This window comes from Anastrepha obliqua, chromosome 1 (genome assembly GCF_027943255.1).
Source record: "Anastrepha obliqua isolate idAnaObli1 chromosome 1, idAnaObli1_1.0, whole genome shotgun sequence".
In the NCBI taxonomy this organism is placed as follows: domain Eukaryota; kingdom Metazoa; phylum Arthropoda; class Insecta; order Diptera; family Tephritidae; genus Anastrepha; species Anastrepha obliqua.
In genome coordinates, this window is record NC_072892.1 from 4225391 (window position 1) to 4297479 (window position 72089).

General features: G+C 36.4%; 2 protein-coding genes across 2 annotated transcripts in view; one reads left to right on the forward strand and one right to left on the reverse strand.

Moving 5' to 3' along the window:
- Nucleotides 1-6940, reverse strand: part of LOC129253172 (ataxin-2 homolog) — a 17415-nt gene extending 10475 nt beyond the window's left edge. Inside the window, exon 1 of the mRNA XM_054891446.1 lies at nt 5856-6940. Within this exon, the coding sequence (XP_054747421.1) occupies nt 5856-5905 (50 nt within the window). The 5' untranslated portion in view covers nt 5906-6940. The remainder of the gene's footprint in view (nt 1-5855) is intronic.
- A 23277-nt stretch (nt 6941-30217) lies between these two features.
- Nucleotides 30218-59556, forward strand: LOC129253388 (sodium-independent sulfate anion transporter). Its single transcript, XM_054891746.1, has 9 exons — nt 30218-30716; nt 39993-40262; nt 42356-42526; nt 55694-55896; nt 56037-56373; nt 56487-56648; nt 56724-56824; nt 58715-58900; nt 58981-59556. The coding sequence occupies exons 1-9, from the start codon at nt 30686-30688 to the stop codon at nt 59326-59328; spliced, it is 1809 nt and encodes a 602-aa protein (XP_054747721.1). The 5' UTR covers nt 30218-30685; the 3' UTR covers nt 59329-59556.
- The last annotated feature ends 12533 nt before the right edge of the window (nt 59557-72089 follow it).

Consider the following 72089-nt stretch of genomic DNA (forward strand, 5'->3'; position numbering starts at 1 on the left):
GCCGTTTTGATGCCATAATGTAGACAACTTCCTGCGAAAAATTACAAAACTTAAAGAAAGAAAAACCATATACGGTCATCCAGTGTGAGAAAAAGGCTCTCAGGCTTCAAGTCATAAATGATGCTTGAGGCTATTCCCAAACGGCACACTAAGGAACCTAGGCGCTGCCCCCAAGTCCGGACATTAGCAGATTATTCAACAGGATGATTACAAATTTCAAACATTTTACTGGATGCCTAAAAATGCTTTTAAGAAGCTTGTGGAAATTGTGAACCCAGCTATTCAAAACCGAAATACTAACATGCGCGAATGCATTTGAGCGGAGGAAAGGATTATGATTACACTGATCGCATTATTTTTGAGATTTTGGAGTGGTGGGCAGAGTACAAAAAGACGTGGACTTATCAACCCTACTCCGTAGAAAAAGCAGTCTCTAAACTTTAACAAAAAGTATCCCTCACCTATTGAACTTATCTATAGAACACTGGGGGAACTTTTTTTTAAACATTACTATCTTTAGATAATTATTAAGACGAAGATCAAAATTTTTGTAAATTATAAAATTTTTTGAGGAAAGTTCATCGAATACATTTTTAATTGCAGACAAAAACCATTTAGACCTTTTAAATAAGGTTATTCAATCATTCAAAAAAAAACATTCCTTTTGAATGCCAAATAATGAAAATTAAAAACATGATGACACCACTGTACGATAGGCGTTATGGGCCTGTCACATTGGGCCCGTTGCGGAAACACATTTGACTGACGTGACATGTAAAACGCACAGTGGTGGTACAATGAATGTGTTGCCACATATAAACAAAAAAAACCGTTTTTCTTTCATTTCATTGTGTATAAAAAAGTTTCTGTTCATGGTGGAAAGATTTTAAAGGAGCTCTCTAACAGACCTTTATTAGGCTCTGTGCGAATTTGACAGAATCGGCTGATGTGATGACGTTTTGTTTAATTTGTTTACGGTTTGTTTACAAAGCGATTTGTTTAAGTAAAAAAACTAAGATTGAGTGATTTACCAAAAAATTAACCAATGACACTTCGTTGGCGGCTGAGCAACGACTGATTGGACGTGTGAATATGTGTGAAATTATCGTGCAGATTTCAGCTGCCGAATCTCCTGCAGCCAATCCGTGGCAGCCAAATTCCCGCTACCATTTTCTTTTTCACCATAGCTAAATAGCAAACCAGATAATCTATCATCCTTGTATGCTACATGGTTGCTGTGACGAGTACGAGTAGCTAACGACTCGTGTGCGGTTCGTAATTTGATCATTGAAGTGTGCACAAACGAAGCGTATCTCTTGCGTACATTAGGCTCAGGAAACAAGCTGTTTCGACGGATTGGATCCATAGAGAGAGAGTTGTTAAGTAAGTGGGTTTAAGAGGGCATTAGTATCATGCGGGGTACCTTCACATGCCGGACATACATATATTGAATTTGTAGATGTCGCTTTTGGATAAGTGGGAGTTGGACCTCCTACAATATCCAGAACGTAATTAAGCCGAATTGCTTTATGAGTCGGTGGATGTCATTCTTGAAAATTATGCTGGTTGTAATTGCGGGGGTAATGCTAATTTCATTTTCAATTTTGTCACCAAGCATGTTACCCATAATATCTACGTGGCAAGCAATCCACATAAGTTTAATTCTATGAGGTTTGGCAATAAATAGGCGATTCCTGAGAAATAAACCTTTGAAGTGGTAGGTCATTCTTCTTCTTGATCGTGTCCATGTTGGATGTTCGCGATTATAGGTCAGGTCATATTATTAACGATGTCATTAAATTTGTGTCTGTTTCTCGTTACCTCCAGTTAGTTCGCCAATTGTTTGGACGTACTCACTCTTTGATGATATCAAGCCAAGTCATTTTCTTTCTTCCCTCAATTTTTCCTTGTATCAGCTGTTGTAAAATATGGTTGTTGTTGTTGTTTTAACAGCATAGTTAGCCCTGTCAGTGTAAGTATATCATCGGTCGTCTTCGTCTAGCTCATCTAAGGGTAGGCCCAGGAAACATGCTGTTTCGACAGGTTGGGTCCAGAGGGAAAGGGGGGTTAGATGAGTCGGTTTGAGGGGGCATGTGAAGAGGTGGTTAGTGTCGTGCGGGGTACCTTCACATGCCGGACATGTGTTTGGTATGCCGGATCAATTCTGGATAAGTAGGAGTTTAACCTGCTACAATATCCAGAACGTAATTGTGCCAATGTTACACGGGTCTCACGGGGAAGCTGGAGCTCTTCATCTGCAATAGGTGGTGGTTGGACTCCGATTACGGCATTCACAGGACGGGAGTTCATGAAGGTGGTAACGGTCTCCCGGTGAATGTCGTTTATTGACTGTCTAAATACTGTCCGGTCCAGTAGGTTTCGGACAGTTTTGTCCTGGAGTTCGTCAGCGTAGTCTAGGAGGTGTCTCCTGACGTGCCTGGGAGGCGGCTCAGGCTCAAGCAGGTTTCTGCAGGGGTGAAACCTGCGGTAACACCCCAGCAGGAACTGCTTGCTGAGCAATTTGTTGTGCTCCGCAACTGGGAGCATTTGTGCCTCGCTGTGTAGATGTTGTATGGGTGACATCAGGAGGCACCCGGTCGCTGTCCGAATGGCGGTATTTTGACATGTCTGAAGATTTGTCCACTGCGAATCACTAGTGCCAGGCGACCAGACAGGCGCAGCATAGTTTAGAACCGGCCGCCCCATTGCCTTAAATGTCGAAAGCAACAGTTCTTTGTCTTTGCCCCAAGTGCTGCCGGCCAGCGATTTGAGGACCTTGTTGCGATTTTGGACTTTAGTGGCAATTGCGGTTGTATGCGCAGAGAAGGAGAGCAAGCTGTCAAAGGTTACGCCCAAAATTTTGGGGTTATTCACAGTCGGAATTGGTGTGTCGTCGACTATTACCTTAAGGGACAGCTTGACCTCCTTTGTACAGGTGGTGAAAAGGGTCGCCGTGGACTTAGTGGGGGAAAGTTGGAGATTCCTCACAGTGAAAAAGCGAGAAAGGTCGGCGAGGTAGTTGTTCACTTTGGAACACAGGCCATCGATGTCATTGCCCGACGCCATTATCGTGCAATCGTCAGCGTATGAGATCAGGGAAACTCCTGCTGGTGGTTGGGGGAGCTTCGAGATGTAGAAATTAAAAAGCAAGGGTGAAAGGACACCACCCTGCGGTACGCCTTGCTTAATCTTCCTCTGCTTTGACGTTTGATCTCGAAAAATCACTGACGAGTGCCGACCGCTCAGGTAGTTCGCGGACCACCTCTTCAGCCCTGGCGGGAGTGTCGACTGATAAATATCATCTAGTAGCGTGGAATGGCTGACTGTATCGAAAGCCTTCTTTAGGTCCAACGCTACTAGGACAGTCCTCTCGCAGGGGCGGTTTTGGTTAAGCCCGCGATTTATCTGGGCGTTTATGGCGGTGAGTGCAGTGGTGGTGCTGTGCACTCGTCGGAATCCGTGCTGATGTGGGGCTGGGGCCAGGTGTGTCGTGTAGAGTGGGAGTAGGTGCTGTGCACTCGTCGGAATCCGTGCTGATGTGGGGCTGGGGCCAGGTGTGTCGTGTAGAGTGGGGGAGGGCTTCAAGTGTCTTCACTACTGGGGAAAGGAGAGTTATCGGCCGATAAGACTCCCCTTTGTTAGCCCTTGTTATATGACCAAAATAAGCGATTTTCTTTTTTTTTTCTGTCCGTAAGCCTGTATCTTGAAATTATCATCTTATTTAGCACTTTTCTCTAAATCAGCCAATTTATAAAATTGGCTAATACTGCTAGTGTTTTTCAGACAGAAACCTTTGCGATTTTGCAGGCATGCAAAATGCTTAGGGAACGTGGAAGCGAGAGATATATTAAAATTTTTTTCGATAGTCAAGCTGCGATCAAGTTTTTGACGACGCCATTCTGAAGATCCAAACTAATCAACTCCTGCAAAGAGGTGATCAAATATTTTGGGTTTGGAGGTAACATTTCTGATACGCTTGCCAAGAAGGGGTCGACCGAATTGGTATCAGAACCCTCCTACCCGGACATCGGCATCATCCTGACTGTTGTTAAAGGGGAGTTACAAAACTTAGATGAGAGATGGAACTCCATTTCTTCATGTGCTATTTCGAAAACCCTTTGGCTCCAGTACGCCATTCAATTTTAAAACTCGTAGCTGTGTTTACCGGTCATTGGACGGTCGGCACACACGCGGAAAACCTAGGTTTACCATTTAACCACCGTTGCATAAGCTATGTGGACCTTTTAGAGAAGGAGACTGTTGGGCACTTTTTCTGTCCGGGTTTGGCAACTAGACGATTAAAGTCACTGGCTGCTCCTTTCTTCGACAGTCGGTGGCCGTAAATCCACGCTACTAGATGATATTCAAAAAGCGACCCTCCCGCCAGAATTGGAGAGCTGGGCCGCGAATTATCTGGTGGTCGGCATTCGCCAGTCATTTTTCGAGACCAAAGCTCAAAACTGGTCTGCGATGTGAAAATACTGCTATCATCACAGCCGAGGCTTCCATGCTCCCGTTCAAAAAGCTCAACAACAATTTCTGCTTGGGTGATACCGCAGGAATTACCCCTGTAGAGATTTTCTAGAGCCTGAGCCACCTCCCAGACGAGTTAAGCGACATCTCTTCGACTACACCATGACCAACCACGACTGGAGCTACTGGATCGGACAGTATGTAGACAGACATTAAATAACATTCAGCTCCCTTATTAAATTCAGGAGTGCTGAGTTGGTTTTACCCTTGTATTTAGTCTGTGCAAGACGAAATATTCACTGGTTGTAAAGAATTTTATCGAAGACAGTAAATTGATCATGTATTTCATATACTGGTCCCAGAGATATGTAAATGTTGTTCATGTTAGATTTGTGAAGATTGTGATACTTGTTTCTTTTGCTTTTTAACTTTTTGAGATCCGACGTATGCCCTGACAATTTACGTAGTCTATACGGAAGGCGAGACAAAGTGTTAGAAAAAAATCTCAGACACTTTGAGCAGAAAACTAACAAAACCTTCACTACCACATCCTTTGGTTTGAGGATATTCTCCCTATTTATGTAAAAAATTATAAATAAGTCATCAAAATTCGCATCACGAAAATTGAGGTGAGCACAACAAGCAGTAATGGTGTCTAACCTAAAATACCTATATATGCAATTAATGCAATACCTGTCAATCATCGTACACAGTGCTTTGCAAAAAAATTATAAGTCAACGCACTTTCTAATTCATTGGCGTGGCTGCCCGTTTGTAGCCGTGCGTACATTTGTACATATCTGCATATATTATAGCAACAAGAAGATTCAAGAGTAAAACTGCGGCTACACATTTGAAAGAATTTCGTAAACAAAAGACAGAAAAGCAAAAATCCATTTAGTTCAATCTTTCCGCTCGGCGCTTTATTGAACTTTATTAATTACCAACAACACAGCGACATATTTAGTCAAAGCCATTGACCTCACCGTTTCGTAAAACAAAACAAGAAGAAAAATTGCGACGCGCACCCTAAATAGTTAGGTTAATTGGATGCTATAATGCAGCAGAGCTGGAGACTTTCAAATACAGCATAAATAGTAACGTTATGATTTGTTGAGGATTGACATGCAAAAATACAGATTGATTAAATTCATAATCCCGAACATATGTAAACGTCTTGTCGAAAAACTCATATCACTTCAATAAACAACAATGGGATGTAAACAACTATCTGCCCCACGGCGGCGATTGCGAGCACATGGCTTATGAGCAACTCTACTAACAGTTATATAAGATGCAGTCAATGACGCTAGTATGCAAAGATATGGATGAGGAATGACAATCATACTTCAATACAAATAGCGACAAGCGCAACCACTTACCGCGAGACGCCACTAGGACGATTCTTCCTTTTATTGTTGTTGGTGTTCATTTTCGACGTGCTCTTATGAACTACACAACAATTAGTGGACAAGTGGCACTTTCGCTCGTGCCCTTTTAGTTGCGCCGCAATGTGTCAGTTCTTGCTCCACTGCTACTTGTTTCTCGTGCACTACGATGGTGCGTACTACGATATGATACTGGATGAGTTCTCCCAAACACGTTTTTTATCTTTTTATATACGTATTTTACAACTTCCACAGGAGTTGCTTTGATTTGCTGATTTATCGTTTTACTTCGAATCTTAAAAAAAAAAAGATTTCCGTATGCCAAAAACACAAAGTGAGAGAAACGTTTCACACTACGTCAGTTCTTTTTGTTATAATTTTTATGCAATTACAATAATTTTCACAAACACACACGACGTTGCCGTAATCGAGATGTAATCGCTTTAATTTTTAGCTTTCGTTTTCGATATTTTGTAAATATATGAATGATATTTTTTTCTTTCGTACAAGCTCACAATGTGTTAAATTTTTGAACAGCGAAATTAACTTTTCTCAACTTCTTTAATACGCTTCGTTTTAAACTATGAGTTTATACTTCGGCCACTTTATTGCTGATGTTGCTTCTTCTTTGTGTTTCTGCTTTTCTTTATCGGCGTTACTTCGCTCATGCAGGTTTTTTCCTCCTCTTGTGGCCTTAGCTGATGATGCGTTGCTTCTGATTACTACTATTCCGCTTCACAACGACATTTGCTGTTTTATTTCGCTGCACGAATTTCTTTCTACTACTACTTCGTTGCAAAAAATTCACGATGTCACCAGAGAACCCCGCTGGCACACTTTTTCACTTCTTCCAATTAAATGCTTCAGCCTCGCTATTTTTCGGCTTGTTTTCTTCCTCAACTATTCCTTTCGACTTACAAATTTGTATTAAGACGTTGCTACGTACGCAGGTTCTATAAATACTATCCGCAATCATGCAATTAACGCTCGGGAATGATTTTCAGGTAACTTTTCCTCAAAATCGCGTAAAACTTAATAATCACAAAGTTTACAGGTAAACTGCTCTGCTGCTCTGTTGCTCTGCTGCTGCTTCTACCAATTATTCCTGCTCCGCAATTTTTTCGCTGTCGCTACTGCATCGACAGGGTTGCATCAGACTACATAAGTTTATTCAGCAGGTGCTGCCAAGTTAGTGGTGCTGCCAGTAGGAATGAAAAATTTTCAATAGTGGCAGACCGTTTATGTTCATACATATTAAAATTAAAGAATTGAAAGAGAAAAACATTTTAAACGTACAATAATTCAATAAAATTGCAAAAGAACATGGAAACATTTCCGTAAGTTTAATAATATTTCTAAGTTTTTAAACAACCTTTCTGATAATAATGAATAAATAAATTTATCATGAAGATAACTATTTAACTCTTTAACACTATTTTTATAACACAACTACCTACATACTCTCAATTGATATTCCCCGTATTTGTATGGTTTAACATGTTGAAGGATATTTTAAAAATGTAATATGAATTTCTTATTACTTTTCTATTATTCAATAGTTAAAAATGCTGAAATGATGTGGATTGTATAATGAAAATCAAAAATTAGGCAAAATTGCAGTACCAAGCCTTTTATATCTGAAAAAAGAAAGGTATAATAGAAGCAGCTGCAGACGAAAATTATTAAAAAAAAGTGTTGTATCTGTGAGTTTTCAACTATATTTTCTATTAAATACATATCTACATTAAAAAAGCTGCAGAAATATATAAAAGAACACACCAATAATTAATAATTGGATATAGCTAACCCCTTCATTCGTTAATATTGTAATTTAATGGATTTAATCGCTGGTATAAACCAATCCCTGTAGTTCTCACACTTGCATTGGATAGAGCGACCATTTTCCCCCTTTTAATTTATTTTCAAATTCCTTTTTAATTTATTTAAAACCATTATAGTTATGAGCATTAAAATGCGATATATAGATATATATTATTTAGTGCGTTTTGGTACTTTCAGAAAGAGAGAAATAACTCTCAAGATGCAATCTTCCTTTCTATTATTCTTGTATTAGCTTTTATTATTGTTTTTGTAATTAGTAATTGCACTGTTGTCCTACACAATTTTTCAAGAGCTAATCAATTCAAATGCTATCAGTTTGCAGCAATAAATGATGCGGAATGGTGTAGCATTAAAATCGTTTTGCAAAAGATCTCATTCAACATAAAATGTATCTCTAAAATAAAAATATGTTTAATATACTTCATGTTCATGCAAGAATAATAGAGAATTCGCCTTGATGTTTATGTGTCTTGCCAGTGTCACCAAGTACCCAAGAAGGGTGTACAGGGTGACAAACCAACGGCGAAAAACGAAACGAACAGAACGGATCATAAATTGGACCAGATACAAAGCGAACTCATTAAAGGTGGTGGCACTACAAGGCGAATTGTATACTATTCTACCGTCCTTGATCCTTGACCAATAGCGTTTTGTAAATTAGAATGAAATAACAAAAGAAAAAGAAAAGGACGAACTGCGTTAAACAGCTGATATTCTGTTCAAGCTAGAAGTATACAACGATAAGTGCGAATGGAACGGCATTTCGTCATTTCATTTTGTGCTGTCATTAATGTGCAAGCCGAAAGAAAACAAAAATCAACAAATCAGGTTATCACTTTTAATAAACCCGTCTTGCCAAGATCCCTATCAGGATCACATTGTTGTTATTGCATTTACATACATGCAAAATTTTTAGGCGGATATGTATCATTAATTACACAGGTCAACAACGTTTTGTTCTAGGAAAGTGTAGGGTAATTTTCGAAGTAATGCGTAGAATCCGAATCCGGGGTTTAAATTGCTCTATCACATCAGGATTTTGAGATATTATAACCTAAAAGTGCAAAAACGCTGTTTTTGCCCATTTTTGAGGTTATGTAGCTACGCAGATTTTGCTCTTCATAAAAAAGTAAACATAATATTTTAAAGTAAAGTTTCACAAACATGGAGACTTCAAAATGCGATATCTCAGTGAAAAATTAAGATATTTGAGCAAACTCAACGGCATTTAAAAGGAGAAGACTTATAATTTAAAATACCACGTCTACTTTTTTATGAAGAGCAAAATCTTCGTGGCTACATAACCCCAAAAATGGACAAAAACAGCGTTTTTTGCACTTTTAGGTTAGGATATCTCAAAGTCCTAACGTGATAGAGCAATTTAAACCCCGGATTCGGATTCTACGCAAAAAATTACTACACTTTTATAGAACATTCCGAACCCATTTTTTTGCAGACCTGTGTTATTGGATTATAGCTAATTGCTCACTTAAATTTATTTGTCATATTTGCTTCAAATCTGTAAGCATGTCACTATCAAAGCGTAAACAAATCATCACCAAAATGTAAAAAAACGAGTTGGAAAATTGTATGGCCTTCATTTTTTCCTTATAATAGGTTCACATACACATACATAAGTAGATGATTTACTTCTTCGCGCTTAACTCAAAATCCGTTATTAAAAACCGCGATTTCCCATACAAAATTTCTCTCCTAAAATCTGAGATTATAAAATAATCCCAGATAATAATGATACTTTTTGACATACAACCCTGTGTTTTTTGTGTTATCGATAATTATTTTTACGAATGTAAGGAGAAACATCAAAATAAAAACTAAATAAAATGGTTGCCGGCAAAGAAAACAGGTCTGTAAACATAATTCTAATAAAATTTTTGTTAAATATTATTTATTATGGATTCATTTTACAGAAAAAAGCGTGTGTCCTCTTATTATTTATTATAAAATGTAATATAGAATATCCCATGCGCATTGCTGCCATAATTTTTTGCAACCTCAGTAAACGTCGCATACGCATTTCCTCCAACTGTTTATTATTAGCAGCCAATTGCGCAATTAAATTAGCTATTCCTTCTCCTAGTATTTTCTTTATATCTTTAGTAATAATTAAAGAAACCAAAAATACCGAATATTCCACCAAAATAATTTCTATGAGGAAAAACCTCTCAAAGCAGTATTGACAGCTGATTGTCAATTTTGCAGGTAATCTGCCATATGTGTACGGATAGATTAATTTGGTGGATTTAGCGGTGATTAATGCATATGTGAACGTATTATTAGATGGTATCTAATTTATATTTTACAGTTATCTTACGCTTTATTACGGCATTGAAAATATAACGGAATATTTATATAGTGGATTTATAGTTAAATTTAACTTAAAATTGCTACCAAGAATACACCCGGCTGCAATTATTTGCCTGAAACAAAGGATTTATTTTAAAACACGAGCACTGTGTCAGGTAGCACAAATGTAAATTTTTGTTGTTATTGTTAAGTTTTATTTTAATTATTTTTTCACTTGCCCCAAGTTGGAAGGCGTTGAACCTTTTTCCATTTTCGCGAATTTTAGAAGGTAGGCGAGTTATAATACGACAATAACAAAAGGCTAAAATTTCTGACGATAAAGGCCACTGACATGGATTCGAAAACCTACAGAAATTCTTGGTTTTTCAAATAATGGGGTAATTAGTGTAACTGCGTCACACACAATAAAGGCTGCTTGCTCAATATTTAATAACGTCTACTGGGTTAAGCCATACTTAAAATTAACGCAAAAAGGACAAATTAAACTCTAAAACGGGAATATTTCTTTGTTAGCTTGCGTTTAAATACATGTGTATATATGTATGTAATTTGCATGCCTATATGTATGTACATATGGATATACATACATATGTATGTATACATACAGTCGTGTTAACTTGATAAGAGGCAATAATATTTATGGAAGAAAATGGTTATTAAATCAACCGTATTTGATCTAGTAGCACAAGAATTTCTGATAGTTCAAGTGAAGACTGTACTTCGCTCGAAAATAAACATGCATCAAAATATAATTCCATCTAACGGCATTTCGCAGCAGAAAACTTCAGCAGTTTAATATTGTGCTTGATTTATTTGTTTACTTGAAGAAAAGTATTCAGTTTGCCTAGATAATGCGCGCATTGAAATTGCAAAAATCGAATCGTTTTTTAAGCATTTCTCGTGTTTGGACGAAAACTTCTTAAATCTAATAAAATGTGCTTTCCAAAGGTTTCACAGATCGCAAAAGAAGGCAAATCGATATCTTCACCTCAGAGAGACTTTCAAATCACCAAATTGCCAAAAACGATTGGTCGCAGTCCAAATATTATTGTATTGTGGATCTTTACGCGAAACAAGGTGCCTTCTATGGTAAGAACTACAAAGGCACACTGCGGTTTTAACACTGAAGGACACCCGCAAAATACTTAGGATTGCATCGAATTCCGCCCTTTCAACAGAAAAATTAAAGAAATGGCAAATCCACTATTCGAAGGGCCACCTCCGGTTTTGCAAGGGACCACATGGCTTGGCGTTCTGTTATAAATAATGATCCCGGTGAATGGAAAAAAGTATATTAGTATTTAGTGACAAAAAGAACTTCAATCTGTAAATACAATTACACTTTCCATGATTTAAGAAAGGAGGAAAGGTACTTGAGTCGACATCACAGTCGTGAAGGTGGGGATGGGGAGCAATATCCTACTATGGCGCGTTCGAATAGAAAATTGTATACTACAAAATTACGGGAAACAGCTATAAAGCTATGTTGGAATCATCTTTACTCGAAATTCGTGATACATTTGGACCCATTAATTGGAACTTTCAACAGGAGCGGAAGCAGTAGCGGTAGGGGGAGTACACATGTATAACTTCGCTGGTAGTAGTCCAGCCCATGAGGAAAAGATTTTTAGAGGTGTGGTCAAAATCAGACCGTTGTGAAATGATAGTGCAGAATCCGGCTGACGAATGCCCAAGTGACGTGGCAGCCAAAGTTCCCCTCACAATTTTCTTTTCCACGATAGTTAGACCTGGCAAAACTGTCATCCTTGGCCGAAGTTGCTTGCACAATTTTGTTTTTCACCATAGTAGACCCGTGACAGGGTTATGTCATCCGAATGGAAATAAACGCTCCGGCTCTGAAAATACTCGATGCAGTACCAGCTGGTGTTAGCAGAGGACGAAGAAGGCCTTTGAAGGCGTTGGAAAGATCAGGTGGAGAAGGACTTGGCTTCGAGAAAGAAATGACTGCCACGCTTCAATGAACCCAGCCAAAATCGCGTAAGCGGTTAGCGCGCCAATCAAGAAGAAGATTGGCCAAAACTGGTAATCTATCATCCTTGACCAGCGGGTACATTACTTATTAAAGTACTTGGCAGAATTTCTCATAATTTTAATATTTTTAGTACTGACACAAAATGCGCGATAACATTTACTTATTGGAAGGTAGTAATTCGTGAATGATTTTTTTGATGACTCTTTTTCTTCATTACCAGTGGGTCCATTGCATATATCATAAGATTTGGGGCAGATGGAATTGACTGTGCGGATGAAGTCAACATCGTCAAAAGAAGTTAGAAAATTGTACGTCCAAGTGATATCAAGTCTTCAACAAATCGTTCTCTTAAGGTTTATTTATTTAGGAGTGGAAGTACTGCCCACCCATAGTAAAAAGCAGACTCTTTGGTATTCTGTCCCAACAAGCACAACTTGTAGGCAAGGTTAAGGGAAAACCCGGTTGAAGATGTGTAAAAGTCCAGTCCCCGTAGGTCCGGCTCGGATGCTTAATACAAGAGCACCGAAGTAGCCGGCCAAGGGTCCCTAATAAACGAAAGGCAGCGGGTGTATTCGAGTTGGCTTTGACTGAATTCCACTTCAGTGAGCTCCAGAAGGCGATCCCATGCCTGATCAAAGGACCTCTTTGAAGTGGGCCAAAGATGTTCTCGTCGCAAGCCACCGGCGCAAAGTAGGGAATAACGACAAAAAACGTATTGCCCATCTTCTACGCTTTTCGGCACCGAAGACAAAGGACTCTGGACAATACCCAGAGTGGTTCTAAGAGGCATCGCATGAATCACTTCTAAAGCTTCAACCATGTACAGGACTGCCCATATTCGACGGATCTGACGGATTTCGATGACTCTTTGGGCCCATTCCAATCGACAAGACTTGTCCGTAGGCAACAATCTTTGCGTCAATTGAATCTTATACGGGAATAAATACAAATCAATGCGGATAATTCGTTGTAAAGTGGTCCGAGCAATGCCCAACTGCTGAGAACGGCGATTTTGAGATGTCCTTGGCGCCGCCTTGGTCGGTTTTGATTTAGCCTCTTTGGATTAGAAGGAGCATCACCAGTCGAAAACCTTTCGTACAATCGTTTAAAGGTGTTCTTAGAAGGCGCACTTTTCACATTATTTAATTTTTTATACGCACGTTGAGTTTTCACAATTGACTTCTTTTGTTGAATACAGGGTTGCCAGATGGGTCCGTCGAATATTGGCAACCCTGTATGTTTTGCAACATTAGATTGAAAAAAAGTCCAACAAAAGAACACATCGTTTGATATCAAATAACTCAGCCCTTCTTAACACTGATGAAGCTAGTAATTTTGCTCAACGCTAACCGTATAAGTTTTGCAAGGAAACCAAACTTAAGTATGTACATACATACATATATGAAGACAGAATATTGAATCAATCACCCGACAGAATATTGAATCAATTGCGGGCCGAAATAACAAGTGTGGGCCTAGGTAGGTAGGTTTGGCAGCCGCATCGCACATAGAGACAACGATGCCACTTAGACCACGGAATGGGTCCGTTGTGAGCCGCGGGGGCTGGGCTACATTTCCCTTTCCATATTGAACCATCCTGAGCTTTTGACAAAGCGTAAAAGGTTGTTGATACCTAAAGTGTATAGATTATCTATATTCGTTAAGAAGTAGGATTTTAAAAATCGGTTTCTGCTTCTAAGTGTGGGCCTACTCATTGTAATTAATTATTATTATTACTACGAGTATTAGGCTACTGCGCACTGCGACCGAAAGAGATCTATTGTGCGGAGCCTGCTGAGGTACCCTATATTTTAAGGCGTTTTAAAAATGTTAGGGTTTATTGTTCCATAATTTATATAAATGCACGGCAGTACCACCGGGGTGCTGTAGCCGTTTTTTGTAGTGCAGGACATTTACAAAAATTGTGCTCTGAATTTTCAGTGTGCATTTCCCAGAATCGGGAGATGATGGTCTCAGAGAGACCAATTTTCTATAAGTGGCATCTCAGGCTACAGTGGCCTGTCAAGTAACCAATTAAAAGTCTTAAGTCCACTCTGCTAAGTGAAACTATGATAGTTTATCAGAAATTCCTCTGTTCGGCATTAGAAATTGTTTCGCTTGTCGCTGACCGGTGTTCAACGAACTGCTTCACCTTCCACCTCCTGAGAAGTTCGTTGATGTGGTCTTTTGTAAGGCCACAGAAAGGTTCAATACCAAGTAAAGGCATGTTTGCCCCTTTTTAGGTAGATTGTCCGCTATTGCATTTCCCTTGATCCCTTCGTGTCCAGGAACCCAACCCAGTAATAATGTGCCATTTTTGAGATAGTTCTAATTGATAGAAGGGCTTTCAAAGCCGCCTGATTATCTGAAAGTATGTGAATATGAGTTCCTCCCATTTTTTCTACGGAAACATTCCCTTACACATATCTCAAAGCCATTTTTGCCTGGAAAATTATTGGGTAGAGACCCATTGGAATCGATTTTTGAATTCAGGCTCATTGATTCTCGCCCCTGTTGTACCATCTTCTAAATTCGATCCATCAGTGCATCATATCTGGGATCCGGGTTTGAGGGGGATATAATTATTTTTTTAGGCCGTACGTTCATTAATGAGAACTTGGAAGTTCCTGATGAGAATGGGTTTGGGAGATAATGTATCCATCCTATAAAGAATAGGAGTATGTCGGAAGCCTTCTAAGATCTTTAGATGTTTTCATATCTCCACTTTTTAGGTCGGAGATGCCTTTTAATTTTAAGGGGTTGGGAGTAGTCAGTATTTTCAAAAAATTGGATTTTTTTGCATTTTCTTAAAGTAATATCTTTAAAATATTTTGTGAAAATTTGAAGTGAATTCGACAAATACTTTTCGAGTTATTCAACAATTAACAAAGGGGACTCGGGTGCTCCGGAGCGTTCGAAAGCAAGCAGCTAACACTTTAAATGCGTTTTTCTTTAGACTATGTTTTTTGAACTGGATGTAACTTGAACTGGTTGTAACTGTAACTTAAAAACCTCTTGGTAGATTTCAATAAAATTTATACTGCTTTTGAAAAACATAAAAAACTCGTGTTTTTCGGGTTTCTTCAAAAATTTCGATGTTTTTAAAAAAATAATTGTCGGTTTTTTTCTCGAAAATCTGAAAAGTATTTCCTGAGGCTGTCATATTGTTAATTTTGATAAAAAAGCTTCGATCAGGCCCAAGATTATCTATTAATAAAACAAATTTCTCTTGTCCGATTGATTCTAGATGAATCTCCAAGGACTTGTGATGATCACCACAAGGGACTTCTGGAGAAATGGACTTCACACAAACAGCCACAACTTTTACAATTATTAATTTTAATTGAAATTTCGCTAAAGACAAGTCGAAACATATGTATTAATGCTATGTTTTTATTTTTGTAAAATCACAAAATAAATATTTCTTGCTAAGTGAAGTTAGTTTTATTGGGTTTAAATGAAAAAATAGGGCAATGAATTTACGTATAGAATAGCGCATCAAACAAAAGAGTTGCGCGACGGACGCAAAACGCCTAACTTGTGCTAAATTCAAAATAGCCGCTCTTAATGTAACATCTATTTTTTACATTTGTGTATATAAATGCAGTATATATATATTATATTGGCGCGAACACCCTTTTTGGCTGTTTGGCCGAGCTCTTCCTCCTATTTGTGGTGTGCGTCTTGTTCCAGAAATGGAGGGGCCTACAGTTTTAAGCCGACTCCGAACGGCAGATATTTTTTTTATGAGGAGAAATACACTCGGAGGTTTGCCATTGCCTGCCGAGGGGCGACTACTATTAAAAAAAACCTTTTCTTCATTTTGGTGTTTCACGGTGATTCGGACCTACGTTCTCCGAATTTCGAATAATAGTTACGCACCAACTCGTTCGGCTACGGCGGGCGCATAAATACATTCACGTCGGTAAATACAATACTATACTTTGTTTAGTTATTTCATAAAAAAACATTTCATGTAGTTTTATCTCATCTGCATAGTAAATTCAATAAATACAAAGTTACGCATGAGACGTTTGAGCTTTAAGCAAATTCAGTAAATCTTAAAAGGTTGCATGTTTATACATACTATACATACATATTTGCTAGGTATGTTGAAAATCCCGTTCTTCCGGGATTTTTTAAAGTAATATCGGGTCGGGTTCCGCAATGTGGGTTAGTTAAATGCAACAGCAATTATACATACTTACATACGAGTACAGCCATGAACAGAGAAATGGCGCACATCACCGCAATAACATATTATGAGCCGTTTGCTTTGAAAGTGGCGTAAGTGTATTTTATTTTTTATGGATGCATTTAAGTTTTTACATTCGAGTAGTTTGTTATTATTTTATTTTAGTTTTGTGTTTTTTCAACATTAAATTGATTTAAATTTATAATGAAATATTTTTTTATTGTGATTAACCAAAATGTATACTTTTAATGACTTCAAAAGAACTTACATCACCTTCAAAGTCAGCGATAAGTAATAATCGTACATTTACAAAATATTAATTACGGGATCTCAATTGATACAAACCAATTTTTTTTTAATGCATTTTTTTAAATATTTCAACAATAATAAAAAATAATAAAATAAAAAGGTTTTATTTAAATATTCACTACTCAACCAAAATTAATATAATTTTTTGATTTTCTGATGATGAGGTGATTTCGAAGGAATTCGCATCTTACAATGAGCTAGCATTAAACAAAGAGCTAAAAAAGGGAGAAGAGTTGGATAGTCTGTACGACGACGCGATGGAATACATTGCGGACTTTTTTATAAGAAAAAATTCGTTAAGGTCATAATGCTTCGGTAGCATAATAGAATCATATTGGCGAAATTTCACAACTTCGCAATCGGTTTTAAATTTAAAAATGAATTCTCAAAATATAGTAAATTTCTTGGATTAAGTTAAACAATTTTTGTTTTGATATCACACTTGGCGATTTCCATCTGTATACGAAATATATTTACATTATCCATAAAATATACTATTTACATTCAAATATTAATTTAAATTTATTTTTAAGCCGTTTGCAGCTTGTTTCTATTTAAGTAAAAAAACAACACGTTTTTGCTACCATTTTTTCCAAAAAGGATTTAATTTTTTCCACTTCTCCATCTACTTAAATGAAGCCTTTTGTAAAGGAGTGTCAAAAATCTAATGTCACAAGTGAGCAAACCTTTAATAATTGAATCATGTTTATACTCTTACTACTAATATATTTTAACTTTTTTCATTATGATCAAGACTTCGAAAATAGTCATGGTATACGGTCTGTGGCAGAAGAAAAGAACCGGTTTTTTTCTTGTAACTTCAAGATATATTTCGCTCTGAGATAAGGGTTCCGATGCCAGTGCTAACTCAGGTTAGTGTCGTTCGGAACTTTCCCATAAACGCAAACAAACAAAAATGAGTGAGAAGAATGCGAAGCGTTTCGAAGCGATTTTTTTATTCACGCATTCGAAAGGGCCGAAATTATCTTATGCCACGCCGGCAAAAGCGATTAAAAAATCAAAAAAATATGTTGTGATGTGGAATCAGCGGTATAAAGTGTATAAAAATGTTGATGATTTTTCTGAGCGCGGCTTGAAGCGAGTGACGACAAAAAAGCAGGATAAAGTGATCGTTCAACTTTTTAAGCGGGATCCTTCTTTGCGACTACGCCAAGCACGCACAATTCTAGCTAAAAAGGGAATAGATGTGAGTATCAACACCATCGAACGTGGACTGAAGGAGGCGAACATATCCTACCTTCCCACATCATCAAAACCACTGCTTTCAGAAAAGCACGTTGAGAAACAACAAAACAAGAAAATGGTGTCACAGTATTGGACTGGCCTTCCCATTCACCAGACGCCAACCCCATTGAAAATGTGTGGGGAACTATGAAAACGCATCTTGTCGAAAAGATAAAAAATAAATAAATAAATAATTGGCGCGTACACTTCTGTTAGGTGTTTGGCCGAGCTCCTCCACCTATTTGTGGTGTGCGTCTTGATGTTGTTCCACAAATGGAGGGACCTACAGTTTCAAGCCGACTCCGAACGGCAGATATTTTTATGAGGAGCTTTTTCATGGCAGAAATACACTCGGAGGTTTGCCATTGCCTGCCGAGGGGCGACCGCTATTAGAAAAATGTTTTTATTAATTTTGATAGTCCACGATTTAAAGCAACACGTGGGTCGAGTTCGCAAAATCTGGTACTCTTTGTCGACGAGCTACGCAGAAAAGCTAGGGTAAAAAAAAATCGATTTTGGTTTATTTGAGAAAATGAATGTACATAATCTCAAGAATGTCGTGTCCAAATTTTAAGTCAATCGGTGCAAAACTCACAAAGTTAGAGCATTATAACCGTTGGCCGCTCCGACTCGGCTACCTGCTATAGAAAACTTTAAATCGATTTTCTGGAAAACGACGTTTTTCAAGTCGGTGGACACTTTTTCTCTGAATCTACTCGACCGATCTTCCTGAAATTTTGTACTCACTTTGTCTACATAATTACCGAGGTAACCCTGGGAGGTTTTTTTTTCAATTTTTATTTATTTTACAATAAAAAATATTATGCGATTTATCGTCTAAAAATCGCACTTCTACTTCAAATCTTAAAAAAAATTAAAAAAAAAAAATTTTTTAATAAAAACTCGACAGGGTTACCTCGGACAATTGATTACCTCATGAAAACTCTTTGATTTTTTGATTTCAGATGATCCAATGCTGAGAAAAACTGTCCACGGCGAATTGCCTTTTTTCGAGACGTCTGCGTAGATCTGCTGTCAACGGCTCAATTTTGTATATTTTCTTGTGAACATTTTTGAAAATATTTTTGAAATATGAGTTTACAGTATACTAATTGGATAAATAAATTTACATGAATCATCTTTCCAAAAAAAATAAATAATAAAAAATAATAAAATAAAAAGGTTTTATTTAAATATTCACTACTCAACCAAAATTAATATAATTTTTTGATTTTCTGATGATGAGGTGATTTCGAAGGAATTCGCATCTTACAATGAGCTAGCATTAAACAAAGAGCTAAAAAAGGGAGAAGAGTTGGATAGTCTGTACGACGACGCGATGGAATACATTGCGGACTTTTTTATAAGAAAAAATTCGTTAAGGTCATAATGCTTCGGTAGCATAATAGAATCATATTGGCGAAATTTCACAACTTCGCAATCGGTTTTAAATTTAAAAATGAATTCTCAAAATATAGTAAATTTCTTGGATTAAGTTAAACAATTTTTGTTTTGATATCACACTTGGCGATTTCCATCTGTATACGAAATATATTTACATTATCCATAAAATATACTATTTACATTCAAATATTAATTTAAATTTATTTTTAAGCCGTTTGCAGCTTGTTTCTATTTAAGTAAAAAAACAACACGTTTTTGCTACCATTTTTTCCAAAAAGGATTTAATTTTTTCCACTTCTCCATCTACTTAAATGAAGCCTTTTGTAAAGGAGTGTCAAAAATCTAATGTCACAAGTGAGCAAACCTTTAATAATTGAATCATGTTTATACTCTTACTACTAATATATTTTAACTTTTTTCATTATGATCAAGACTTCGAAAATAGTCATGGTATACGGTCTGTGGCAGAAGAAAAGAACCGGTTTTTTTCTTGTAACTTCAAGATATATTTCGCTCTGAGCTAAGGGTTCCGATGCCAGTGCTAACTCAGGTTAGTGTCGTTCGGAACTTTCCCATAAACGCAAACAAACAAAAATGAGTGAGAAGAATGCGAAGCGTTTCGAAGCGATTTTTTTATTCACGCATTCGAAAGGGCCGAAATTATCTTATGCCACGCCGGCAAAAGCGATTAAAAAATCAAAAAAATATGTTGTGATGTGGAATCAGCGGTATAAAGTGTATAAAAATGTTGATGATTTTTCTGAGCGCGGCTTGAAGCGAGTGACGACAAAAAAGCAGGATAAAGTGATCGTTCAACTTTTTAAGCGGGATCCTTCTTTGCGACTACGCCAAGCACGCACAATTCTAGCTAAAAAGGGAATAGATGTGAGTATCAACACCATCGAACGTGGACTGAAGGAGGCGAACATATCCTACCTTCCCACATCATCAAAACCACTGCTTTCAGAAAAGCACGTTGAGAAACAACAAAACAAGAAAATGGTGTCACAGTATTGGACTGGCCTTCCCATTCACCAGACGCCAACCCCATTGAAAATGTGTGGGGAACTATGAAAACGCATCTTGTCGAAAAGATAAAAAATAAATAAATAAATAATTGGCGCGTACACTTCTGTTAGGTGTTTGGCCGAGCTCCTCCACCTATTTGTGGTGTGCGTCTTGATGTTGTTCCACAAATGGAGGGACCTACAGTTTCAAGCCGACTCCGAACGGCAGATATTTTTATGAGGAGCTTTTTCATGGCAGAAATACACTCGGAGGTTTGCCATTGCCTGCCGAGGGGCGACCGCTATTAGAAAAATGTTTTTATTAATTTTGATAGTCCACGATTTAAAGCAACACGTGGGTCGAGTTCGCAAAATCTGGTACTCTTTGTCGACGAGCTACGCAGAAAAGCTAGGGTAAAAAAAAATCGATTTTGGTTTATTTGAGAAAATGAATGTACATAATCTCAAGAATGTCGTGTCCAAATTTTAAGTCAATCGGTGCAAAACTCACAAAGTTAGAGCATTATAACCGTTGGCCGCTCCGACTCGGCTACCTGCTATAGAAAACTTTAAATCGATTTTCTGGAAAACGACGTTTTTCAAGTCGGTGGACACTTTTTCTCTGAATCTACTCGACCGATCTTCCTGAAATTTTGTACTCACTTTGTCTACATAATTACCGAGGTAACCCTGGGAGGTTTTTTTTTCAATTTTTATTTATTTTACAATAAAAAATATTATGCGATTTATCGTCTAAAAATCGCACTTCTACTTCAAATCTTAAAAAAAATTAAAAAAAAAAAATTTTTTAATAAAAACTCGACAGGGTTACCTCGGACAATTGATTACCTCATGAAAACTCTTTGATTTTTTGATTTCAGATGATCCAATGCTGAGAAAAACTGTCCACGGCGAATTGCCTTTTTTCGAGACGTCTGCGTAGATCTGCTGTCAACGGCTCAATTTTGTATATTTTCTTGTGAACATTTTTGAAAATATTTTTGAAATATGAGTTTACAGTATACTAATTGGATAAATAAATTTACATGAATCATCTTTCCAAAAAAAATTCATAAATAAGTGTATATTTTTAGTGGAATTAACCCTAGAGTGAGAAGATATGTTTAAAATGATACCCTAGAAGTCTAAATCGGCTAATTTGGCTAAGTGGTTCAAGTTTTTCTTAAAACTATCTTCCAAAAAAGTCTAAAATAGCATAAAAAAAAATTATTTGGATTTTTTTGGTAAAGATTTTAAATATTCCGTTAGTAAAGTTCTTTATATTTTAAACTTGAGCTCCTGTATTATCTGAGATTATTTTTTTGTAATCCCATTTTTAAAACTAATTTTATTTATAAAAAGCCGATTTTTGGGTATTTTCAAATCGGTTCAGCTCACATATACTACATGTTTTAAATACTTCCACTATTTTTGGCAGAAGTATTAAAATACAAGAGGGCGCAAAATTAAACACTCCATTACCCGTAAGGCAATCATGGTAATGGTAATGATTGTAGGGGTTAGGCTAAGACCTTTATGCACTGCTACCAGATTGATCTTTTATGCGCGCCTAAGTGCTTCATTTTAATTATTTAGTATTGCGAGGGATCGAAGCAACTCCTCAGGAGGGAGCATCCTCTAACAGATACGAGCCCAGAATTTTGTGTCTCCTGTGATCTAATGCTTCACAATTGGTGATTAAGTGTTCCATGGGCTCCTCTACTAGTGCTGATAGTCCGATTGTATTGAAATGTTTATTGCAGGTAAAGTGGCCTGTAAGTGCTTCACAGAATAATCTGAGGCTCTTTTTGTCTAGGGTTAGAGCAGAATTTGCTCGGTTGGTATTAAAATTCATGGATTTTTTGTAGTGATAAAGGCCGTTTGTGTCGTTCCAGTACTTGGTTTTTATTTGTACCCATTTTTTGGTTTCCTGTTTTAGGTTATTTTTGTGAAAGCCGACAAATGGAGTTGGTCCAATAAATGACCCATCCGCCCCTTTTTTGACAAGTCTGCCTTCTAGTGCATTGTTACACTCTGTAAGGACTTTAGAATTGCACCTAAAGCTATTTAAGGGTTTGAGGACTAATTGATTGTCCGAAAGTATTTTAATTTTTACTTTTTCGCAACCTCTTTTCGATACGATTTCTTCTGTTTCTATTATGGCGAAAAACTCCGCATAAAAAATTGTTGCATCTGTTCTCACTGTTAAATATTCGTGTGCTCTAGGCCACACTATTCCTGCTCCTACCTCTAGAGCGTTTTGGATCCACCTGTATACCATTTTTGCGAGTCATCATGTAGCTATGTTGGGCTAGTACATTAGAAAGTACTTTTTTGTTATTGTGGTTGTGAGAGCATTAACATTATCCATAAATGTTGAGAAATGTTGCTGCAGTCTATGGGATATAACTCCAGGTTGTTCCGGCAGAGAATGTTAACATTCTCTGGTTCCGGTAACGCAGTACCGACAGCCGTGCGATAGGAAAATAGGGTCATAATGAATAATTTCGTAAAAGAAGCGGATTCATCAAAAAATTAGTAACAAAACTTAACAGCTATTTTACTTTTCTACAGCTATTTTTACTTTCTAACTACCACATGCATCAACATTGCACTCAAGTTACACAACAACCCGAATAAAGTTTGTGTCCATCATAAAATTGTTAAACTAAAATAAACTCCATATATAACGGTAAATAGTCCAGCGTCGACAAATAATATGCCCGGTTGTTTTATTTGCAGACAATAAAGTTTAAAAGAACAGCATCATCCGGGATATAACCTAATCAATGTAAAATTATAATTAATTAATTAAATAATTCGAATTTACTAAAATACTTACTAAAATACTTACTCAAATTCACGAATTCATTTTCACATTCAAATGTCAGCGAATATGAAACAATCAAAAATCAGAGGATATGTTTGTTCTACCAATTTTATTTTTCCTCCACTTTTACTCAAAAGTTTTAGACAGTTTCTTGCTAAGGAAACCGATTTTTCAAGAGGGAACTAGAAAGCTGCTTGCCGAGCAAACCTTTAGTAACTGAAGCATGACTAATCTATATGCACATACATACTGTATATCTATCTCACTCTCTACGTGTCGAAAGTATATACATAATAAATTGTTTTTCTACAATAATTTAAATAGCAAATACAACAATCCATTTTTTGGTTTCCCCTTTTTGGCATAAAAGTCTGCCAACGTACTTACCATATGTATCAAATCAAAATATCATCAAACTCCGCACATTCCTCAGCCGCATAAAAAGTTTCTGAACGGGCCAATAAACAATCTGCTCCCTCCGTTCGCACTATGCTTCCCTATTTATGTATTTACATTTGGTGTACACAAAAATGCCCTATGATAATTCAGCTTCTGTGGACACCTAATTTTGAGCATATCACTGCTAATAAAGACATTTGTGCACGTCTCGGAGCTGTTGGGCTTAAGTTAATTATCAAAATAGGTGTCCGCACTGATAACTTCACATAACCTTCAGTTTGTTGTACTACTACATAAGTATTCGACAGGGACAAGGCGCTAATTATTTTGACAAATTCTTGCTGACAGCGAATTGATTAACGGGCGCAACGCGAACTGTGACTTACTGCCGCACTATTTGTCTACTTGATTTGTATCATTATGTTTCATTATTATTTTGATCGAAATGGAAAATTACGCAGATAAGATATCTGGTGGTGGATCTAGTGCATATTTTTATATTATTTGGACGTCTATGGGGGACCACCACACAAGGCTGTAAATCTACCATAGTTTTAACTAGCTGGCGTTTGGAGGCGAATTGGTAATACCGCTTGTGCGATATTTTGACATCCTTGTATGATGTGTTGAAATTATTATTCCATATACCATCAGCTAGTTTGAACCCTAATGCTGGTGTTGCATATTTCAAGGTGCACTATTTATAAGTGCAGCATTTAATGGAATAAAATTATATGAAACGAGATTTAAAACTTTATTAGGTTTATTACCAAATAAACATCAGCTGTTATTTACCGTCGTTGTAACAGTGCGCCATTTTGAGTGGTGCTGGTACAAAATATGCACCACATATTTGTGATATGTATAGTACAATAAATTACCTGAATTCTTTTGTAACCTACTTGCAAAATAAAACACAAAACCTCTCATATTTCACCCTGAGGTCATTTATAAAAATATATGTAAAATTTGTGAATGAAAACCAAAACTAAAACAGTATTTTTGTTATCACTAAATATTTGGAAATAGGAAATTTGGAAAATAGGACTAGTATTTTTCAAGCAGAAGTTCTAGGGATAAGAGAAGCTTGTAGCTTAATTAGAAACCATCCACAACAACTAGAGGAAGTATGTATTTTTTCAAATAGCCAAGCAGCCATCTTAGCTTTAAAGTCACCTATAACCAATTCAAAACCCGGCAGACAATGCAAAGAAGAACAAAATGTTTGAGTGTGTACGACAGACATCACATAGAAGAAGCCGTAGAAATAGCAATTTGACGTTTAGATGGAATTTCCTAAGTCCTTTCCACGGGCTCATTTATACATTTTTTTATACTTTGCAATACTATTAATCAGGTCGCTTTCGACTCAAACCGATATATGAACCGAATTATATGAATACATCAATTGGGTTATTTCGTTTTGTCGCTTTCCGCGTAATTCGCTTAATTATCAAGGGATATTTTGCCGGTTCGATCCAGGAGAGTACAGCAATTTTGAGATACAAAATTTAAGATAGTAATATTTTCAGTCCTAATTTATTTAAAGTTCTAAATTTGAAACCACTTGTTCAAAATTGGTGGATGACCAAACAAAATTAACAAAAATCTAAAAATAAATTTTATTAAACAACTTTTATTTTACTCCTATAACAACATTTTTATTAAAATTTATTTTATTATTATGTTTATGAAAAGTGTATTTAAACCACGATGATAGGCAACAAACGAGAAAAAGAGGCAGATCACTGTTGACTCGGCAAAGAATTATTCGCATTGAAACTGGAAAATCGCTTAATGAACTGAGACCTAGGGCTAGAAAAATAAATGTTTGGAAAACTTTTGTTCAATCCTTAAGCTCCTAAAGGAGCATGGAATAAATATTAATAATATGAACGACATATTTCTTTGTGCTTACAATATTTATAATATATAAAGGGTGGTTAAATTTTAAGAGGCGATGTTGAATGTGAACCACACCTAAACGTCAAGTTTGTTTTTGCATTTCATTTGGCATTTTTCAATTTCAGACTAACTCAATTTGAACCATGGAAAGATACACAATCAAGCAACGCGTTAAGGTTATTCAGGCTTATTATGAAAACGGGCGTTCAAATCAAAATACATATCGCGCACTTCGTGAAGAAAATCATCTTCAGTGATGAGGCACATTCTCACCTCAGTGGATTCGTCAATAAACAGAATTGCCACATTTGGGCGAATGATAATCCAAGAGTGATTGCCAAAAACCCTATGCATCCACAAAGAGTGACTGTTTGGTGCGGTTTATGGGCCGGCAACATCATTGGGCCGTATTTTTTCCAACATTAGGCCGGTCAGGCAGTTACTGTTAATAGTGTACGCTATCGTGAGATGATAACGAACTTTTTATGACCCGAATTGGAAGATATGGATGTGGACGATATGTGGTTTCAACAGGGCAGTGCCACTTGTCACACAGCTAACGAAACAATGGCTCTTTTGTGCGAAGAATTTGATGGCCGAATAATCTCACGTCGCGGCAATGTTATTTGGCCGCAAAGTGTACATCGATTAGCCAGCAACAATTCAAGAGCTAAAGGATGAGATAATTCGGCACATTAACGGCATAGAACCTCAATTATGCCTCTCGAAAATTTAGACCATCGGATGGAGGTGTGCAGCCGAGTCCGCGGCGGCTATTTGGTCGATATTTTATTCGATAGGTAATTGAGTTGGACTAATATTATTATAATAAAGAAAAATGACAATACTTTCCTAAAAAAATTCTCTTTTATTCAAAATCAACACCGGTGGTTAAGTTTCAACACCCTTTATATATATATATATCTTCTGCTCAAATATGAACGAGACTGATTTAATAAAACACAAACGGTTAATTATTGTTCAATTTTTATTTTATCTCCTTCAAAGTAATCACCATTGGAGGCGATACACATATGCCAACGTTTTTTCCAATCATCATAGCATTTCTGGAAGGCCGATTTCGGTATGGATTTCAGTTCCTTCTTCGAATTCTCTTTTATGACTTCAATTGTCTCAAAATGTTTTCCACGGAGCGGCAACTTGAGCTTGGGAAACAGGAAAAAGTCACATGGAGCCATATCAGGCGAATACTGTGCTTGCGGAACGATACTAACATTATTTTTGTTCAAATAATCGCGAACAAGGAGTGATGTGTGAGCTGGTGCATTCCTTTTAAGACTAATGTTCTCGCGCAAACGCTTTAAAGCGTCCAAATAATACAGGGTGGCTGATGAAAGCCGCTACCAAAAAAAAATTGAATAACTTTTTTTCTTTTTAAGTTATCTGTTCCATTTTTGTTTTAATTTGCAGATTAATCTTTAAAATTTATTAAAATGTATAACTGGGACACGCAAACAAGAATTTGGATAGTCCGCCGCTATCACGCACTGGAGTCCGTAGTTTTGGTACAGAGAGAGTACAGGCGGATGTTTGGCGGCGATCCCCCGAGCAGATGGACCATAATGAGACTGGTGAATAATTTTGCTGAGCAAGGAACAGTCGCAAAAAGGCCTTATCATCGAAACCCACCAGTTCGGATGGAGGAAACGATCGCTGCTGTAGCTGCAGCTATACAAAGCAATTTAAGGGTTTCAACAAGAAGCTTATCTGCTCAACTTGGTGTCAGCCGACAGTCTTTGCAAACAATAATGCACAAAGATTTAGACTTATTTCCCTACAAAATTCAAATGGTTAACAAACTGAATGCAGCAGACTTGCCGATTCGCTTGGAATTTTGCCAGAAGATCCTAGAAATGGTGGAAGAAGACCAAAACATGTTAAACTGCCTTTTCATGTCTTATGAGGCCCATTTCGATTTAAACGGCAATGTGAACAAACAAAATTGTCGAATATGGAGTACTTCTAACCCACAGATACTCCACGAGACGGAACTGCATCCTCTTCGCGTGACAGTGTGGTGTGCGGTTTCTTCACGCTGTATTGTCCGGCTTTATTTTTTTGAAGAAAATGGTCACACCGTTACGGTTACTGGAGACCGTTATTTGAAAATGCTGAAAGAATTTTTCTATCCAGAACTACGCCGAAAGAGAATTCCTTTCAACTCTGTGTGGTTTCAACAAGATGGGTCAACGTCTCACATAGCCCAGACTGTTATGACAGAGTTGCGACGAAAATTTCCCAATAAACTGATTTCAAGAAACTCCGAATTTCGTTGGCCCCCCAGGTCGCCTGACCTTACTGCACCTGACTTTTTCTTGTGAGGTTTATGTAAACAAGAAGTTTATAAAACAAAGCCAACAAATTTGGATGAACTAAAACAATCCATTCGGGCAACAATTGCGGCTATTCCTGTCGCAACTCTCAAAGCAGCAATGAACAACTTTTTACTAAGATGCCGCACTTGTGTCAACGAGCATGGGGGCATTTAAATTCAATTATTACAGCTACATTTAATAAAATTTAATGACCTTCAACTTGAAAAAAAAAAATAAATGAATTCCATACACTAAAAAAAAGTTATTTGAGTTTCTTAATGTAGCAAAATTCATCAGCCACCCTGTATTCAGCGTTAACCGATCGGCCTTGCGGAAGGAACTCCGAGTGCACCACACCTTCGTAATCGAAAAAAACAGTCAGCATAACCTTAATTTTTGAGCGACCTTGGCGTGGTTTTTTGGGTTGATGTACGGCCCTCTTTGAACGATTTGTACCACTGGAAAACACGTGCACGCGATAGAGCAGAGTCCCCATAGGTTGTCTGCAACATTTTTAAGGCGTCTGAAGCCGAAATTTAGTTGGAATAACAAAATTTCAAACAAATTCTTTGTTCAACTTGAATTTCCATCGTTAAATTCGAAAAACACACTCGAGCTTGATTTGTTTACAGTAGCACAGAAAACAAACTATATGACATATCACGCTGAAATTTGCCATGTAAGCTTATAACAGTCCTACCATCCAACAAAAAATTTATTTTTGCCATATGTCATCCGCGGACCGTTTTATTGATAAAGTCTCGTTCATATTTGAGCAGAAGGTACATATATATATATACATAAATAAAGCAAATTTATTTTTATTCAAACTGAAATTAAAAAAAAAACAATTCAATAAAAGTAAAAAAACATAAATCATTAAATTTTCGTACCACATGTTTTATTGTTATTATTTTTGATTGAAATTAAAATTTGTTTAAAAGACAAAAATTCAAAAGGAAAAAAAATATTTTTTAATAAAAAAAAAGTTTCATTAAAGTTTTCATTTTATACCACATGTTCTATTTTTATTATTATTATTATTTAAATACATTTCAAGAAATCAAATCAAAATTAAAAGTGAACCATATACTACTGATATATCCTGGTACACAATTTAAAGTATAATAACATTATAATTTTTTTTATTTATCATTCCTTTGAAAAGGGTTAAATTTTTTTTATAAATTTTTTATAATATAATACTTTTTCAACTAAAATTTTTTTTAATTAAAAAAAAATGTTACATAATTTTGTACGCAATATGTTAGTAAATATTATGGATGACTATTATATTTTTTAGAAAATATAAAAAATTTAACAAAAACAATGTTTGTTGGCATTTTGTGTTTTAAAAGAAAACTGTCTTAAAGCCTTTTTCGTGCTATTTTTTTTACCAAACTAAAGGTGAAACATTTACATTTTACTGCCATTCCATAAGTTACATTCAACAGACAGTAGCCTTTTGTGCGTATACTACCAAGTGGATGAAGAAACGAAACATTAGTGGCTTGTGCGAGTTTAGGCTATATTAGACTTATGATCTAACAGGTGAATTTCACAGCCATTTCTACCATTTGCCTCTTCAGATGATATCAATTAATCAAATCAATTTGCCGCTTCAATGAAATTTAATCTAAGAGGATTTTAGGATAAAGTTTACCACGAAAATGGTTACCGGCGAAGTTACCAGGGATATCACTGTGATCTGCGACCCATATAAGATCTGTGGTGCATTGCGAAGCCAGCTAGCTCATGGCCCATTATTTTAAATGGCTGGCTTCGAAAGGGTAAGAAATATTAGATGGCTTAGAATTTACGGCAGTTTGGCTATAAGAATAAACCGAAATACATTGCAGAGCTACTGAGGAGGTTATAAACCAAAGAGCGATTTCGATTTCTTTAATTTGCCTTAATTTAGTCTTAAAAGTGCTGCATCGGGCATTTGTGTAATGCAATATCGTTGGTGTAAATCCATTACTCTAATACTTAGAATATAGGCTCGCAGGTCTTCCTTTCGTTTCACTCTGTAATTATTGTGGGCATTTAGTTGTCTGAGCAGTACAGAGAAGTATAGTAGTGTGGTCCAACAGTCCAAGTTTCCCGGACTGCGTGTCGTTTCAAATTTCATTGCAGCTATTCTGAAATTTAAAGTTATTCTTTTTCCCGAAAAAATTTTTTGCGCAAAAGCTTAACATACAAAACGTGTTGCCACTCAAATTGTTGTCAAAAAAAGATCTCTATATTGTATGTACGTATGAAGTGTACTATTTTCGGTTTGGAAAAATTTATGTACAGAAATGCTTATGCTTCTTTTATTTATAAATGTAATTTACTTCTATTACTCGTGGGTAAATAAAATATTTATTTTGTCCACCAAATGAATTAACATTTTTCTCAAATCTTACCACTTTTTATGGTAGATGCTACTACATAAAAAATAAAATAAATAAATTTGTATACTCTAGATACATTTTATTATCGGTGCTCGATATTTGCACAAAGTTCACTCTCGAAACATTTGGCTGAGTAAGACAACACCTCAGTTGCACTCTTCATGTTATCACGACGACGTCGATCACACGACCACCGGATGGTTGCGCGATCCAGCTTCCGCGGGCCTAGATAAGCGCCAACGCCGTTGAAGGGCGCTATCTTTTCGCTACTGAATGTAACGCGTTTCAGTTGGACTCAGAGGCGGACAAGCGCAAGGACAACCATATAACCACACGAGCAAATAGACTGTCAGATAAGCATCAGCTTACAGTTATAATAATAATAATAGTGAGAAAAAACGCGGCCATACAAATTTGTAATAAATTTAACTAGTCTAATTTAGCTGTGGCCTACAAAAACCGTTTACAGTTATTGTGTTGAAGTGTGCCACAGAGTGCGCTTTCATTTTATCTCGTCTCTTGAAAAGTCTTTCCGCTGTAGGGTGGACACAGTTTAAATTAAGTTCAAGTTCAACGTGAAGCCTTTAGTCTGCGGCTGTGTAGTGCGCTAGTTGAGAGAGAGAGAGCCGCCAAAAATGTCAAGGAATAAAAGTTTAACAATTGAAGGTATGTACAAAGAGGCAGTATTTGGACATAACTTCGTAAGGATTATATACAAATATATTATAAGCAATAACGAACTTCAATATAGTTTGGAACTTTTCTTAATTGTTTTTATAAGAATTCCCAAATTTTTGAAATTATTTTTGGAAGTAAATCGTCCATTTAATTGTGGAATATAATCAGCTGACATGCTGGGTTGCATATCCTGTTAACCCAATGCTGTAACACATTTCAGCTGGTATCGGGCGCTGTTTCAGCAAAATTGCGAAGAATATTTTGTTGAAGTTCCTCCTGCATCGTTTTTAATATTTTTATTCTAATATTCGTTTATTTATTTGACGGGTAGGTAGTTCTGTCAGTTACGAGTAAACGCTTGTAATGATGGCTTTTGTGTTTTCGGCAACCCCAGGAGAATTTCGTGACAAATATATGCCTAGAAAATATATTCATCAAATGTCCTATTTAAAAGGACCTTAAAAATTGAAGCTGGTGGGTTAGGTTAGGTTAGGTTAGCCAGGTTGCTTGCCTAAGGCCCATTGTGATACGTGCATTTGATTTTCATCCCCTAACTAAGTTGCTTAAACCAATTAGATATATTTAAGAAGGTAACTGGTCCCTCCAGTGAGACATTTTGCAAATTTCCCAAGTCTTCGAAGAAATAATCGCCAATATATTTAACTTGGCTTCTTTGAAGTGCAATAGTGGCAATAGTGCCGTAGCCCGTTATAACACCTCTGAGGACGCTGGTAGTTGACCTGTTGAATCCAAGCCGACATTTTGTCCCATTAAGACTCAGTTTGTATACCCAGTAGTTATTAGTTAGAGACCACCTTCTATTGGATTCCACGATTACGCTCAAGTCAAAACAGGTACAGTTCGTTTAGAGTAATGCTTTTGTACTCTACCACTCGCTGAAGGTCAAACTCAGAGCCCTTCCTTGCACACTCATCCGCACAAAGTGTGGTGTTGTGTTGTTGGATAAGCGAGAGCGATCTTCTATATTCTTTCTCGTGAAATTTTACTGTAAGGAATTAAGAATAATATTTTTACCAGAAATTAATTTTTAAGCCATTTGAAAGAAGTTTATAAACTTTCATTCACTGTAATAAAAACTGAAACGTTGTGGAATATAACTTTGTTGCACAAAAGTGGCCTACTTTTTATGTACTTTTAGAATTGTATAGTCGTTTTTTTTTTCAAAAATTTAGTTATCAAAAATTATATATTAGTATTTTATTAATTTTACTGTCCTCTGCATGCGAACTATTTTTTTTAAATTTGTTTTTCGTCCCTTGAAATATTTTCGATATTAGTTTTCCGGTGTTCCCGTGAAAGTCCAATTAAGGTACCGATTCTGCGGAATATTTTTAGGGTGTTTTTTTACTTTAAATTTTAATTTTTATTCGTTGCGAAGGTGCATTGTCGCCCTGCAAAATCCGCCAAATATAATACATATTTTTCGACAAATTTCGATCCCCTCTTAAGAGATAGTAAAAAGAGCGAAAATTATTAATAATAAATCATATTTCAATATTATCAATATATTTAGCCGAAATTCGTGTTATAAGACTTAGTATTAGTGACAACCTCTCGAGCAATTTTCTGATTTAGAGCTCAAATCTCGACTAATACATAATTCTGCAGATTTTTTTTCATTAGCAGTTTGGTTTAGAGTCGTTGAATTTCTGAATTTAGGGCATCATTTTCTAACATCAGCTTGAAATGCGAACAAATCGACCTAATTTACATATTTTTTATCTAGAAAAGTTTTATGGTGGAATTTTCGCATTTAATTTAGAAGCTTAATAGAACAAATATTTATTTGACACGGTGTGTGACTTGTGTGCTGTAATCTGATTTCTTGCGCCATAAAGTGATTATGGAGAATTAAAGGGCTTTTTGAATGGAAATAATTTTTTTGTTACTATTAAAATGAGATAAAGTGAATTGGCTGTCTGTAATTTGCCCTACAAAAAAAAACAAAAACATTTTTGGCACATGTGACTCTATTAGAAAGCGCAAAAGAATAATGGACCACTGGTTAATGAATTTTGAATTTTTGCTCCTTGCATGCCATCATCCAATGCCTATGTGGAACTGCTCGTGTATTCCCAAAGTCGAGTTAATTTTTGTTTATTGAAAAGTTTTCGGGAAGTAATTTTACGTAATTACATACACATATGGTCATTAAAATAGGTACCCTGCCTTTATCTATTGATTTTCTGGTGCCCCTCTGAAAAATTTAAGCTATTATTGAAATTTCGCTTTTTTAAAGATGGCGTCACTGCTTCGTTGCTTCGTAAAAGTGAAATACATTAAATAAATAAATGAATTATTGGTTGTACAGATTCGGTTATTTTCATAAAGTGTAATTTAGCGTGGCCACTAAAACACTTACTTTTACGAATAACTTTAGCACTTTAACGAATTAAGTGGAAAATATTGAATGCAACGTAAGTAGCGAATTGGATAGTTCATTTAATAACTAATAATTAATATGAATTTCAATCAAACTTGGGTCGTGTGCAGCATTGCGCAGTCGAGGAGCAGTCTTGTATGTAAATGACCTGAAGCCCACAAAATTCACAGAACGACGTGGTGGCAAAAGGAAACCGACTTATATATATATATACATATATACAATATAATTGACGCGTACACCCTTTTTGGGTGTTTGGCCGAGCTCCTCCTCCTATTTGTGGTGTGCGTCTTGATGTCGCTCCACAAATGGAGTTACAGTTTCAAGCCGATTCCGAACGGCAGATGTTTTTATGAGGGGCTTTTTCATGGCAGAAATACACTCAGAGCTTTGCCATTGCCTGCAGAGGGGCGACCGCTATTAGAAAAATGTTTTCTTTAATTTTGGTATTTCACCGATATTCGAACCAACGTTCTCTCTGTGAATTCCGAATGGTAATCTGGCACCAACCCATTCGGCTACGGCGGCCGCAAGGAAAACGACTTGCACTACTGATAATTTAATTGTGGTTCGTGCTAAGAGGAATACCTTTAAGTCATCAAAGGCCATTGGAGCTGAAATCAACAACGTGAACCTACCAGGCAGAATAGCTGGCAAGGGTTCTCTATTGAAACAAGCAAGTTTAAGGAAGAGGAAAGTTTTAGAAATGAGGAAAGTCATGGTGTGAACCAGAGGTATGAAAAAAATAATGCCTACATTGGGTCGTCAGAGCCTCAACTTTGTAGGACACCTTGGGAAGGTGGAGGTTGGTGTTAACTCAGAGAGACTTTTTGAGTCGCATTGGTCCTCATTCCATACATAATGAACGATTACATTTTTTTTTAACAATTCATAATAAGCAAAGTTCATGTGATATCTTCACTCATGTACATGTATGCACTTGGAAGTACTGATCGAAACAAGTGGCTTATGAGCTAAGCAGCTATATACAAGTTCACTTAAGGTCACTTCTATTAACTTATCAGAATTGTTGTTGCTCTCCTAGAAAATTTTTCCATTGAGCGGGCAGAACCGAACTAAAAGAGAATTTTTTATTTTATTTTTTTTAATTACAAACATTTAAATATGTATAGGTATACAATATTTGTTGACACTACAACTAGTTTAAAAGAAACTAACAAGCAGTATGATTTTAACAATTTTTTGTGGTTTTCATGAAGAGAATTTTAAAATATCTTCTTTGCATTAACCACCAATAAGATCAGATGGTTTTTTTCGCCGGAGTCATCGGGTTAGGTCTGCGGTGTTGAGAAGTTTGCTTCCCCGTTTACGTGTCTCTGGAAAGTTGAGGTCACGATGAATATCTCCATTGCGAATGCACCAAGGTGTGTTCACAATATTTTTGAGAATTTAATTTCGAAATCGAAAGAGAAATGGTAAATCAAAAGCAGTTGCAGTTTTCTATTCATGTGGCTGCCTTGCATTGTTTTATGGTAGCACATTCTGTCAGCCCAATTTTCCAAGACCTTGTGAACAGTTTTTGAGCGTATACTAGGACATTTAACATTGTTCTCTCTTTTATTGGGAAGAGATTCTTGATGCAACGCGTTGGTGCATGCAAAGATAATGAAAGATTACAAGGTTTGGCCCTCTCATTTCACACCGATTCAAACACCCGTCCAACCAGTCGTTATTAAGGGGGGCGAAGTAATATGAATATTTCAAAATCACGCAGAGTCGGTTAACGGTCTGATGTTGGCCACACCCCTGGATTCCGTAAATAGTGAAATTGTGAGAGTAACTTCGGCTGTTATGTCTGCTTATTCCACAACTATGAAAGAGGGGAAATAATAGCAAAATCATTCAAAATGTAGACGAAGGGAAAAGTATACATTGATATTATTAAACCTTTACAACGTACAACTGGAATGGGATGCCTTGGCCTCTTTAAATAATTCATCCAAATGTGTGATATTCTGCGTACTGAGCGCATTTTTTACGTCATTCCTAAGATGCTCTATTGGATTTAAGTCGGCACTCGAAGATGGGTAATCCAGAACACTGATCGAATTGGTGAGATTGCTTCACGTTATGGCCGCTGCACGTCCTTTCTACCATATGGACCAACACTACTTATTTTAATTTCATCGCGCTGTGCTCTCGAGCGAACTTAATTCGGTTTTGTCGTTATTTCTAACGATCATCCTATCAATCTGGCTAGTAGTCTTTTCCGCTTTATTTTTCCTGGGAACGTTTTCTGCTGTTTTATACTCAGAAAAATATTTCAAAGCATTAAAACCCATCGTTTTTGAAACGTTTAATTGTGTACAAATAGTACTGAAGGATAATCGGAACAACTCTAAGATTACTTTTCAAAGAGCTGTGGTGAAATGTTTCCCTTTCGACATTATTGAATCGTTTCAACTAAAGTGAACTGCTGTAGCAATACTCCAGACACTTTATTTTTCACCTCCTTGTTTCCTTATTCACTCTGCTCGAGAGCATAGGGGCTCGACAAGACTCTTCATGCATGATTCTGGGCGCGTACACGGTTGTTTTTGCGCGATGTCGGCATCTGCTAGCTCGCGCAATATTGACGTTCTCCAAGTATTCTTTGCCCGACCGCGGCCCTGCTCCCTTGCAGGTTCCAGTCCAGTACCATTCTCGTGATGCTATCGGGTGGTTTTCTAAGCGTGTGACCTATCCATCGCCACTTTCTGCGTTCGATTTGCCATAGGATGGGCCCCTCATTCGTTGATCTCCAGAGCTCAACGTTGCTGATGTTGTTCGGCCTGAATATTCTACAGATGATGTGGAGACATTTATTGACGATTTATTGAAAAATTGTAGCCTCTGAGTGATGGTGTTAGAGACGCTTCCGTTGCTTTGTTTAACCTGCAGTTGACATCTGCATTTGATCTGACGTTTGCCGTGCTAGTGCTGCCGAAGTAGCAGAAGCTTTCAAAAAATTCCACCCGGCCGCCGTCAACCATTACATGTCTTGCTTTATTGTGCTTGACACTTCGTCATGACAATGTTGGCCACCAGTCCGACTAGTCTGTACACCTTCGCTTGCATGGCAGTGAGTTTGTTTACACACCCTCAAGATGTCTGGTGAAATTCCATACGATGCCTCTTTTGTGCACGATCAATTAGTTCATGACGTCGTCTAGGTCGATGGCGAAGAGAAGGGGTGACAGGGGACAACATTGCCTTACGCCAGCTTTGTGATGAATGAGTTGCTAACGTTGCCGTTGTGAAGCTCTGCCCGTTGGAGTTCTCGTTCACGCATTTCAACGAAAGTGATCACAGCAAATATATTCAAGTACAAAAACTACCGTTACGTTACTGACAACGAATCGTTCTTAAGTATTTTTCAAACGACTGTATAGCATTGAATATCTTATTAAAAACATGCACCGGGTTTCCAAGGTCTGTTTCCAATCGATATTAGGCATTTTTTCATTTGTTATGGCAAATATTTAGTATGACGTACGTCTATAACATCTATGTGCAGTTGATTTTTAAAAGTGTCAGAAACGAAAGAGAAAATACACACTTATATGCAAGCTACTGACGTATGTATGTATTCCAGTAAGTAAACAATGAATTATTATTGAAAGCTTTTTACATAAACCATTAAAAAATTTAACGCAATAAATGTAAGTAAGTCAGAATTTGAAGCAACTTGACTGACTTTCGCTTTCAAAATTTGGCAAATAACTAATTCAGCTAAGCAAAAATATTCTTCACTACACTCGCAAATTTAACTTTTTCTGTTTTACTTCAAAAAAATCCCCGAAAAAGCTTTAAATTAACAAGCGTGTAAGTTAATCATAGCTCGAATATCAAATTCATTGTCATGGTTGTAAAAACAAACAATAATCGCTAATAAAGCGGCAAAAAGTGAAAAAATACACAAAATAAATAATGAGTTGCGCGGCGCATGTTTTATGTGAAATTTTATAATCACAGTCATAGTCATCTTTCAATTCAGGCCGATATAAATTATGAACCAAGAAGGTTTTTGATGTTGATACGTTTGCTGATGAGTTTTTTTAATTTTTTTATTAAATAAAAAAATTGGATTTTGGGAAATTGAAATATTTATTTTCACCTTTGGGCACTTCATTAGTAGTCTGTTTGTATGCTGTAGCTTTTTATGATAGTTAACAAGTGACTAATATGAAACGATGGCATTTGTAAAAAATACAAAACTTCTGAAAGGGCGATTAGTTTTGCGCCTTGCATTTTAGTTAACAATAAAAATCCCCATAATTTCGTATTAACTAAACAGCTTCTTTTAGTTCTTTAACTGTTTATGTCGAGTATAATTATCAGAGCGAAACGGAAAAGTTTCGTATAAAATCGAGTATACTCGTGGTGAAGGTAAACAAATCGCATTCGTAGATACTATTATTCAACGAATCAACTGTAAGTTTTTCCCTGAAAAAGAGTAAATAAAGATCTTTTAGGAAATATACATTTTAGAATATTCATTAGTCTGGAAACATTATTTATTTTAATACACAATAAGCTGTTTTAAGCTGAAATAACAAATTATGGGGGAGTACCGTTACAAGACGATTTTTTCACATAAAAAATCATTTCGTATTCATTTCTCAGTTGAATGTGCGACGCCATAGCAGAGAGAACGAAAGTTATAAGAGTCTTCTGAATTTTATCGAGCTATATTGATCACTCATGAAACTGTTCAAAAAGTAAAATTAGAAGAGAATCCGGATATTGGTGCCCAATATGCAAGGTATCATTATGTGCTTCACCTTACTTTCAAAGTTATTATTGCCTCTAATTAAAATTTTTAATTTTCTAGCTTAAATTTCTTGAAATTCATTTGGTCTTTTATTGCTTCGGTTTTCATTCTAATAATGTCTTAATTTTATAATTATGTGATATATTTTATGTATATATATATATAATTGGCGCGTACACCCTTTAGGTCTTTGGCCGAGCTCCTCCTATTTGTTGTTCCACATATGGAAGGACCTACAGTTTCAAGCCGACTCCGAACGGCAGATATTTTTGATGAGCAGCTTACTCATGGCAGAAATACAATCGGAGTTTTACCAGTGCTGCTGAGGGTCGACCGCTATTAGAAAAAACTTTTTCTTCAGTTTGGTCTTTCACCAAGATTCGAACCTATGTTATCTCTGAATTCCGAATGGTAGTCACGCACCAACCCAATCGGCTACGGCGGCCGCGATATATTTTTTATCAATGATATTAAGTTTATTTGTAAAAAACTAACACGCAACGTTTGATTTTTGGTCCCAACTGGCTACTTTTACGGCTTGTCGCATTAAGCTGGTAGAAAAAGGTTTTTCGAAAATAAATTAACCAGTTAAAAGGCTAAAACTTGGGGGCTCGACATTGACTTCAGAACTTTGTTCTCAGGACCTTTTTTTTTCTTTTAATTTTGTGTAGAATCCGAATCTGCTACGAACAATATGGGAAAAAAATTGCCCCGCCCTAATGTATAAATGTCTTTTTATGGTGAAAGAAGTATTTCTCAATAATACCATTTTCTTTTTAATTTACGTTAATTATTTTTAACTAGCCGAAGGCCCTAGTAGCCAGCGCTTATCTTTAGCAAATTAATTATTCACAATTAGTTCTCATGTAAATAAAAAAAAACATATTCTTAAAAGATGTTCTTAGTTTAACTTAAGAAAAATATATGTTTTTGTTTGTTGACGGCATTAGCTTTAACAGCATATTTGAGGGTTTCATAAAACAAACCATAAATCGAGATTTGGAAGTTTTTTATTTGTACTTTCAAAATGTATTGTATCTCAAATTTATTTATTTATTCACTACTTTGTACTCCTCCTTAAGAGCCTTACCCTACTTTGCATTGTCTTCAAGTCTTAAATGCAATTATAACTTGAATAATTTTATGTGTGCAAAAATTATGTTTTATTTGCCGCTCTTATTCGGTCATTTATTGCCACGCTCATTTAGACTTACCGCCTTTAACTGGCTGTTAGTTTTAGTTTTAAGTTTGCATTCTATGTATATAAAAAAGTATTTGCAGATATGTGTCAGTTTCACCTGCCATTACAAATGACACGTCATGCAGCTTCGTGTGTTTGTTTACACATATGTATGTGTGAGTGTAACTAAGTAATCAAAACAATGCGGAAAGTAAACATCAATAATATTTGTACATATTGAAATTAAAGCTGAATTTAGACAAAAAAAGTTCCAAACTACCTTTATCAAACGGAAAGCTTTTTGACACACACACTGACATCGGTATTTTACTGCCAGACACTTCATGTACATACACTGCGAATCTGGCTCAAAACAATACATCTGTAGCTTTGAAAGCTATTTTATCTACGCATACAGGTATACATTCGAGTTCGCTTTCTAAGTAATAACTCTTGATTGAAGAATCAAAACCTGGTTGGTTGACTTGACTTGACTTTTAGTTCTATCAGAATTCGCCAACAGTTGAGAAATGAGATTCTTCAGGAAAGGTACATTTCGACTGCCACAACTGACGAATTTCAATTCGTTAGGTGCTAGTGCACCTAAAAGAATAACAGCAACAACACTAGCAGCAGTTATAAATGCTGAGACGCCTGCGACAAAAACTGTTGACAAGCCAGACTCTGCTTTAGAATTCCGTACGAACGACGATGAAAGCATTCAAATGGCAGATATTGAAATTGAAGCTAATCGTAAATTTTTATCTAATTTATACAAAATTTTAATTGACTTTTGCCAATACTGCACCTCAAGTGCAGATTAATTTAACAAATAAATATTTGCATCAAAATACTTTATAAATCTTTAAATTTTCTAATTACAATTTTTGTGCTTTTCTTTGACAGCCATAGAGGAGCTGAAGCCTATGAAAAATGGCGACTCTTTGGACACCAAACTGACAATCGAAGCTGTGAAATATGAACAACCGCCCGAAAAGCATTGGATTTATAAACGCGTATACTTCTTGAATTGGCTACAGAAATACGATCGTGAAACGGCCATTTCGGATTTGATTGCCGGCATCACTTTGGGCCTCACCATCATACCACAGAGTATTGCTTATGCGGCGCTGGCGGGACTCTCATCGGAATATGGCTTGTACTCGGCTATCATTGGTAAGTGAAGTTGGACAAAATAAAGTGATAAGAGGATTCGGTTAAAAACGACAATAAGTCAGGTGTTGCTGTTGGGTGGATGTTGGTCATGCAATTACTACCAAACCAGTATTTTCATTGAAGGTTTAATCGATTATTGACTAAAGAAAGCTGGCTACAGCGGCGATGATGTCCAGAAAAACGAGACCGAGTAAACTCAACCGTCTTCTATACAGAGCCATGCACCCGCATAGAAGATGTTCGACTCTCTCCTTTTCTTCCTGACAGCTTCTACAATAGAACGTGGGTGGCGAACCTAATCTATTGGCATGCCTTCCTATTAGACAGTGCCCAGATAGGACACCTACTACGATTCTTAGATTCCTCCTACCACATTTTAGTAGACTCTTAGTACGAGCTATGTTCCATTCGGGTCACGTTTGTCTACTGATAGCACAGGTGCTTAATTGTTTCCAGATGGAATTAACAACAGAAATGGTGAGCCTATCTATTAAAAGTTTAGATATGGCCAATGACATGGGAATGTGGCCTTGAGAACTAACTATTCGACACTTGTGAACTAGACAGCTGCAGTACACAACAAACAAGCTATGGAGTGCGTAAAGTTCGAAATAAAAATTTCCGTTAAACATTTTTTTATTTATTAAAAAAGTTATTTAACACCAAAATTGGATCATTAATTTCGCGCCATCTTGTAGAAATTATAACGAATTACAACAATTAGAATGATAGTGTCAGTTGAATATTTTTTTTTATTAGGTTAGGGAGAGTTATGGACCAGGATCCTAAAGAGTGATTAGGGATTAAAGCTTAATAATTCTTGGTGTTTATTAGTTCATAGTAATGTGGTGCGGTGCGTCTTCTTCTTCTTGAATGGCGCGATTGCCGCTTACGCGATTTTGCCCAAATTTAACAAAGTGCGCCAGTCGTTTCTTTCTCATGCTAACCCGCGCCAATTGGAAACACCAAGTGAAGTCAATTCCTTCTCCACCTGATCTTTCCAACACAGAGGAGGCTTTCCTCTTCCTCAGCTACCACCAGCTAGTACCCATCGCATACTTTCGGAACCGGAGCGTTTGTATCCATTCGGACGACATGACCAACCTACGTAGCCGCTGGATTTTTATTCGCTGCGCTGTGCCTATGTCGTCGTAAAGCTCATACAGCTCATTGTTCCTTAGCTTATTACACTGCCGTCAGCAATGTGCAAAGGTTCAAAAATCTTCCGCGGAATCTTTCTATCAAACACTCCAAGGACGCCTCATCGGATATTGTCATCGTCCAAGCTTCTGCGCCATACGTTAGGACGGGCATGATGAGAGCCTTATAGAGTGTTAGTTTTGTTCGTCGAGAGAGGACTTTACTATTCAATGCCCTACATAGTAGCACTTGTTGGCAAGAGAGATTCCACGTTGGATTTCAAGGCTGACATTGTTATCGGTGTGAATGCTCGTTCCTAGATGAACGAAATCTTTTACAACCTCGAAATCATAACAGTCAACAGTGCCGTGGGTACCGATACGCGAGTGCGCCGACTGTTTGTTTGATGACAGGAGGTATTTCGTTTTGTACTCGTTCACCACCAGACCCATTCGCTTTGCTTCTTTATCCAGTTCGGAAAAGGCAGAACTAACAGCGCGGATGTTAAGGCCGTTGATGTAAATATCATCGACATACGCCAACAATTGTACGCTCTTATAAAAAACTGTGCCTGATCAATTAAGTTCTGCGACTCGCATGATGTTTTCCAGTATCAGGTTAAAGAAGTCGCACGACAGCGAGTCACCCTGTCTGAAACCTCGTTTGATCTCTAACGGCTCGGGCAAGCTTTTCATAATTCTGACGGCGCTGCTGGCCTTGAGCAGCGTCATTTTGCACAGCGGTATTAGTTTAGCGGATATACCAAATTCAGAAATCGCAACAACTCCTTGAATTCCATTCGCTCCGTGTTTAAAACAAAATTGTATCAGTTCATATTTAAAAAAATATGTATAAATAATAAGCTATTTGCAACACTTTTTTCTGTAATTAACAAATTTCTTGTCGAGCATACATTTCTTATATCCATTGTTTATGTACTTCTGCTATTTCAGGTAAAATCTTTTACGCTTTGTTCGGCACAATTCCACAAGTATCAATTGGACCTACAAGTTTGATGTCTTTGTTGGTTTTACAATTCGTTGGGGAACGTCCAGTGCAATTTGTATTCGTACTCGCGTTTCTATCGGGGCTTGTGGAGTTTCTTATGGGCGCATTCCAATTGGGTAAGTTTTCAACTCGAAATTTACAGACGTAAAAAGTGTTATTTTTTTACGGCGGTCGCATTTATGTAATCATATACAACATAAATACTATAAAATTTATGTCAAATAAAGCCAGTTCCAGGAATATTAAAAACATTTTTCTATGTTTTAGTTTTATTTAAGCTTCTACGCCTCTAATAAAAAGCAGTATTTACAGTAAAAAAAAGCAGTATAAAATAATATTTAAGTAAAATCCACCTAAGGCAGCTTTTTAATTCATATTCACAGTCATCGACTAACATTCGTAGCATACGGTTGTGTTTCGATAGTGTTCTCTGAGTTCCTTCATTCGCGGTGCAGTTATATCCCAACAACTACACTCTTACGTTTGGTTTTTTCTATTTGCTTATGTTCAAGTGTACCACGTGCTTAATTTATTTTTATTAAACTGTGACACAATGCCCCCCGGGGCGCATATTTAGGGGATAATAGGTTCGCTACCTTAGCGTCCTCCCCCAAACGGAAGAAAAAACGTCCAAATAAATTCGACGATTTTCCTGATCTTCCAGATCTTAACAAAACAATATCCACCCCAAAATACATTGTTGTTGCTTCTACTAATTATCAGAAGCCCCTATCGCATTATTCATGCTTCGCAGTGCAAAAATCGTTAAACGTGTTAAGCAAAAACATAGAAAAAATGTCAGAACTAAGATATGGAAACCTTTTACTACTGGTCAAAGACAAGCATACTGCAGAAAAGTTTATACATAGCTGCCAAACAACTTCCAGGAATATGCAATATCACATGCAAATACCACGATAACCTCAACTTCGTGAAAGGGTCGGTCTTCGCTCCTTTTCTCAAGTCTCTTTCTGATGAGGAAATCGTAAAAGAACTATCAACGGAGGGTGTAGTAAGTTGTTTCAAATTCACTAGGATAGTTGATAACAAAGCGACACCAAGCGGAGTCATCCTGCTTACTTTTGATGCTTTCAGAATTCCAGAAACCATCATCATATCTTGGTATAAAGTTAAGGTGAGGGAATATTTCCCGAATCCGATGCGTTGTAAGTCTTGCCAGTATTTAGGTCATACTAAAAAATATTGCAATAATGCTCCATTGTGCCAAGTAAGCAGCCTCCCCCCGCATAAGGTGCGCAAACTGCCATGAAGAACATCCATCCAGCTTCAACAAATGCCCAACATTTTTGCAACAAAAGGAAATCCTTAAAATAAAAACCCAACGTAAATGCACATCGAAGCAAGCGAGTGAGTTTTACTCTTCTCAACTTCCCTCTACCTCAGCTCACTTTTCTTTCGCTGGTGTCACATCCAGCAACAAAATCATTCAACCAGTAACAGAAACAAACACTAGCAAGAACGTATTACTGCTCCAGCAAGAACATACCACTTCGAGTTCAAGTTAAAATATATCGTTAAGCCAGCAAATACCAATGATCAAACGAACTACAACTCATCATCTCTCTCCCTACAATCAAGTCAATCATCCAATGTTGATCAATCTTCAACTCCCATTAATCCAACAGCTTCAACAAGCAACACTACTTCTAACTCACCTACTTTCTCCCCACCACCAAGTAAATCATCCAACATATCTCAACCTTCAACTTCCATTAATATAGCAACTACTTCAAGCAACACTATGCAATCACAACCGATCTCTAAATCTACAATCTCTTCGCCTATCACTCGTTTAACCCAGGAACTCTTAAATCAAAACCTCTACTTCTCTTCAACACGGATGACCTCTGACTCTGAAAGCGAAAGATCAGATAGGTTTAGTAACACCATTGATGACCTTTGATATACTTCATTGGAATATTCATGGACTTTATAACAATTTAAATGAGTTAAAACTACTAATTAAAGACTTATCTCCATCTATAGTTTGCCTGCAGGAAACTCACATCCCCTTCAATAGGTCTGCTCCTATTTCGAACTCGTTTCATAGCTACTTTCATAACCTGCCCCATAACGTTACCTCAAAGCAAGGCATATGCGTCATGGTAAAAAAAGGAACGCCCCACAAATTATTAGACATTATATCCCCGTTGTCAGTCATTGCGGTCGAAGTCAATTTAGGTTTCAAATTTACTGTCGTTTCTCTCTATATTCCTCCGCAACAACCTTTTAATCTAAAAATGCTTCTAGACATAACCTCTAGTATTACTACAGATATACTCTTGATCGGTGACTTGAACGCGTGGAGCCCCCTTTGGGGATCCACTTCGGATAACTCCAGGGGCAAAATAGTAGAAGATTTCATCCTTCTAAATAACTACATAGTGTTAAACGACTTGGCGCCAACTCATTTCTCAACTCACCAGACATTTACCCATGTAGACGTAAGCTGCTCGGCGAGCTTGGCCCCAAAACTCTCTTGTTCCACTTCCCCTTTTCTCCACGGTAGTGATCATTTCTACCTTCTCACTAAAGTAGTCGCCGCCTTGTCCAATCCAGGGACCCCTAAACCAAAGTTTATAACACAAAATGCGAACTGGGAACTTTTCCAACGTACGGCAACTGTAACGTCGTTTAAGTACAACCAATCATCTACGATCAGCAAAGAGGCCAACAATATAACTAAAACTATTCGTACAGCTGCTCACCTATCTATTCCCCAAACACAAAACAAATTTCACAAAACCATGGTGCCTTACTGGTCTCAATTTCTTTCTTCTTTACGTAACAAAAAACAAACCCTTTGGCATAATTATAAGAGGCATCGTTCCCTTTCCAATCTATTGGAATACAAAAAGTAACGTTTATTTAAAAAAAAAATGAAAGACGCAAAGAGACAAAGCTTAGAGGTGTTAACTAGTACAATAACCCCAGATTGCAGCCCCTGAAAAATTTGGTCTAATATAAAGATGTTTTCGGGTACTTTCTCCCCCGTATCCATCAAAGTATTAGACACTCCTCATGGCCCTATCAACTCGTCTGCGGACATGGCAAATCATTTTGGCTCAGTTTGGTCAAGCTATTCAAAGGACTCCAATTTCCACCCTAATTTTGTTGCCGAGAAAAATCTAACTCTAATAGAAAAGTACTTTAATAACTCTCCATCGCCTTCAGCCCAAAAAATTTAGTCCCCTATTACCATTTTCGAGTTTGAAGTTACTATTAATTCCATGTCAGGTAAAACCCCAGGCAGTGACCGTATTTCATATTCATTGCTGCAAAACTTACCATCTGTAGTCAAAACTCGATTAGTCAACCTGTACAACGCGATCCTAAGCCAAGGCATCCTCCCACACACGTGGAAGAATGCATTAGTACTTCCCATTCCAAAATGGTCTCAATGCGGAACTTCTGCTTCTGATTATAGACCTATATCACTTTTGTCATGTTTAAGCAAAACACCAGAGAAGATTGTTGCTAACCGCATTGTATGGTTCGCACTTTCAAACAAACTATTTGATGCCCATTAAGTAGAGTTTAAGGAAGGCCAGGGAACGATGGACGCCTTACTTATTTTTGAACATTTTGTCACTTCTGCCCTTTCCACAAAGAACCACGTATCTGTTCTTAGTATTGATTTCGAGAAAGCCTACGAAAGAATCGGTCCGCATGCCATTCTTCGAAATCTTGCTTCTTGGAAAATCGGTAAAAAGATATATAACTTTGTCAAAAACTTCCTTACTTGCCGTCTATTTTCAGTCAAAGTCAATAATAAATATTCAAACACATACAAACTTTTTAATGGTATCCCACAGGGGTCACCACTATCAGTGATCCTCTTCATTATTGCATTTGACGACATAAACAAAATTATATCGACGCATAAAAGAATTAACCACATAATATATGCCGATGATTTACTTATCTTCTCTAAATGTAAAGATTTATCGGTGGTACAGAATGATTTCATACAAATTTTATCGGAATTAACAAAATGGTCAAATACGCCTGGGGCCAAAATATCATTTAATAAAAGCAGAAACTTTCATATATGCAATAAGAAAGTGTGTCCACCGATGAACCTATCTTTCAATAATGTTAACCTATTGTTATGTAGTTCTTTAAAAACTCTTGGTATTAATAGGTCTATCGATAAGTTCGTGCGGTTTTACAACAGATGGCGTAACTTGATTATTATTCCATCGATCCACATTTCCAAACATTCATTGGAGAGCTACTGTCGTAAGGCACAAACGTCAGTATAAGTTTTTTATTTGAAGCGTAAACAACAATATTTTTACCACACTTGAAAATGTCGAATTTCGTGCCAAATAATGTGTTTTTGCGGGGAATTCTTCTTCATTATTTTAATATGAAGAAAAAAGCAGCCGAAAGTCATCGTATCTTGGTGGAAGTTTATGGTGAGCATGCTCTAGCTGAGCGAACGTGCCAGAAGTGGTTTGCACGCTTTAAAAGTGGTGATTTTGGCTTGGAAGACGAAGAACGCGAGGGTGCGCCGCCAAAGTTCATGGATACCGAATTGGAGGAATTGCTCGATCAAGATCCGGCTCAAACGCAAGAAGAGGTTGCAAAAACTTTGGGAGTTGATCAATCAACCATTTCCAAACGTTTAAAAGCCATGGGAATGATCCGAAAGGTAGGCCATTGGGTGCCGTATGAATTGAAGCCAAGAGACGTTGAACGCCGTTTTATGGCATGCGAACAACTGCTTCAACGGCACAAAAGAAAGGGTTTTTTGCATCGAATTGTGACTGGCGATGAAAAGTGGGTCCATTACGAGAATCCAAAACGTCGGGCAACGTATGGATACCCTGGCCATGCTTCAACATCGACGTCGGCGCAGAATATTCATGGCCTGAAGGTTATGCTGTGTATCTGGTGGGACCAGCTGGGTGTTGTGTATTATGAGCTACTGAAACCGAATGAAACGATTACGGGGGATGTCTACCGACGACAATTGATGCGTTTGAGCCGAGCACTGCGAGAAAAACGGCCGCAATACGCCGATAGACACGACAAAGTTATTTTGCAACATGACAATGCTCGGCCACATGTTGCACAAGTGGTCAAAACATACTTAGAAACGCTCAAATGGGATGTCCTACCCCACCCGCCGTATAGTCCAGACCTTGCGCCATCCGATTACTATCTCTTCCGATCGATGCAACATGGCCTGGCTGACCAGCACTTCCGTAATTACGATGAAGTCAAAAAATGGATCGATTCGTGGATTGCGGCAAAACCGACCGAATTTTTCACAAAGGGAATCCGTGAATTGCCAGAAAGATGGGAAAAAGTAGTAGCAAGCGATGGACAATACTTTGAATATTAAATTTGTAACCATTTTACGTCAATAAAGTTTCAAATTTCGAAAAAAAATCGCACGAACTTAAACATAGTCCTATATATTTGATTCTAAGCTAACTTTCAAAAGTCATTGTAAATACCTTAGACTAGCTCTAGTTAAAAGATTAGATATAATCAAATACTTATCGTCGAAACACTGTCTTGTCCATCCAGCATCGCTCATCAATGCGACCAAAGCGCTACTCTTATCTAAAATCGACTATGGCCTACCGATCTATGGGCACTGTGCGAAAAATAATGTTAAGAAATTTTTTTTTAAATGCTTATAACTTAGTCAAAAATAAACCGATTTTAATAATTTTGAGTTCAAAATGATCGTCATTACCTACACGAGCGATTTTATGTAGAAACAGTTGCAAAAAAGTATTTAAAATTTTTTTATTTTCCAAAAAACAAAAAGTGCGAAACAGGCTTTTTACTCAAAAATTCATTACTCAAAAACAACTCATTTTAGCTACAGGGCATTCAGCTTAATTGAAGTTTGAGGTGTCCTCTTGATTTGGAAAAAGTTATAAAAAAAAAATACACTTTTTGAAATATTGAATTTCGATAAAATCTCAATTTTTTTTCTATTTTGCTACAATAAATAAAAAAATTTCAACTTTTTTGCAATTTTTTCTACATTAAGTCGCTCCTGTAAGTAATGACGATCATTTTGAACCCAGAATTATTAAAATCGGTTCATTTTTGACTAAGTTATGGACATTTAAAAAAAAAAATTTCTTATATAATTAAAAAAAATCGAGTTTGAGCCGAAAAACAAAATTGCCGATAACTCTTGAAAAAAAATTTTTTCGGGCGAACAAAAAAATACGTGTCTCATTATTTTGACCAGAGAGCAACATATTTCAGTTACATCGAAATCGAAGAACATGACCCGAATAGCCCGGTTGAATTGAAATGGAAAGCATCTGTTGGGTAACACCGTTTTTTTGCGTCAAGAACTTTTTTATAAGATGGTAAAGCGTTAAGCAATTTTGAATGAATAAAGTCTCTTAATAACAAATACTGATATTTGGTGAGTTTTCCCTCATTAAATAGAGACAAAACTTCGTCCGTATTGAATTCTAAAGAATTTGAATTTGATTGCTTTGAATTACTTAGTATTGCATGAATAGCGGAACTATCAACATTAGCTAGATCGGATAACCTGCGACGCTTTGTCCTCTTGCTGCGATCCTCAAAATCTTTTCTGTGTCTCTGCCTGTATTCGCTCGGAGAAGGATTCGTAGAGTTTGTCACCTCGCCGACTCCCGCTTTTTCAACACACATAATTCGGTTTCAGTTAACCAATTATTGTACTTGGCAATCAGCCTTGTTTTTGATCTTTGCACTTTTTTCCAGTATCGAGAGATCCGTGAACAGATCCAAGAAACACGATTTTCAACGTCTTCTAAGGTTAAATTCTCAGAGTTTGGTAAAGCTTGAATTATGTTCTTCAGTACGTGGCGACATCTATCAACATCATTTTTAATGCTATTGTAACATAACCACGTGTCCAGAATATGCATGCGCGTAAATGAACACTTCAAATTTACACCTAAAACAAAAAAAAATCTTTATTAGCAATCTTGGCAGAATCACATTTTTCAAAATCTTACACATAGGTACAGATTAGACCCTATATCAAGCGCAGTCGCAGGTTATCGCAGCTGGAAATTATTTTTCCTTAAAGAGGACATGCGTAAGAATATTTTAATGTATGCTTCATTTGTGCAGATTCGTGCGAACTTAGTTAAAACTTTACAAACTTCTTATAAAAAAAATAAACAGCAAATTTTAAAGTACGTATTTCGTATGATCTGAAAACCTATTAAATAATAATTAAAAAAGATAACAAAACGTTTAACATGTCGTACATACCTTCAACTTGAATTTCCATTGTACAACAGGTCATAAACACAGTAATGCTTAGAAAAATAACACTTCCCGGAACTGCGTAAGTACGGAGCGGAGACCACGCTAACTATCACTTTTCAAATTCTCTTACTTTGGAGGCACAATTATAAGTGAATTGTTTGTGCAGTTGAAATTTCTTTTGTACTCTAAGTTACTATGACTAATGAACTAACATTTAGCTAAATATTGTTGCATAATTTTAACATGACTATTTTCATCCAATGTCCTATGGCGGAACCACTGTGCAGTGTCCATTTTGCAACAGCGGTTCAATCTCGGTCATCCACTTGCTCGATAATTGTCAGCATTTTTCAACAATAAGATTCAACGTCTTCGGTTACAACACCCCTTCCGATGCCCTGAAAAGCTATGACTCCGAATCCATCAAGAACATCAACAAGTACCTTACGTTAGCTGAGCTTAGGAAGTTAATTTAGAGTTAATTGTCTAATGGCGTATAATGTAAGATATTAATACTATTTATTGTTACTCTGGTAAATTCATTAACAAGCGAGCCGAAGGTGTTTACACTAGTGCTCCATTTCAATGTAAAGTAGTGGATCTCCTCTACTTTTCTTATATATAATAATAATAATAATAATAATAATAAATTCATATTCACATTTATTTTATGTTATTTTTTTCTTTTTTATTTTTTGTTTTTTTCCGATGTATTTTGATTTGTTTTCTATGAGTATACAGACTTCTTTTACTTTTACATTTGTTCCTAAAAATTTTTAAATTCACACAAACCAAAAAAAAAAAATTTGCTACACATTTTGTGGAACGAGTTTCATCAGGAGACTTTCTACAGATTGCTGAATACATATAACTTGTAACAAAGCAGTTTCTTTTTTTCAAAAGTTCTTTTTCGATGACTAAGTACTTATAATTTTCATAAATAAACGAAAGGGTTTCTTTCACAAAAAACTAAACAAAAAATCAAAAAAAAAGCTAGAAAAAACGCGTAACGCACCACAATTATTTATTTTTATGCCCGTGTCAACTTGTTATTAAGGTTATAATAATTTTGTGCACATAACGGTTGTGTGTCACAGCATAAAGTAACCTTTTTTTTTTTTTTTTTTTCGGGATGACGCCCATGAAGAGGAAACTCTCATGAGTACTGCTATACCGGCATAGCAGTATGCACGACTTGTAGCCTCACAGCTACACCTACGTACTAAACACTTCTCCACTCTACCACTCTCCCCGCGGAACTGACCAGGAAGGAATTACCTCACGGGGCTGGTTAGCTCATAGGCTGCTAGTTACTTCGTCTACGAACCTCCGCGCGTCTTAGATCATTGTGGATATATTTTGCATGCGCGCAGATTCGCTTCCAGTTATCGCTCGATTTTAGCATAAAATCTATAATATTTTCTCCGTTTAAAATACCACAAGTTTCGGGAGCATAGCGTGGGCATTGGAACAAGACGTGATCAGCGTCTTCTTCCCTATCCGTGCAGATTGGGCAGTTTGGGGAACTGTCATGGCCGAATCTATGGAGGTATTTTCGAAATACTCCGTGCCCTGAAAGAAATTGGGTTAGGTGGAAGTTTGTTTCCCCATGCTTCCTTTCTAACCACGTCGTAAGGATGGGTATTAGCCCATGCGTCCATCTACCTTTCGGTGATCTGTTCCACCGGTCTTGCCAGTGGGCGATCGAACGACGTCTTTCTTCCTCTGCAATAGTTTTACGACTTGCTCTACTGTCGTGTTCAGATAGCCTTATGTACACTCTCTGCATTTCTTTCGCCAAGATGTCCACGGATAAAGTAACTGTGTGTGTCCGTCCGTTGCACGATAACGCGAGTCCAAAATTAATGCATTTCATTTGACCCGATCTTTGGTTGATTCTTTCCAGTTTGATTCTATCCTTTCAGTTTCTCCATGTCATCCTCCAGTTCGTCAACCCATCTGGATATTGGTCTACCTCTTGCTTTCGTCATAAATGTTTTAGTCAATTATTTTTCGTTAAGCTCTCGTTAGATCCACTCACGTGGCATAACCTAGTCATCTTAATATTCTTAGAGCTTTGATGCAGCGCACACCATTAGTTAGTCCAGTTCATGGCTCCAGATCATAGTTGCTTCATTCACCGTTGTTGCCTTGGACTGCTCCGAAGGCTTCTCTCAAGATTTATCTATCAAATATTTGGAGTTTGGCTTTGTCCTTTCCTACTCTTCATGTTATAATTACTATTATTATTATTTAAGTCTAAATTTTAGTTCGTCCGTCTTTTTTTACAACCCATAACTCTCATTGTCTATGAGTGTGTATGATTCCAAAAATTAAACATTAACGGTCGCTTAAATTAAATTTCACTAAAATGTGCGCGGGTATGTAAAGTTCGGTCCCCACCGAATTTATCGCTACCTTACTTGTCATGATTCACTTCTATTTGGGCAATGCTCAGCTTAGACGGCAACTATTTTTCACACCTAATCAGTTGATTCATTTTCTGGGTAAGTGCCTAATTATTTAATTAAATACGTTTGCAAACTAGTTCTCGCATACATACAAAAGTGAGTTATAAATATTTCCATTTAGTGTTAAACTAAAAATAACTTCTAAAGTATAACTAAGCGCTGTGCATGATTCTACCCAGACTGTCGGGGCTTTACGTCACCGAGAGCTTCAGCAGCATTCCTCAAATATTTATAAGGAAAGCTTAGGATGTAACAACAACAACAATGTTGGTAGTTTTGTTTTCATATTTTTGACATATACTCGAAAAATATACATACATATGTACATATGCGTACTTGGATGGTAAAAAAATCAGTTTTCCTCGATGCCACCCCCCTAAATTTGTTTCAATAGCCACAAAAATAAGAACGTGGGCGATTCTATGTCCAGTGAGCCAAGTATTTTGGACATTGGCGTTAATTCTTCAGAAAATTGATTTATTTGGAGGTTTGAGTATAATACTTAAATAAAAAATTGAAAAAATATAAGCAAATTAACTAATTAATTTATAAATAAGAAAATTTATAATTTAGAGATTTGTTCAATATAAAAATTTTTGGTATAGAGTTTTTGGAAGTGAAATATCTTCTGCTCAATTTAACAAAATTTCAAAATTCACAAAATTAACCATCAAATACCGAGATCGTTTTCCATCGTAACCAAATGATTCCTTAAACGCAATTGCAGTGGACATCGGGTAACGTGTCGATGGATGGTGTGCAGCTGATCCACCCCCGTCGGAAAATTCGGTCGGTTAAATTGCGACGTGGACGATTTTCAACTGGCATTTTGTGGTTGCAATAAAATTGATATTGCGTTAAAATCTGTTCACTTGCTATGTTTTTGAGTGCATGGCAAAATGAACAATATTGAAACACTGTTGCGAATAATCAAAATTATAAAGGGTGGTTAAGTTGTAAGGGCCGGTGTTGATTTTGAATGAAACACAATCTTTTTAGAAAATTATTGTCATTTCTCTTTATTATGATAATACTGGTACAACTCAATTACCTATCAACAAAATATCGGCCAAATAGCCGCCGCGGCCTCGGCGGCACACCTCCATCCGATGGTCCAAGTTTTCGATGACACTGAGCATAATTGAGGTTCTATGCCGTTAATGTGCCGAATTATCTCATCCTTTAAATCTTGAATTGTTGCTGGCTTATCGACGTACACCTTTTCTTTCAAATAACCCTAAAGAATGAAGTCCAACGGTGTCGTTGACGTTTAGGTGTGGTTCACATTCAACATCGACCTTTGAAATTTAACCACCCTTTATATACAAGGAACACTTCATAATATTTACAGTTTCCATTTACCACTTTCCCAATCGCCTCCCAAATGTTGCACATTTCGGTATTCTTTCAAACATAAGTCGTAGTTACACTTGTATTTTTGCACTGCCTCTGTCAGAAACTCGTTGAAGCTCATTGTTGCTAAAACGCAACTTGTTTTTATATTATTAATATTTTGTGCAAATCGAATAAATATTATTTGCTTGTTATTTGTTTGCTATTATTTGTAATCAAGTGATCAGGATCTTCTCGGAGATTTGCCATTACCTGCCGAGAGGCAACCGCTATTAGAAAAATGTTTTTCTTAATTTTGGTGTTTCACCGAGATTCGAATCTACATTCTCTCTGTGAATTTCGAATGGTGGTCACGCACCGACCCATTCGGCTACGGCGGCCCGCCCTAAAAATAACTGACGGCAAGAAATCCATCCCCGCCGCAATTCTGTACAATTTCATGCGATTAAATGTGTTCTGATTTTGACAGTCAGTCTGTTACCCGCTGTTTGCTGCAATTCTGTCTAGCGCATGAACTGGGTTCTATTCTCATGTCGCCATTGTGGGTTAAAGTTGAAAAGGAAATATCGATCCAGTTCGTCTAAGAACTGCCTATAAAATGTTAGATTTGTATACTAGAAAGGATATTTCACAGGAATTATTCCTTTAATACATAAATCAACGTCACTTTTTAAATGAATTCAAATATTGTAAAAGGTCTTCTATCAATTATAAGTGTAGACAGAATACAAAAAAAAACAATAAAAAAATAAAGAAATAAAAAACCTATAAAGATGTTAATAAAAAATTTGTAAAAATGTAAAATTTTTTAAATATTAAAAATTGTAAAAAAACAATCAAGAATTGTAAATATAAAAAAAAATTGTAAAAGTATAAAAAATAAAAAATATTTTTCAATTTTTTTTTTCCAAATATTTTTTATATATTTTACTAGCAAACCCGGCCCGCTTCGCTGGGCAAAGACATGGTGGGTCCACGTTTTGGCATATATTTCGAGACCCTAGTCATCAATAGGTATGAAAATTACCCCACATTAAAGCACTTATCGACAGCTTTCATTTGATGCCCATATTGTATATACACATCCGAAGGTTACCCGGGCCCACGTTTTGACCTATATCTCGAGACCCCAGTCTCGGAGCGGCATGAAAAATACTCTGTACTAAAGCATTCACCAACAGCTTCAATTTGACATTCATATTGTACAAACACATTCTAGGGTCCACGTTTTGGTCTCTATCTCGAGACCCTAGTCACGGAGCGGCATGAAAAATACTCTGAACTAAAGCATTCACCAACAGCTTTCATTTGATACCCATATTGTATATACACATCCGAAGGTTACCCGGGTCCACGTTTTGACCTATATCTCGAGACCCCAGTCACGGAGCGGCATGAGAAATACTCTGTACTAAAGCATTCACCAACAGCTTCCAATTGATATCCATATTGTACAAACACATTCTAGGGTCCACGTGTTGGTCTCTATCTCGGGACCCTAGTCACGGAGCGGCATGAAAAATACTCTGAACTAAAGCATTCACCAACAGCTTTCATTTGATACCCATATTGTATATACACATCCGAAGGTTACCCGGGTCCACGTTTTGACCATTTTCCCGGCAATTATTCTAATTTTTCTCACCTTTAAAGCCTTCCCTAGACCTCCACGAATAATTCAAGACCAAGATAAGATAAATCCGTTCAGCCATTCTCGAGTTATAAGCGAACATAGGGACAGATTTTCACATTTATATATATAGATTAACAGTTTACAAATTTTTGTATTTCTTTAATTTTTTTTTGTTTTCTTTTTTTTTTTTGATTAAACTTTTGTATTCTGTCTACACTTATAATTGGCAGTAGACCTTATACAAAAAAAAAAGAAATTACATTTTTCCAAATGGTAACTTATCTATTTTTATATTTTATTTATTTAATTAACATTTTTAAAAATTTTCCTTTTTCTCTTTTTTAGCTTTTAATATACGTAAAAAATAATTTGTTTTTGTATTAAAAATATTACTACAGTAGTAGAAGAAATACTATATTTTATTTATTTATTTAGATTAATTACAATTACTTATTATAATTTTAATATAATAATTATTATTGAAGCACTAGCTGTCTGGGTTATCGACTGAATAAAATATTTAATCATTCATCTTCCATGTACACATATTTCCACAGGCTTCATCGTGAACTTCATTCCAACACCAGTTACGAAAGCTTTCACCAGCGCAACAGCTGTAATCGTGGCTGCAGTGCAATTTAAAAATTTATTGGGCATAAAAAGTAAAGGTATACCATCGATAGAAGTACTCGTCAAAAGTATACGGTACTCTGATGCCTTATTGGGATTGATTTGTCTTACGGCGTTGCTCTCATTGAGAGTGAGTATTATAGAGTTTAATTACACCACATGCATTTGTATACATATGCATATACACGCATACTTGTATACAAGTTCATTTTTTGTATTAAATAATCGCCCATCATATTCTTACTTCCGTCCTATTCTCTTCTGCAACAGCAACTATCCCACATCAATTTCAAGAAGAACACCCCAATCACACGGAAGCTTCAGAAGTTCTTGTGGTACATCAGCATCTCACGCAATGCTTTAGTTGTATTCCTTTGCAGTTTAGCGACATACTTTTGGATAAAACAACGTTCCGCAGAGGCGATTCCATTTGCGCTAACTGCAAGAGTGAATTCGGCTCAATTGAAGTTTCAGCTACCGCCATTTGCTTTCGACTACAAAAACACCACCTTTGTATTTTCTGATATTGTCAACGAATTGGGTAGCGGCATTATAGTGGTACCGATTGTGGCCATTTTAGCGAACGTGGCCATCGCGAAGGCTTTTGGTAAGTTGATAAAGTGAAACGAAAATTCAATGAATAAATAATTCCGTATTTTGGGAAATTTGTATGATTTATATTCTGTATTCTGTCAATGATGTTTTCGTCATCCTTCACAGTTAAGGACAATCGCTTGGAAGCTTCTCAGGAAATGCTTACTTTGGGAATTTGCAACTTGGCTGGCTCTTTCTTCAATTGTATGCCCACTTGTGGCGCTTTCACGCGTTCCGCTGTCAGTCAGGCAAGTGGTGTGCGCACGCCCCTTTGCGGCATCTACACAGGTAGTTACTGCTTATTTAATGGTCAAAAAATGGTTTAAAAATCAATGTAATTTAGTTTGATTATTTTTCCTGTAGGTTTAATGGTATATCTGGCGCTCAATATACTCACCCCATATTTTGGTTATATACCAAAGTCATCGATTTCTGCGGTGCTCATTGCGGCTGTGGTATTTATGGTGAGTTCGCAATATAGCGAAGAAATTCAGAAACGTTTACTGTTAACGTTTACTGTTAAAAATTTTTTAGTCAAAAATTTTTTAAAAAACAATTTCAAAGCTAACAAGTTTCAAAAGATAACCCTATGCGACAAAATCAAACTCATTGGCTTGATATTGAGTGAAATCAATTACAAGTGATAGGTCTAGGTGTTAATAATATTAGGTTCTGGCCTTTTTCGAAATTGCAAAATATTCTCGAAAAATTCTTATATGAGTGCCGCCTTTTATATTTTGCGCCCAATAATGAAAACACAGTAAAATAATAATGAAAATGGCTTTAATGTTTTTCAAAATATTCTCCTTGGAAGTCAGTACGCTTCTGCATTCGCTTGAGCTAATTTTCAAAGAAATTTTCCAATTAAAAGGGGATACCTCTAAAACCAGCGATTTAAACGATTCAACACCTTTTTCAGGCGCTGAAAACCGCTCGACTCACATTTTATTTCTGATATTTACGGAAACAAAAAGACAACATTAGGTGCCAAATCAACGCTGTAAGGCTGATAACCCATTAACTCAACCTTTTGAGTGCTTAAAAACTCTCTTGTGTGAGCTGATATGTAAGAGCTCACATTATCTTGGTGAAAGATGATTCGCCTTCGGCGGTTGGTTTTCCTTAATTCTTCGCAAACATCTGGCAAACAAATGATTGTGCTCCACTCAGAATTCTTCAACATTTCTTCACACCAATCGACACGAGTCCGTGTCCCTTTTTAGGCAATTATCGAATTATGCGGTGTCCAGCGAGAACAACTAACTGACTAAATTTTCATGCAATATTGAATACTCGTATATGCTGCTCCCACTAATATCCATGGATGCCTCTATCTCGCGATATACATATTACATGGTAATCTTGGGTTATCAATTGACGCACAGCACCTATTTTTTCTGACACAACAATCGGATTTTTAGACGGCCTTCATGAAATGTATCCTGCCAAGATCGATGGCCACGTTGTATCTCCTTGTACCAGAGTTTCGCAGTGGCTAAGTGTGGTGATTGAACGCCAAAAGGTGATAAATACACTCTGTCTCGATAATCCACGTCAAAAATTGTAATAAATACGTTGAAAAATGGTAAATCTGTTCGCGAAGTTCATAGATCGATGTGTTGAAGAAGACGCCGAAATGTCGATCCAACTTCGCTCTCATCTTATTGGCCTTTATCCTTGGGCTACGTGTAAAATTGTACAAGGATCTTGGCTTACTCGCCTATAAAATACGGCTCGTACAAGAATTGAAGCCAAATGCCCATTTGCGTCGAATTTTTCCTCATTGAGCTCATTTAGATTTATTAAAATTGGACGACGTAACTCGTAGCCACGGCGTAAATATGCCGGATATCATATTCAAAAAATAAATGCCATTGAATTATCTACCTGATTATAATACAAAAAAATTCATTCAATCAATATTTCCATTTTGTACTCTAGGGTATGGATTTATCAAACATGCAAATACGGAAGGATTTATAACTTTTTTCTGAACAAAACTTGTCATTAAACCAAGCTGAATACGCAGTGGTAGAAAAAGACTATTTTTAATGATATTGAATTGTCCAATAATTTGTTTATCTCTCAAACGCAAATCTTTTTTCCACATTGGTTTTATGTAAACCTGATAAAATTTGCTACTACTTTAAGGTTTCACATCCTCTGCTGAAAGTTTGCCTTCTTTCACAAAAGTTGCGGATTCTTAGAGAGACAATCCCGGCTTCCTAACCATGTGAACCAACCGAGCTTGAAATAAGTGTAAATAGGAATTTAATTTATACCCATTCATTCTACCATAATTCCATTTACCATTCCATAACTCTTATTAACTCATACACTTCTGAAACTTTCAGATCGACTTCTCACCCGTTAAAACGCTTTGGCTCAGCAACAAAAAAGATTTCTTCAGTTGGGTTGGCTGCTTCATTGTTTGTCTCTTTGCTGGTGTGCAAATGGGTCTACTCTTTGGTATAGTGCTGAATATGATATTCGTACTTCTACGACTGGGCAACCCCAAGGTGGAGGTGACGCTCATGGAGGTAAGTGTAAAACTCATGAGGCGCCATAACTAAAAAAAATAGAATTTTTATTTCATCACTTTCATTTCCTCTAAATTTAGTGCGAAAATCGCAACTACGTCTTCGTTAGCCCCACCTCCGATGTCTACTATTCTGGCATCGAATATATACGCGATAAGATCAATGATGCCTGTCTGCTCTATCGTGACGATTTCCCAGTTGTGTTGGATTGCCGACGTTTCATGCAATGCGATGGCACTTTTGTCGATGTGATCAGTGCTGTGGCTAAGGAATTGGAGTGTCGTGATGTATTATTGGTGTTATATGGCACGAATGAGAAATTGGAAGGGCTGCTGCGTAATTCCAGTAACATCAACTATTGTGATAGTGGACGACGCATCTGTTCCGATGATCTAACGCCAAAGAAACGAGAATTGAAAAATATCTAATGGCAAGTAAATGGAGGCAAAAAACATAGGAGGGCACGTGATAAAGTTAAAGAAGAAGAAGAAAGAGGAGTGACGTGAAGGGAAATGAAAACAATTGAAAATTTGTTGACATCAAAGTGGCGGCAAGGCATATCTGTCCATTGAAAAGCCTCTGCCTTAATTTTACACACAGCTTTTCTACTTTGTTGGCGATCTTAAAGAAAATACAATTAAGCTATAAAAAAATCACATAGATTTGTAATTTGTGTATAGAAAATAGTACGCAGTAGAAACGGGTTATCTTTATTTCTTGTGAACTCACGGCAATGATATTGTAAATTAGTTTGTAAATAAGCCGCGCTGTGCGGCTAGTTGTTATTTCCTTAGGCTTATGCGCATATCGTACTTACACACATCTACATGCATATGTAAATTCATAGAAGAGGTATTTTGTATTTTATAAAAACGATAAACAAATAATTTCTGTTATACCATATACTATACTGCGGGTATGTTTTTAAATATGTGTTTATGTATATGTGCATGTGTATGTGTATGTTTCATATCAATTATTCTCATTTCGTCTGTAAGTACTTTTGACTATTATACGCATTATTCTCTTTCCAACTGTCAACAATTGCTTAGAAGCGCTAAAGCAATTGTCAAGACAGAAATACACTCACACACACACACAGAAGATATGTATGCGTGGATGTACATCAGAGTTTTGGATGATTTATGATTGCTACGCGGTTGCTTTTTTCCACCTATTTTTACACTTTGTAGATTCCCGTGCGCAATTTTACGTATAACACTGTGCGACATAACATCAGTTACACCACTGGTCCATTTACAGAATTTCATTTAATTCGTTTTCTTTGGTAGAACTCAAAAAATCTCCTAGCGATTCTAGGATCATCCAATTAATTGAATAATTTTTAATTTTTATGCTTTGAGTGTTGTAAATCTAGTAAAGGGTAATCAAATTGGAGGTATTTTTTCCAATAGGGTTTATTGACAGATCACGCTTGACTACTGTTAAAATAAATATATAACTTTTTTCTGTGTTGATTGATATTTCATCGTGGAAAGACTTACGTTGCAACAACGTTTACAAATCGTCCACTTGTAGATATTACGAAAATCTACGCTATGTGAAAAGTTGTCATCGCGCGCTCAGGCCAACGTATGGTGTTCATGAACCCGAAGCCATTCAACAACAGCCATTACACCCATTGAAAACAACAGTTTGAAGCAGCCTATGGGCTGGAGGAATATCGGCCAATATTTCTTCAAAGACGAGGCTGGCTCCAATGTAACAGTAAATGGCGAACGCTATCGCACCTGATAACCGACTTTTTGATTCCGGAAATCGAAACCGGTGATCTCCCCAATATTTATATTAGTTCCAAAGAGACGGCGCTACTTGCCATACAGCTCGTGAAACAATATATTTACTGCGTCGTTTGGACTTTTATTTGTGGGGGTATGTAAAGTCTAAATGCTTTATGGATAATACAAGAAAGGGACCCAAAATACTTCCTTGAGATACGCCGCAGGACGCAGTAAAAGATAAAGGGAGATACCATCATTAGAAACTACACGATGTCTATTAAGCTGCAATTAGTGGTGCCATACTGTAGCCATAAACGTAAACATAGCAATCAGCTGTTCTTATCAAACATATGGGTTTCACTGTGAACGATTATAGGTACCACGTCATAGCCATAATCGTAGCCGTATGCATCTATTAAATTTTGGTTTTTCCCCGTAACCGTAAGCAGCTGTGAATTACTTTACATGTGTTTTCATATTTGCGATAAAAAATTGAATATTAGAAATGAATGACGAAAAATTAACTGACTGAGTGGAAAACTATTGTTTTTTTGACAAAATGCAATTTTTGTCATTAAATCTACTTCAATATCTGCTGTTTATGGTTACGGCATGACTAATCGACAAATGCTTTAATGTTGCATATTTAGTTATGGTTACGGCTATGGTTTTATTGCTACGGCACCACTAATTGCAGCATTACTTAGGTAACCAAACTTGAAGAACTGACAAAAATTTGTGCGATACTTGATTGAACGCTCTCTGAAAATCTATATGGATACTACAATAAACTTAAGGCCCTGCTGAAACGCGGCGATGCAGTATTAACGAAAAACCGCTAGTACCTTTCTGTATGTAATAAAACAATTATACCTTGATGAAGCTCTAAGAAGTAATTTAAACCACCAAGTAATCAATTCATATTAAAAAAAATGCCCTTCTCTCGTATTGCCTTACTACCGACGTAAGGAGTTGTATCAATGAAATTAAATGAAATGGAATTATGCGATCCCATTTCTCTCTTTGTATTTCACTGCGCATTAATTCAATGAAATTCATGCCATTTTTATTTGCTAAACAGTGGCACGGACGTTCTCTTGGTCCATTTCTAAAGTTAGTGAGTGATAATAAAATAGCGTAAAGTAATTAGTACTTGCTTAGATAATGGATTAAGCTATGAAAACACCCAAAGTATAGTAAAAATTTGATACGGATGCAGAGCAGTAGATTTACGGTAGTGCTGCATAATTTCGTTTTAATCTCTCTGCCAACACGTAAATGAAATGCAGACGTCACAGTCTTCAGCTGTACTGTGGGATAGGTAGCTCTCACTATACGAGTATAATGAAATAAAAAATGTAAAAATTATATTAGATAAAATATATGTGTGGCTACATCGATTATAATATCCATGGGTAAAGGGCGACCGATTCAGATCATTTTTACAAGTAACCTTAGATAAATATGTCAGTAATTATGGTTCAGTTTTTTAGGTTTAAAATTCAAAGGTGCTATGCAGAGACGGCATATTAAATTGTTTAACTGTTAGAGGCCCTGAAAGGAGGGGTATATATTGACGGCAAATATGTATGAAATAAAAATAAAAATTTTACAGCGGTGGTCTCATTATTTGATAACCACACCACATATAAGTAGTATATGACGCAATCTCTTCTGTGTAGTTGGAAATTTCATTTAATAAAACAACTGTAACGTAAATTTACCAGAATTACGTTATTTAACAGTCTCACAAGGTAACATTAGCTTCCGGGTGGTGGCACAATGTACAGAATGCAATGGCCAACAACACTATTAACCGGGCTCTCTGCGAATTAGAAAGAATCAACTGATGGGCTGAAAATTTAAGATTGTGTTGGTGATATACAAACAAAAATCAGCACAGCCATTGCTCATGCTACTTCGTTGATGACCGATTGGACGAATGTGTGAATACGTGTGAAATAAGCTGCTACAATTCTTCTGCCGAATCCCCGATGACGTGGCAGCCGTAATTGAAGTTTGAAAAAAGCAAGTCAAGAGACACCGAGAGAATGGTAACTTCTAAAAGTCTCAGCCCATTGTATTCGAGGTTCCGGAAAGTAAAAGGGTTAATAGTCAAGGAGGAAAGGAGAAAAGTAACAGAGACGAAAGAGATAGGATAGAATAGAGACAGAGATAGAGATAAATTGTATTGTGAGAATTTTCCAGATTTTTTGTCAAATCAGAAAATATCTTCCAGTTTGGGAGAACGAATTTTACTCAATCTTATGGCATCGGAACCCAAAATTCGTAGCTTTGCTCTAGCAAAGTCAGAACACTCACAGAGAAAATGTTCAGTGCTATCCGGCTTCTCTAAGCAAGACAGGCAAATCGGGGTCTCCATAATTCCAATGGGGTCATTTGCTGACCCCATGTGTTGTGTCCTGTAATTATACCGAACGTCAACCGAACGTCTTTTCTACTAAGTCTTGGAAGAAAACAATTGGCAGCTCTGCAGTGTTCTCGACTAGACCATGGAAAAAAAGGGAAACCCTGAATTTAGGAATGCACTTGCTTATATAATCACCTTGATCAAAAAGGTAATCTTGTTCCGGGAACAACCGCCAGATGACACTCTAAGTCAACTGAATTGAGTTCCGTTTTTTGTTTTTTTTTGGTTGCCATATCTTTTAATAACATTCCTACTAAAATTGTATCACCATTGCTTGACATTTGTGATAGTTAGGCCGGCTTGAGTAAATCTCACCCGACTTTTTACAGTTTTAAAAATGAATTTGAATTTACAACAATGAGTTTGTAATAAATTTTCGTTAAAAATGAATGCAACGGTGCGAAAACCTTAGAATTGTTGGAGAAACTGTTTCGAACGTAGTGACAGGCCGTTGACATCGAAACCTGTTGAAACCAATAATAAAGTGAAAGAAAAGTTGATAAATAACGGTAGATTAATCATCACATTGCTAGCAGAGGACTTGAACGTTGCTATGGATCCGTTGACATCGCCAGAGACATGATTTCCAAGGGTGAATCAGACCCAACATTCATGAAACGCATTATTACTGGAGACGATACGTAGGTTTATGAGTACGACACACGCCGTTTTCAGTCAAAAAAGAAAGCAAGGGTCACGATTTTTTGAGATTACAACGGTATTGTATACCAAAAGTATAATAATAAGTACAAATATTTGGGCGTTATGAGAGGTCTACGTCAAGCAATTCGTGTCAATAATTAGTGTAAGAACATCTCCTACAATTTGCACCATGATAACGCACCGTCGCACAGTGCCATCATTTGACATTTTTACCAAGAAATAAGCCATCAAATTCACCTGATATGACTCCTTGCGATTGCTCTCTGTTTGATTGAGTCGAAGAACCACAAAAGGGAACTAGTTTTAACAGCCGAAAGGAAGGAAGTAATAAAAAAATCGAAGACGGCCGAAAATACAATACTTCGAGAGCTGAATCAAGCGCTGGCCCAAGTACATTGCAGTATATGGGGTGTACTTTGAAGGCGATAATATTTATCACTTTTGAGGAATAAACTTGTACTTTGAATTTTCTGAATATATGGCGGGAACTTTTTGATCAAGAAAATATGCACATAACTATGTGCATATCTATAATTATATTCACATTATTGAATACAACTTTCTGCGGACAAATTCAGACTTCGCCTTCTAAAAACTATCGAAAGTAACTACTCGATTAAAGAAGCAGCTGATTGGCTTACGTAATAACTGTCAAGAAAGTAAATATTTACTCCGACAGCCAAGCGGCTGAATAACGGTGCGTTCGAAATTAGTCAAGGAATGACTGGGTTCAGTCTCAATCCCTTCTGAATTCTCTGACATAAGATTCATCTGGGTATCTGGTCATAGCGACTTTGCGGGAAACTACGAAGTGGACGAGCTGACCAGGCAAAGGCCCTGTGAAGTAGTTTCCCGCGAAAGGAGAGGACTGAGATCCCCTTGATAACCTGTACTTTACTTCTGGAACGATGGGCTTCGCATCAATCAGCGAGCGCAGCACAAGTACAAAAACTAGTAAGGTCGCGAAATCCTCTTTCCACGTGGCCTCCTGTTCTAAGGATGACAAAATCTCAGCTCTCAAATGCCGTGAGACTTGGAATTACTCCTAGTCCTGTTTGCGTCAGCTGTATGGAGGATGAGGTGGAATCAAATACCCAACTCCCGTCTTTCACCCACCTTCTCTTCTCACTCCTCTCGCCCTATTGGTTTCCTTCACCTTATTTTCCCTGCAATGGTGTCACAAAGGATGAGCTTGATTCCTTCGTCCAAGTCGGTCCACTCTCTGGGCAACCATTTTAACCCAACCTAACCTAACTAGTCCCTCCGAGTATAGTTGTTTCCCCTCCCTAGTATATTTTTATCCATAGTAAAAAACAAAAACAACCAATTGCATATTTTTCTGCATTATTTTCCTTTTTTTGTAATTCATTTACGATTTTTTCTCATTTATTTTTATTAAATAAATTATAAGATATAGAAAAAGTATAATAATAATACCGTATAACAATTGTCTGTTTCATCATTATTATTATTATTGTTGTTGTTATTATTTTTATTTTTAGTATTATATTTTATGCATTTGTAATTTTTTAATTAAACTGACATTTTTTCATAATTTTTCTTTTCTTTGTAGTTGTTGTGTTTTTTGTTTTCTTTGTATTTTTGGTAGATCAGTTTATTATCTTTGAAAGTATTTTACTGTATTTTCACGCTGTTTTTTATTTCTTAGTAAATATTTATTAAACAAAATTTTGCTAGGGAGATTTTTGCTAGGTATTTTATGTAAGTATGTATTCATTTTTGTATAGTATGTATGCATAAGTAAATATGTGAATAATTTGCATTACTTGGCATGTAAGTATGTATAGTGTGTGTGTATGTATTTGCAGAAGTGGTGTTTTTCTCGACTTTCCATATAGCCTACTATAAAATGGGCGTGATCATAACAAGTGTGTATGCGTATGTAAGTGTAAACATTTTTTTCTTTAGTGAAATTAAATCGCATATTTCTTATGTATGTATGTATGTGGGCCGCTATGTTTTTAAATGCTCGAAGATCTTTCTGCTTTTAAACATTTTCATTTTTTTTCTCTCATCGAATCTTAAGCTTGCATAAAGTAACTAAACCTGGAAAGTAGATTTGAAAAAAATACAATTTTCGTATTTTCTTAGTTTCTGCTTTGTTGTTGTTTTTTTTAGCTGTTTTCAGTACACTGCACGCTATAATTTCTTTAGTAAATATTTATTTGTATTACTATTTTATTGCACTTTACACACGTCTCGGCTGCGTCTAGTATTTTTGAACAAATTCCTTTTTCTTCGACTGAATATAAATACTGAATAACTTTTTGAATACAAAAATTTAGGTGTAAAGTTGTTTTTCATTTTGTGGGCAACATTGGATAGTCAACGATTGAATGTTATTTGTATTGTATTGTTTCGGTTTGTTGTTGGGAATTTTTATATATTTTCTTTTTACAGCAATGGTTTTTGTTTTAGCAATTGTATATGTGTTTGTGTGTGTGTCAGCTGTCAACGCAGTCACATGCGTACCCTGCAGGGAACATCTAAAGATCTAAAGTAGTGAAACAAATATCTGAATTAGCATAAATTAGACCTTTTTCGCAAATTCCGCACCACTTCCCCTCTCATGTCGCAAGTCATGACATTTGTCATGAGTATCAGTGAGTGTCAAGAACGTGAATGAAAAGCAACGCAAGAAACTGTTATTATTATTATTTCCTGTGGTTCCAGGGATATATGCCTGTGCAGCTCTCAGCTCAAGTGTAGTGTGATTTAAATTAAAATAAACTGGAACTTTAGTTAGAATAATTATATTCTGAAGTTATGGCAGCATTCTTTTTAGTAAGCAGAATTCTACAAGCGACAGCTTTGGTAAAATTTATTCGAAATATGACAAGCGACTTGCGACATAATTCAAGGAAAGCTCAAATCATTTCTAGTTTATGAGCATAAAAAATCTGTAGTCACAATCAGTCAGGAATAATCTTTCAGCTTTCAGGAAAAATATTTTACATATTTTTATAGCATAAAAAAAGCTAACGCAATATTACACAGAACTCAACAAAATGATGACAGTAACCTAAAAATTCATATGCGCAACCATAAAGTTGTTGAAGAAATTCCAGAGCAAGGACTGGCGTTCGCACGGAAAACACCTAATCAGAAAAACGCCGGCCACGGGCTTAGCTTTCAGGCTTAGTTTTGAAATTAAGATAATTGTAAAGCCATTTGTAAAATATTCAGCTACGAATAAAACCGACCTCGAGCGGAATCATTTTGGATGGTTTAACTTAAACACGCAAATATGGTGAGCCACTATGTTTTTCCCTTGGTCCAGAAAATTTCTTAATAAGGCCTTAAAAACCTAAGAGAAGAGGACTTGACTAATCATCAAATTACACAGAGAGAATAAACAAAGAAGTGAGGCAAGATAAACTTGAACCTTATAGAAACTAGACTTTAAAAGGTCCTTCAATTACACCGCTCAGTAAGGCTGGATTCCATTCGGATACCGGACGGTTCGTATACCACTTCCAAACCGGACGCGTTTAATGCTCTACTGGAAACCCATTTTCCGGGTAGTAGAACGCTTTCAGAAGTAGGAAGCAGCATTGACATTAACGGTAGCGATGGTAGAACCTCTAGGTACAGCTGGTATATTGCTAGTCAGATAGTAACAGAGTAGTCCATAGCTCTTCCTTATACTTCTTTAAAAACTTTAAGTCCCCTGGAACTGACGGAATATATCCAGAAATGCCAAAGAAAGGAAGAGACAGACTTATTGAGGCCCTGTAAAGGATTTTCACAGCCTGCTCTTAGTCACATGCCATCCCAATGGCGACGCGTAAGAAATAGCTAAAAGTTTTGGACCAATTAGTTTGACATCGTTCTTGTTGAAAAGTCTAAAACAAGTGGTAGAGAATCATATTCTAGTGAGGTTATTGCCGATATATCAACATACCTACTAGAGTGGAAAATCATGTGAATCAGACTTACACGATCTTGTTGGCAAGATTGAAGCCGTGCTGGAAGCTGACATGTACACAATGAGCATATTCGTGGACATTGAAGGGGCTTCGAGATGCAAGAGCTCGAATTTAATGCCCAATTTGCATAAAGAGCGGTGGTTCAGTCTAGAACGTTGCAGAACTGCAAAGTGTTTTGTGCCAAACCCGAACAGAAAACTGTCGAAAAGACTTTCGGTTGATAGTCGGTATTATTACAGGACACAACCCTTGGGGTCAGCATGTGACCACCATTGGTATCATTGAGAACCTGATTTGCCTCCCTTGGTGAGAGGAGCCGGATAACACCGAGTATTTTTTCTGTGAGCGTCCTGCCTTTGCTGTAGCAAGGCTATGAATTTTGGGTTCCAAGATCATGAACATAGGTAAAATTCGTACTTTCAAGTTGAAGAATATTTTCAGACTTGCCAAAGAATCTGCAAAATTCTTACATGACTAGCTAACTCTGTCTCTCTCGGTGCTTCTTGACTCCCCTTTTTCAAATTTTGACGTCAAAATTCAACGTCATAACGAAATAACTAGGAATGAAACAGCTACACGGAATAGGAAAAAAAAAATATATTAGAAAAGAGTAGCCTTACCTCTTTTCCCTACAGCAAGGTGAAAAGATTTTGAGAGATCTGGCCAAAATCAGACCGTTAACCGGCGGTCAGCATTTTTGAAGGACCTGCTGATTGGCGAGGTCATGACCGCGACTTGTTTACGAAAAAACTGAAATTGTGTTGGTGATATGCGAACAAAAGTCAACACAGTCATTACTTCGTCGTTGCAGCTAAAGAACAAAGCTGGTAATCTATCTTCCTTGTCCCTACCGGGTAACTGCTTGTGGTTGTTGCTATTGGCATACAATGCTTACTTGGCCGATTGATGTTTTGCAAAACGAGGTGGGGAATCGAACAAATTTCCGATATTTTTTGTTATTTTGTTTTAACATTTGAATGTATGCACGCATGTATGTAAGTATTCGAGTAAATATAGATGTATGCAAGTATGTGTGTTTTTTTTTGTAAATTGCTTAATTTCTTACTATTAAATATATGTACATTTATGCACTGCTAAGTTTGTTTTTTACACAATCCTTTCTGCCTATTCTCCGCACTTTCCCCTTCAACTCCATTTTCTATGCTTGATTTCTTTATTTGTTTGCTCAGTAATGCAATACTCGTAGGTACATAAAATATTTGGTATTTTTGTCTTTTGTTATTCTGACATTTTGTAATTTGTTGTATGCGTTATCTAAATGTTTGTATGTATGCATATGGTTGGTTCTTTTTTTCATTACCAGTTTGTGATTTATTATGAACATTATTATTGATTTTATTTTATGAAAGCTAGGCAAAGAAATGAGTCAATGATTTTAGGAAATTTTATGAAATTGCTGGTTTTGACTGTCTTTATTTATTTTTCTTTCTTTTTTAAATTGCCTTTTTTTGCAGTTTTTGGGTTTTTGCTTATTTGGTTTGCCTCGACAAAATGAGAAAAAGCGATGTACTTTATATTTGTAGCGTTCCATATTTTGTGTTTAGTTCTAGGCAATAATTTTTTTTTGTTTGTGGTTTTTGGGTTTTTTATGTCATGCAAGCATTTTGAACTGTACATTCGGAGAGTTTTATAATTGTAATAATTAGTTTATTATAATTTTATTATTAATTATTACATTTCATCATTTTATTTAAATTGCTTCGTTAATATATTATTTATATAGTAAAAGTCTTCTAGTTTTTGTTTTGGAAAGTTGCTCGGAGATTGAAAGATAGAAATATGTAAATATATATGCAAAAAGAACAAATGAATTCCACTGAAATACCACCGACTAACGATGCTGTTAAGTCTATTTTGTAAATAAGATAAGCAAACTGTGGTAAATTTGGTACATATAAGGTTGAGAAATTTTCCAGAGCTTTAAGTGATTTAGTTTGAAAGTGATTTTTTAAAAATTTCGAAATATCTGCATACTTTTGAAAAAAAAACACCCCAATCTTTTGAACTCTATTCAATAGTTTCTATAAAAAAAATTAATCCTTTTGCTCTTCGACTAACCAGGCAAACCAACACTCACTTCAACAAGTTTGAGTTAGTTTTTTGTTTGTTTTTGTTATGTAATTCACGAACTAACGAATAAATCAATAAAAAAAGTATCAAATCAATCAACTGTGTAATTAATCAACTGTGAAAATCGAATCAAATGCATTGTAAAATAATGCTTTAAAATCCTGTAGCTTATAAACTGACCGCCAGAGAGCGCTAAAGCGGTAAAATTTTGGTCAAAAGTTCACAGATATTCGTTCTTTGATAAAACCAAATATTTTTGTGTTTAAAGTGTTGCTTTCAAAATTTGTAGCGAATTGCAAATTTCGTAAATTCTTTGCATAAAAGTATTAGTCGTTTTCCGTTTACTCTGTGAGCCAATTTTCACACGTTTAAAGTCTTGAATTTGTGTGTGGGGAGTAAAGAGAAGAGAAGAGAGTGGAGAGTACAGAAACTTCTTTAGCATAAGTATTTAAAAAACTCATTGCTTGCTTTTGACATCTCTTGGCATTTAACACTTTTGAAATGTTTTCTCGAATTTGTTGTTGTGAGAAAACAAAGTCAATCAAAATGCTGAGTGCAATTAAAGTCGCAGCTTTTAAAAGTAAACCAAAAATGAAATAAAATGGAATGAAAAAATGTGTTTGCAATTGCTTGAACTATATACAGTGTGGCGCAAATTCAATCACCCTAACGGAAGATGTGTATGTATTTATTGCAAATGGCGTCGTACGTCAAACATATTTGACGCTTGTGAACTACATAGCTCTAGTATCATCATCATCATCATCAGGCAGAGTTACAGCTCGGGGTTGAGAGTTTAACTTCGACAACAATACTATTCAAGGCAGCACAACACCAGTTTTGAATTTTCAGTTTCTGGATATCTTCGATGACGTCGTCGAACCAGCGTTTCCTAGGCCGTTGTATCTGGTGGCCAGCGCGAGGTAATTAAAAAGGATTTTTGGGGATGTTCCTTACTGTTGTGCACGGCATGACCTAACCAACTGTAGCAAATAAACAGATAAGCGCGCTCCATTGCGTCAAAATAAGGTCATAATCAAATAATTTTTTTTATTTACTAAAGAGTTATTAAAAAACAAAATTGGATGATTAATTTTGTGCCCCCTCGCAAGACCAGACTAGTCATTACATATACTGCAAATATAAATAATATTGCAAAAAATATATATGAAATAAAAAACTTATTTAAATATTTAATCAAACAATCATTTTTTTAAATTAATTATTAAAAAAATTTATATAAAAACCGTATATTTAAAGAAATTTTATCCAATTAATAAATTGCATCAGTTTCCATGGCTTTAAAATAAATGTAAGCTATTTTATTCAAGCTAAAATTTGTAACTAATGAAAAATTTACTAAAAAAATTGGATTAATTTTGGGATTGGCTACGCACAATGCTTCAAAACAAATATTCATAAGAACGATTTATTTCACATGTATTTTGTTTGTTTTTGCGCACTGTAATTTTTGTTGTTATATAATAATATTTAAAAGAAAGAACCAATTAGAAATTTATTGTGGAAGGTGGCGCAAAACGAATCACCTAATTTTGTTTTCGAATAACTGGTTTACTAAATAAAAAAGAGGTGATTTTGAAATGAATAAAATGAAAGGCATACGATGCCATTTGCAACATTCTAAGTCTTCCGTTAGAGTGATTAATTTTGCGCCACCTTGTATTCAGTCAGTGAAAGTTGAATGAAGGAATCACATACGAAACAGGACTCTGGTATTCATCGATAGGAAAAAATGAGTTTACTTATTCAATATTTACACTCGTTTTTTCCATAATCATAATTATGTTCATAAGAAAAAACTGTGGCACAGATACCTTTTTTTGAATTTGAATTTGGCTAAAATGAATACTGGGTGCCTGTAACCTTCAAAAAAAATTCAAAAGCTTCACAAGTTTTTTCATGCCTCGCTTAAGAGCCAATCCCAAAATCAGGCGTACCATTTTTAGTTAACATATGTAAATGAAATGAAGGCGTCTCACATGAGCATTCAACTGCATGATTTGGCGAAAGTGACTAGCAATTAGCAATACTGTGCACACGAGGGTCATTTAAAAGGCCCGTGCAAAAATAAAAAATACGTAATTGTTTAGGGTGAACCTTTTTTTTATTTTTCGACATTGGCACTTCGCCCAACGCTGTTCTAGTTTATTGATCGCTTCCAAATAATAGAATTTGTACAAGTCTCTGGAATCACCTACTAATTAAAAAAAATCTCCTTTTAAAAATCACATTTTTTCTTAAGAATCACCTTTCTTGGAGTATTAAGAAATGTTCCAAATCAGTTTTGCAAA

Coding starts and splice junctions, on each gene's coding strand:
- LOC129253388 (XM_054891746.1), top strand. CDS start 30,686: ATGTCAAGGAATAAAAGTTTAACAATTGAAG. Junction 55,897..56,036: donor CGGCGTTGCTCTCATTGAGA/GTGAGTATTATA, acceptor CTTCTGCAACAG/CAACTATCCCACATCAATTT. Junction 56,649..56,723: donor CCTTTGCGGCATCTACACAG/GTAGTTACTGCT, acceptor TTTTTCCTGTAG/GTTTAATGGTATATCTGGCG.